The following is a 72089-nucleotide window of genomic DNA, read 5'->3' on the forward strand; positions in this document are numbered from 1 at the left end:
AAATGAGTTATTTTGGATCAGTGGTGTTTTTGGTTATGTTTAGATCACTACCCTGACACCTATCAAAATGGCCAACATATCTATTCTCAAGCCCAACTGAAGTTAGTATGTAATAATAATAATAGGTTAAGTGCTTAGTATATGTTTTCTAAAGTTTAAGTACTAATCTTCTACTGGAAACTTGAAGTATTTTTTGCCTTGAAATATAAAAAAGTGAGCAGTAGTACTTCTAAACTCAAAGTACTGAAAAGCTAATTATGTGTCCACTTGAGCATTACTCAGTACTTACTTCACAGTGTGGGAAAGATAGAAAGATAGTTCTGTGATCTTCCAATGTAAAGCAAAAAAAAAAAAAAAAAAAAAAACTGAAACAAAACAAACACAAAAAGAGAACAACAACAGCAAAAAAGCAGTAGTTATTTTTATGGGTCATGTCCATGGAAATAGAGTCCTTATATGTGTCTCTAGTATGTAGAACAACACCTAGAAATGACTAAATAGCTGAATAAACAACTCATCCTTCTCAAGGTTAATTCACTATCATCAAAACGACTCTGAGAGAATAGTTGGAGAAAAAAAAAGGAATAGAAAAACCTATTTCTCAAAATTGCGTTTATATCTGATGCAGATGTTATTTTCACGGTTTATAAAAAGAATTCCCAATATAGAAAAGGTTTCTTCTAAAACTGTCTATTCAACAAAGTAGATATTTTATAACCAAATGGACTTGGGCAGCTGCACAAATGGGTAAGCAGATTGTTTTTTAGAATATCTGTAGATAATAATGCTTTAGCTCAGGATCAGCTATCAAGCCATGATTCAACACCCCAAATTCCAATCAAGTTTGTAAAATGAGATGTCAAACTGAAAAACCTTATTAGAGTTAAATTGCTTCTCAGAAGGTCCTTCTATGTAATCAGCAGAATAGGACAAGGGCACAAAGGGGGAAAGAGAAAAGCTTCTCACAAAAGAAAACATGGTACGGTTGTTCATAAGTTATAACTGATCATTAAATATTTGGTCCAACATTTGATAAGACATCAAATATTGTTATGAAAAGGTGAAATATCAGAAAGAAAAAACCATTAGATGCCTAAATCAGACTTGTTGAATTACTTATTTTCAGACTCTGCTTATCTAGCAAATAGAAAAAAAAAAGCTGGAGGGGTTAAAAAGCAGATGATTAGATTCTAATAGCTTTCCTTGCAAGCTTTGTCTTTTAGTTTGCAACTGCTGATAATGGCACAAAATGTGCATTTGAGATGTGAGATATTTTTTGAGGCTGCTACAATGGCTTTTCTTGGCATCAATCACAAATGCAGAAATTCACATTCAGTCAGATTTTCTAGCAATTTTTTCCCCTGTTGTAAATCTCTCATAATCTTTCTTTAGCCATGTGAACCATATCTGCCCTGGTTGTGTACAATTGAAACAATTATACAAAGAATCTTGGTCTTAAAAATCACTTTAATCTCTAATGTTCATCTTTTATCTTTTTACTTTAAATAATTATTTTTTCAATTACAGTTGACATTAAAATATTATATTAGTTTCAGTACAGCCTAGTGATTAGATATTATTTATCTTACTAAGTGATCACCCTGATAAATCTAGTATCTATCTGACACCATAGTAGTTATTACAATATTATTGACTAATATTCCTTGCTTGAGGATACATGTATTGATTTTAATGACAGAGGAAGGGAGAGATATAGAAACATCAGTGTGAGAGAGAAACATCGATTGGTTGCCTCCCAGGGACCGAACCTGTAACCTAGGTAAGTTCCCTGACCGGAAATCAAACTGGCAATCTTTCGGTGCATAGGACAATGCTCCAACCAACAGAGCCACTCTGACCAGGGCATGACTCAGGTAAATTTTTATGTTCTTCTCAGCTGTATCTTCGTTAACTTCCTGCCTCTAGTACATAGTTCTGCAATCTTGATCTGCTTCTATTATCCATCCATCCCTCAAGAACACTTCTACTGTATCCTAACTCCTGTGATTTGCCCCTGTCTACAAGGCCTTACTCTCTCATACTCCTTCCTTACATCCCTGTACTCTGCCTCGCAAAATACTCAGATAGGTCATCACCTTACCTGAGAATCATCCATTTATGCGTTGGCCATCTCACAGGCTCTGTGAGAGTAGGGAGTATGCCATTCATTTTTCTATCATAGTACCAAGCACATAGGAAGGACTTAAAAAATGTCAAACGAATAAGTGAGTATCACTGAAATTATTTATCTATTAGCTAATTATAAAAGGGAGAAAAGAAGAAAGTGAAGTTGGAGGAGTTTTTATCTTGAGTTGTTAAGAAAGTTTGGTAAAGAGCAGATTTCTTTGCTGAGCCTGGAGAAGGAACGGCAGACAGGGCAGAGATGAGATGAGATCTGCATGACTCACAGGCAGTGATGATAACAAGGGCCGAAGGCACTGGAGCTCCAGGGCTGCTCCTCTCGGTTGAGGTGCCTTTGATGTGCGCTGGCTTTGATCCCTGCTGTGTAGCTATGGCCCAAGATGTTCTGAAATGAAGAAAAATTACTGTTTCCTGTTCCCAAGGTTCAGGGTGTGCTAGAGAAGAAGAACTTGGGGAGGGGGTTGGTTTTCCCTGCAGCAAAATAAAATAATTTCTCAAAGGTAAAAAGTCTTTCCCACATGGCTGAGGGCTGAAGCAGAATAAGGATGCACAGAGAGCAGTGTGCAGGAGAGAAAAGCAGAATGCAACATAAAAGCAGAGAATAGATAAACAGAAAAATGCAGAAAGGCAGCAGCACATGAGCGAGGTCAGCAGTGCTGTACAAGCAATGGCAGCAATGAGATAGTGGCCATATGTGGAAGGATTTTGTCAGCCTCTTGGACAACATATGGGAACATCAATAGTGACATTTCAAGCATCCCTTCACTAAGGTAAAGGACAACACTGTTGACAGATCATGACTGGGGAAAAAGAGACACAGAAATACACTGCCATCCCTCCCTGTATGGAAGGCCAAGTGGAACTCCCATTTGTATAGCTTATTTTTAGAAGCATAAATTCTGTCATGAATATGTCCAAGTTAAATCATCCTTACTAAATTAACCTGAAATGTGGATTCTGCTCTACTCAAAAGCTGCTTTTTGAAATTTAGGAATTTTCTAAATTTGTACAATAATCAGATCCAATCAACATTCTAAGACTGATTTAAGTGTTAATGCACTTCTACTTTAATCTTACCAGGTCGGTAGAGAGAAAGGAGATATTATGAAGAAGGAAGCAGGTGGAACAAACTTTGGAGAGTTAGTGTTAAAAGAAAAATCAAGCACCATGATGCCACATGTATTAAACTGTTTAAAGGGAAAATTGCTGGGGCTGTACCTAAGTGAATATCTGATGGACTTGATTCCAAAAGGAAGCACTTTCTAGAATATGCTTTATTTCAGGGTTAATTGTCCCAGCCTCCATATCCTGGTATTTGATAGGATATGTAAATGGAGGTCAAAGTTACTACAGTTCTCATACAAAGGCCTAAATCTCATGATTTAACAATCCGGAAAATGGGTTCGTTTTATTCACCACGACAATAGTTCTGGCACATTGTGAACACTCAAAAAATAGTTGATAGAATGAATGTAAGTGGAGAGAAGCTGAGGCATTAAGTCTATAAAATTTGTGCTTATGAGTGGGGATAATAGTGCAATAAAAATCAGATTTTCCAAAGACCTCTCAGCCTCTGAGTCTTGGGCTTCTGTGATTTAATCCTAGGAGAAAATTAATATTAATAGTTACATCTTGATTGAGTTCCATTTTGTATCAGATATTAAGCCAGACAATGTAGATACACTGTTTCTAGTCCTCTGAATAACTTCTCAAGGTATGTAGTATTATCCCTGTTTGACAGGTGGAAAAATAGACTGTGAAAAGTTAAACACCATTTCCAAAGTTACATTGCTAGTAAACTGCAGAGAAGCAACTCAAATCCAGATCTGAATGTTATATCAATGCATTATACTCATATTACTTTGTCTCTGATAATGTATATATTTTGAACAATTGTAATAATCTGAGTACATGTTCATGAGAATGAATCGGGGAAACAGAAATGTATAGGGAAGAAGTCAGTCATGATATCTGCACTTTTGTGTAAACATATGACAATACAATTGATCCTCATTATTCACGGTGATGTTCTAAAAAGTCACCACAACGCTGCAACAGCAAATACTGAACCTCCCTTACTCTTGTGGGAATTACAGGTTAGGTTCCTTCCAGACTTTGGTTATAGTATTTTCATCAACTGATGAACTTATAATCTTGATTTATGTGTGTTCCTATTTAAAAACATTGTTTAATATATATTTTTGATTCATTAACACTTTACTTACAGCCAACAGCATTATAACTTGTGTCTGAATCAGCTTACCTAATGCACGCATTTGCTCTGCGAGGCACGCCACAGCCTTGTTAGGATTAGGAACAAAAAAAGGTAGTGCTTCAGCACTATGTTTTGGGTTCAATTCAAACAGTAAAGTCACCCCAAAAGAGCATAAAAAGGAGAAAAACATGGCAGTGCACAGTCTATGAAAAGGCCTCTTGTTTACAGTATAAGAACTGAAACCAGAGGGCAGAGTGTTATCTTGTTCAGCCTCAGCTGGAAACATACACACAGATGATTTAAATATTATGCCACTCTGGGGACGTCCACAAACAGCCATGGAAGTGCTGCAAGTGTTGATTTGAGGGTTACAAACAAACTTTTTGAGTAAATGGAAATATGGAATTGTGAATAATGAGGATCAATGGTATTTCCTGCTGAGGATCATAATACTGATTGGTTTTGTGAAAATCATAGACATTGCAGAAAATGGCTTTTCAGAAATATCTGCAAAGTTTTTGCATGTAGAGACTTTGGTATCATCCCAGGCCTGGGACAGATCCAGCCAGCCAGCCATTTATTCCACTTAGCATCTCATAGGTATTTGCTAGGCACTGAGAGGTATTGGAGATAACAAAAATGAATGAGAGAACTCCTAGCCTCCAGAGCTCATGGTTTAGTGAAAGGAGATGAGCATATAATCAAGTTATTTTAACAAAATGTGGTAAATTCAGTAATCACACAGGCACAAAGTCTTTGGGAGAACACAGGGAGCACACAGGGAAAGGGTACCTCACTCAGCTAGATACCAAAGAAACAGCAGTTTTCATCAGGTGAAGGGCAGGAGGGATTGGTGACAGTTCCTGTGAATAATACACAACAACAAAGATGCTAACAAAGGCTAATTAATTTGATTCAGAAATCTTTGGAAACAAGAAGATGATGGATTACCAATAACCCTAGCTTGTATCTTTCAAATAGCGCAGCTTTTACTGTATCTCTTCCAGCTTAGCCTGGACTTTATGGATCATCATAATATAATTAATGCCTACAACATGTCTTAAATGTTTTGTTAGACAGGTAAATTATGTTGTCTTGGTGTAGTACTTGTCAAGGTAACTGTACCGATGTCAGCTTTCCACAGAGATGATAAATTCCCCTAAGGAAAAAATTTTTCTGAGTTCTCTGTATAAAAGTCTGCAAATAGAAATCACTGTCTACTATATAATCATAGTTGAAAAATATGTCTAGCTCAGCCTCTGCTTCCTAAGAGGGCAGAGCTTAGTTTATTCTATTCTTATCAATTTTGATAAAAATTGTATACAGGTTTCCTTGCAAGTAATATATATATATATATAATGTCCCTGGCTGGTTTGGCTCAGTGGATTGAGCGTCGGCCTGCGAGCTAAGTGTCGCTGGTTCGATCTTCCAGTCAGGGTACATCAGAGAAGGAAAACTCTGATTCCAAAAAACCTCCGCTGCCTTGCGGCATACCTCTTCAGGGGAAAGGCTAAGGGAGTAAACCCCGACAGAAAATCCGGAGCCGGAGTCCCTAAGGCGGTTTGACGTTGTAGTCAACACGGCAACTCCTGCGGCGCACCTGAAGCCAAGCTGTATTGACTCCGTCTTTCCCTTGGACCCTTCAGCTGCGAAGAGAGGGGGGGTCTGCTGCATGGGCAACAGCAGAGCCTCCATATCACCCTGCCCAGGCTCTGTAGCTTCAGCTTCACTGGAGAGGACACTCCAGCGTCATCGCAAGATGTCGATTCAACACGGGAGGAGACAGATACCATGTCACTCCCGAGTCGGACTGCACAGCCATTCTCGGCGGTGCAGATAGACTCTTAAGAAGCTACACCATCGTCTCTCGAGACGGACGGCTGCCGACGATATATATATATATAATGATTTCAAAGAAAGTTTATCCCAAATCTGAATTGCTTAGTTAAACCATCTTTCTGTTTTGCTTCATCTAGAAGCAAATTATTTTTTTAAGCAGGGGAGGGGAGAGGGACAGGGTGGGGGGGTAGAGGCTTATCTTTCAGTTTTTTAAAGATAAGAAAACCATATATTTTTCTTCGAGATGTTCGTGTTTATTTATAAGTGATTATATTTGAAAAAAGCAATATTGTACATGATAGAAATGAAAAGTTCCAAGGATATACATACTAAAAAATAAGACTCCTTCATATCCCCAAAATTCAGCAATAACTATTTATCATTTTTAAATATCTTCCAGAAATATTCTATGCAGTTACCAACACATATGACTATAATTAAATTTTAAAAGACAGCAAAATGAAGAGATACAAAACAGGATGGTTAAGTATCCTTGGAAGACAGTTCCTTCAAACTCCATTTTCTCCAAATAGGTAATAATATATTTTATTTATTTATTTATTTATTTATTTAGCTTTTCTTTATTGATTATATTGTTACAATAGTTCCAATTTTCTCCCCTTTACTCCCCTCCACCCAGCATCTCCCTCCCCCAGCAATCCCCTCCAAGTCCATACCCATGGTTCGTAAAAAATAACTATCCCTCCCTCTCAGATATTAAGACCCTTTGTAATCTTGTAAAGGACAATGGGCGAAGGTCTCAAGCTCCTCTAGCTGCTTCAAGCTGGACATGGTCGTCGTCCTACCTACCCTTGGGTCCAGAAATCCCTAATAATAGTGGGGGTGTGGAAGGGAGGGTGGCCTTCCCACATGGGGAAGGATCGTGCAGACTCCAGGTTGGTTGGCTGTCTCTGGACAATGACGTGCTTGGTTTAACAGGCTGGCATCCTTGTTGTGTTCTGGGGGCAACAGATTTGGCGAAAAGGGTTAAAAGACATCATTCAATCCATAACTACTAGATGACAAAAGGCAGGGATTAATTTTTCAATGTTCCACATTAGGGGAAAAAAAAAAAGGGGGGGCTTCTTTGGAGAAAGGTGTGCTAGGCACATCTCGCCTGTCCAAAACCCTTTTGCCCATTATATTTAGTTTGGGCTGAGGGAAATAGTTTATGTTTCCCCCCTCTCAGACCTCTGGGCCCTTTCTGTCCAAGCCATTAGGATAGAAAAGAGAAACCAGTTTTAAAGTGAAGCCCACAGACCACCCCATTCTTCACCAACCCAGCCATTTAGTTCAGCCAAAGGTAATAATATATTTTAGAACTCTCACACTCACTAGGTATAAAAGCAATAAAACATCTTGAGGAGTTTTAAAAAAAAAATTTCAAGAGAAAGGGAACTATTAATTGGGGGCATATTGTATGCACATTCTGTGCTAGGCATTTTATACATGTAATTTAATTTGAAGTCTCAGAGATGTCATGATTGAGGTATTATCCTCATTTTATAAATAAGGAAACTGCAACTCGAGAGGTTAAGTAAATTTTTTAATGTCACACAATGGATAAGTAACAAAGACACTATTAGAACCCAGTTCTGGATGATTTCTATATCCATGCTCATTCTGTACATATTCTACATTCTATACATTACATCTAATATTTTGATTATAAATATGGATAAGGCAGTTAATATTAGCTCAATGGTTTAAAAATTACATGGATCTGTACTTGTGAATTCACTCTTACATTTGTGTGTAGTAGCACTTTGTACTTGACATTATAAAGACATAAAAATTCAGTAGATTCAAATCCCTTTTGGAAACATTGAATTTATTGGTGTGATATTGGTCAATAAAATTATATAATTTCAGGTGCACAATTCTGTTCTACATCATCTGTGTATTGTGTGTTTACCACCCTAAGTCAAGTCTCTTGGATCCAAATCCCTTTTGAGAAGAGAACCCCAGACACTCAGCAGAGCTGCAACAGATGAGGCCTGCAGATGGCACTGCTGCCCAGGAGTCACCCAACTCTAACTTACGAATAGCTTTCTTCAATAAATAAACACACAGAGTCACATTAGGAATTGTACAAAACTGATTCCGTGTTAAGTTTCAACCAACATCTGAGTGATTTTTAAATTGTGGAATTCCTTCCAACTTATGGTTTGATGTTAAAATTTAATTTTTAATTTAATGAACAATGAGTGTAAGGCTAGCGTTGCAGCCTAGCAACAGGTGGTGTACATATCTGAGTGGAAAGAACACATGAATATCAGTTAAGCTGGGGAGGGAAAAGAAATGTGGGCTCTGCCTGAGCATGAGGGATCACCTGACAAATCAGATCACTTAAGTCAGAGGACAGCGTGAGACTGCTAAAAACCTAAAGATGGGTGCAGTCCTTAAAATTTCCAAGTTGTGAATCAGAAAGCTGATGAAAAGTCACAAATACAAAAGATTGAGACATTGTATACAATGAACAAGAATGCAGGTCTTTTCACTGTATTTTGTTTATTATGAATTTTTAAGAAAGATTATTGCTAATCTCTAATCCTAGACAATCACAGTTACGTTCTCTTGGGTCTTTAGGAGGCATATAGTTCTTGGACACAGAATACTCCAAAATTTTTATAGGGTTGTATGTGATTAAACTTTCATTTCCAGATCATCTATAATAGGCATTGCTTTTAACAGAAATCAATAAATACTAAAGTAAAAAATAATCTAAAACATTGATTCTTATAATCCCTCTCTCATATGAACACAAACCTCTTTTGTCTATTTGTTTTAATACTAGGGATTCCTTGTAGTAAATATATGGGGCTGAGTAATTCATTGCCCCAGTTACGAGTAATATTGGCTGTATCTTCAGGAACTGTACTTGGCTGAAGGAGTTGCCTCCCCCCAAGTTACATGTATCCATAGAATCAACCCATAATCAACGACTGGTTTATATGAAATAAAAAGATTCAGCCCTTCCCTCGATTTAAGACAATTCTGAAGGGCCATCCCAGTTCCAGAGTCCTCCATAGGTCAGCTGTGGCCTCTGTTGCCACTGCATTGCTCTTCAACTTTTTCTTTTGCCCCATCCCACCTTTATCACGTTCTTGTAAGTATTGTTCCCAAGTTTACTTCCCAGTAAGCTCAAACACACAAATATTTGTCTCAGTATTATGGGGAATGTGATCTAAGACAGAACTAAGACCAGTCCTAGGAAGCTAACATAAAATTTTGTAGCTTGACCAACCAATGCCTGCCGCGTAATGAGGGAACTATCACTAATGGCTGGTAGAGTATCAACAGTTCCTGACAAAGCTTTTATTGGTGGTGAATTGGCACCAACATTCAGTCAAGATAACAAATCTAAAATAATATCATTTATGGATTACAATTTTTACAAGTCTACTATAATTCTTATTTTTGTTTCTCTATATAAAATGTTTTATCTCTGGATTCATTTAAGTATTTTTTTCTCTTTATCAGCTCTTTTCAAAAAATTGGTATTTGCCTTGGTGAGGTTTTATGTTTTCTTTTGTTGAAGGGTTACTTGAGCTTCTATAGATTTGTGGTCTTTATCACATTTAGAACAAATTCGGCCATTATTTTTGACCAATGATTTTTATGTCCTCTCTTTTTCTTCTCTCATTCCTAGTCTCTTATTGCACCTATTACTCAGTTTCATATTTTCACACAGTTGAGGGCCGAGTTTTTAAACTTTTTTTTTTTTTTTCAAAGCATATTACACTTTTATAAAATCAGAACACAAGCAGCTGAGATTTCCTTTTCCCAGGTTTAAAACTTCCATAACTGTTTCCTTTTTATTCTTATGACTTTTCACAGACCTTCTGCAACATTCACAAACTTTCTAAATACCCTTTATTTCTTTAGATTTAACCATAACATGCTTCCAATCCTTGTTCTTTTCCACACTGTGAAGAACTATACTCAAACTCAGTATCTGACAGTTAAAGGTTCCTAGATTTGCAGAGATATCTTATAGCTTTCTGAAGCTTTTGCTTCTTCTCCTCTCTTCTAGTGTACACTTTCTGAGCTTTCCTGAGGAGTTATTCAGTTTTTCCATCTGGCCCATTCATCTACCTTCTGCAATTTCTTACAAATATCTGGCTAGCTTCTGTTACAAAGGTGACTTTTCAGAGTCCCTGCCCTACAGAGTCCTCTGGATTTAGACCAGAATACTTTCTCATCTGGTCCCTGAGCTTCTGTAGGAATGCTCATGGAGTTTCATCTCTTTCTTGCTGTATTTTGAATGCCTTGGAGACATTCTGTGCTCAGGGAATGGACTCCTTGATTCCCTTGATGATGAGGCTCCTAAGGTTTCTCATCTGAGCCTTATCTTCTGGCCTGTAATTATCCCATTCAGGGTCGATATTGGGAAACTTGTTTGGCCAGGACAATTTCCTGACCAAGAGGATGTTCCCTTTCCCATATTCTCATAGCAGCTGGTCTGATCATTCCCCTTTCTTTTCTTTTCTTTTTTTTTTTTAAGTATATTTTATTGATTATATTTACAATAGTTTCAATTTTTTCCCCTTTGCTCCCCTCCACCCAGCACCCCCCTTCCCTGACAATCCCCTCCCCAAGTCCATGCCCATGGCTCATCCTTTCATATATTCTTCTTCTTCTTTTAAATAATTAATTAATTAGTTAAATATTTTAACAATAAAAAATAACAATCCCTTCCTCTCAGACTTAAGACCCTTTACAATCTTATAAAGGACAATGGACGAAGGTCTCGAGCTCCTCTAGCTGCTTCAAGCTGGACATGGTCGTCGTCCTACCTACCCTTGGGTCAAGAAATCCCTAATAAGAGTGGGGGTGTGGAGGGGAGGGTGGCCTTCCCACAAGGGGAAGGATCGTGCAGACTCCAGGTTGGTTGGCTGTCTCTGGACAACGGCATGCTTGGTTTAACCGGCTGGCATCCGTGTTGTATTCTGGAGGCAACAGGGTTAAAGAACATCATTCAATATGTAACCACTAGATGACAAAAGACAGGTATTAATTTTTCAATGTCCCACATTAGGGAAAAGAAGGGTTTCTTTGGAGGAAGGTATGCCAAGTACATCTCACCTGTCCAAAACCCTTTTGCCCATTATACTTAGTTTGGACTGAGGGAAATATTTTAGGTTTCCCCCCTCTCAGGCCTCTGGGCTCTTTCTGTCCAAGCCATTAGGATAGAAAAGAGAAACCAGTTTTAAAGTGAAGCCCACAGACCACCCCGTTCTTCACCAACCCAGCCACTTAGTTCAGCCAAACCATTGAGTCTCAGGAGGCAGCAATGCAGACAGGATTAAGTGAGGCCTATACATACAGACAATCACTCAGGTAATGAGATCGTAGGCTTATGCCCTTTGAAAAGAGAAAACACATGTTAATTTATGTAACATAACCCACATACAAGTCTCTAAATCTGTAGGACTGTCTTATCGGAAAGACATCCAGTTGCAAGGCATTTGACATTCTTCTTGCCTGTAAATTAAACATCTTTGATAATGCCACAGACATAGTTTAACTTTCAAATGAAAACAAATTTTAAATGAAAAGAAACTTTTAAGACGGTTAGCTGCACTACTTTATAGTCTACCACTGGGCATTGTGATCTTCCTTGAATCTTGATTTTTCTCCCTAAGATTACCCTCCTTGTCATTAAAGGGACTGCATTAAGTTCATTTTTAATTTATCCTGTTCATTTGCATAAACACAACAAGAGCAGCAAATGATCACTTATGATCTTTAGTTCTGCTTTGCTGGAACTTACGCAAGGAACATTTAGGGTGACCTTCAGCCTGCCCTTCAGGGCACAGAAGCTGAGCCACATACCTGGCATTCAGCCTTGCCTGTAAACACCTGTCTTTTCCAGGTCCTCCTGGTTTTCCATTGTGCCTTAAGGTCCCTTCTAGCCATCTTTCAGGAAAACAACCTTCGTTCCTTCCCTGGAAAGATTGCTATGGACCGCTCATCCATCCAAGGTACCAGGCCTTTTATCTTGTAGACTTTTATTACCTTTGAAAGTCAGTCCCAGTTGCTCAGGGCTTTTTGGTAACAACCAAAGCCCAAGCATGTCTCCTTTAGGCATGACATTCCAGTCAAAGTCTTAGTAAAAAAAAATCATTATTAACAACTGGTCTTATTAGTTTTATGCAAAGAAACTTAGGTCATTACTTACTTCTTTAGAATGCCAAATTTTGGAGGGATCAGATAAGGAGAAAATATATACAGTGTGAAGGAAAATCCTTGTCCTTCTAATATTCACTGAACTTGCATTTCTATTCTTTATATTTTTATTTTTCCCCCCACTAAAAATTTTTCTGTTTGTTTGTTTTTCCATTACAGTTGTCTCACTTTTTTCCCCCTCTTGGTTCTCTGCACCCTGTTCCTCCCTTCTCCCATATTCAGTCCCCACCCAGTTGTCCATGTCCATGGGTCATTTATACATGTTCTTTGACTAGACCCTTCCCCTTCTTACCACTTCTCTCCCTCCCATCTCCCCCTTTGTTCCTGTTAGTTTATTCCTCGTTTACATACCTCTGGTTCAATTTTGCTCATTTGTTTGTGTTGTTCATTAGTTTCCTTTAACAGGTGATAGCATAAGGTAATTTTCTTTTGTTGCCTGGCTTATTTCGCTAAGCATAATTCTCTCTAGTTCCAATCATGTTGTTGCAAATGGTAGAAGTTCCTTCTTTCTTTCATTTTCCCCCTTTGTACTCATGTTCCTCTCTGTCTCTCTCTGTTTCTTCATCTTCTTAAAGCAGACCCTTTAGCATCTCTTGCAATACTGGTTTGGTGGAGATGTATTCTTTTAGCCTTCTTTTGTCTTGGAAACTCCTTATTTCACCTTCCATTTTGAATGAGAGCCTTGCTGGGTAGAGTATTCTTGGTTGTAGGCCTTTGTTTTTCATTACTTGGAATATATTTTGCCATTCCCTTCTGGCTTGTAGTGTTTCTGCTGAGAAATCTGAGGATAGCCTTATTGGAGCTCCCTTGTATGTTATTAGTTGTTTCTCTCTTGCTGCTTTTAGGATTCTCTCTTTGTCTTTGAATGTTGGCATTTTAATTATGATGTGTCTTGAAGTGGGCCTGTTGGGGTTCATCTTCATTGGGACCCTCTGTGCTTCCTGGACTTGCATGATTCTTTCTCTCTTCATGTTAGGGCAGTTTTCTGTCATTAATTTTTCAAAGAGGTTTTCTATCCCTTGCTCTTCTTCTTCTCCTTCTGGAATTCCTATGATATGGATATTATTACGTTTCATGTTGTCCTGCAGCTGTCTTAGAGCCTCTTCAGTCTTGTTCAGCCTTTTTTCATTTTGTTGCACTGTCTGTGAGTTTTTGTCTACATTGTCCTCCAGCTCGCTGATCCGATTTTCTGCTTCCTCTAGCCTGTTTTTAATTCCTTCTACTGTGTTCTTCAATTCAGAGATCGTATTCTTCATTTCCTCCTGGCTCTTATTGATAGCTTCCATGTCCTTTTTGATGCTAGTATAATTCTCAGTAAGTTCCTTATAGTTCTTCTGGAGTTCACTGTAGTTTTTCTGGAGTTCTTTGTAGTTTCCGTTGAGCTCATTGAGCTTCTCCATAATACATGCTTTCAATTCCATATCTGATAGTTGGCTCCCCTCTATTACATTTAGCACTCTTTCTGGGGACTCTACCTTTCCTTTCGATGGGGGGTTGTTTCTCTGTCTCCCCATTTTTGTGGCTCCTATTGTTTGTTGGTGCTTCTTAGAATGATCTGCACTTCCTGGGTCTGCCCCTGGTGGTGTCAGATCCTGTACCAGTCTTGGCCTAGGCAGCCTGTTGGAGACTTCCAGGGATCTACTGCCTTTGTCTGTCTCCTTTAGTTGTTAATCTATTCAATCTGTGATTAGTTGTCAGGCTTAAGGACCGTGGGTGTGGCCGCTTAATTCCTGTAGGCAGGGCCTTTGCTTCCCCTCAGGCTGACGCCACTTGGCCGGGAATGGTCTGCCTGCAGTGTGGGGATGAGTCAGCCCTGGGATCCGGCCGGCCGCTTCCCCAGCTCTCCCCTCAAAGCCACCACACCAAACTCTCCCCAAGCATTTCCAGTCCTCTCTGTCTTCCCTCTGCTTGTGCCCAGGGTAAGTGGGGGCCAAAATATTTTTGTATGTGATCCGCTTAAGATCTCTTTTTCTCCAGTTGTTTCTCTCTGGCTAGCAAGAAACCCTGTGGCTTTTCACTTTTCTTAGCTGGATACTATTTTACTTTTCACTCTGTTGCTGTAGGCTGGGGAGCCCGGCTGGGGTTTGGACCCTGCCCTTCTCAGGGGGAATCCCCGGCTGCTGAGCTGTTTCTCAGTCCCTTCAGCTGCCACCCGTGTGAGCCCAGCCAGCCCTTCCGCGTCTCCGCACTCCCTACCGGTCACGTTGTGATGTAGCGGCCTTTTCTGTCTCTCCGTGGTTATAAGACTTCTCTCCAGCTGGTGTTTGGTTGGTTATTCCAGATGATTTCTCCAAAATTACGTTGTTATTCCAGACTAGTTCTGGGAGGAAGTTAGTGTAGCTTCCACTTACTCCCCCGCCATCTTGTTTCCTCTTAAACTTTTTTTGTTTTGTTTACTCCATAATTTATTTTGGGTAGTTCCTATTGCTGTTCTCAAACTCACAGATCTTTTCTTCTGCTATTGTATAATTTGCTCTAAATTTCATTTCACGTATTTTTCATTTTAGGTATTAATTTTTAATTTATAGAATTTCTTTTTACATCTTTTTTATATCTTCCATTTCTATCACTATATTCGTGATTCTTTATATCCCAGAATATATTTATTATAACTCTATTAAATATCCTGGCTGTGGGTTATATTTTTTGTTTCTTTGCATGTCTGGTAATTTTTGATTGGATGCTGAACATTGTGATTTTTACATTGCTGAATGCTGTATTTTGGTGTATTTCTTTAAAGTATTGGACTTTGAAGAACCTGTATAAATGACTCATGGACATGGACAACGGGGAGGGATATGATTGCGGGAGAGGGGGTGGGTTGGGTGGGGGAGAGAAATTGGGGGAAAAGGGGACAACTGTAATTGAAAAACCAAAAAAATAAATAAATAAATAAAGTATTGGACTTTGTCCTGGCACATAGGAAATTACAATATGAACATTTCTAGGCTTTTTTTTTTTTTTTAATTAAGATTTATTAGGGTGAACCCAGTTTTTATTCTAGAGCTAATTTGGTCCCACTACAAAAGCAAAACTCAGATCTTCTAAAGATGTTACTCAGTTCTGGTTGGTGGAAACAAGAACTATTTCCAGCTGTGTGAGGTGCAACGATTGTTTTTTTGTCCCCCACCTCCATCCTTTCCTTGACCTTGCTGTTTAGTACTTAATGACTTCCTCACCCTGCCCTATGCCAATTAGTATTCAACAAAAACCTCTAGACTATCCTGAGGACCTCTGGAGCTTTTTTGTTTTGCAGCTCCATCAGTGATTTCCTGATCTCTGATATCTATCTAGCTCTTTAATGCAGTGAGACAGTGGGTTTTATTTTTGTTTTCCTCCCTGCACTATGGCCTGGCAACTGCCTCCAGGCAGTAATCTGGGAGCAATTATAAGGCTCACTTCCTTTGTATTGCTTTTCTCAGGGATCTTATTATCTGTAGTCTAATGTCTAAAAACAGTTGTTTCATATACTTTGGTTTTCTAGTTTCTTATGGAAGAAAGGGAAATTCAGAGACCAACTGATGTATTTGAGGTTAGGTTTTGATACAAAAATTGTTCTTGTTAAAGCAAGAGTCAATACTTCTTACACTTCTCTTAAAACATTCAGTATTTTTCCAGTACACATTCTGAGAGGCTTGTAGGGAAAGGAAAAAGTTGCTATTTTGTGCATTTTTTTTTTTTGTTCTTAGAAAATGAAATTCTTAGTTAATAAAAAATTCTTAGTTGCTGTACCTTATCACATTTAGAACTGTTAAGTTTATTTTGGTGAAATGACATTTTATTTCTTTCAATTTTAAGTTTAATATAAAACTAGCAATCCTTCATTTCTCTCCTAGGAATGCTTCATTTCAACAATATCACATGCATACACATCTACACACACACACACACACACACACACACACACACACACTCTTTACCTTCAAAATCAAAGAGTGATATATTTGGTAGAGAGGTACACAGATTATCAGGATATAAAATCCAGAACTATCATTAGTTCTACCAAACATGAGGTTAAAAATATTACCACTGATAGAATTTAAAATATATTGTGAGATATTAGAGATTTGGCAGGAAAGGGGTTTTAATCAGCAAATAGTTTGTTAAGTTCAATATAAGGAAAGAGGGAAGGACTTAAGAAATTAAGCATGGGCTTGCTAAATCCAAGATTTAATTATATGGCCTTTAGATTACTGTAACAGATGTTATTGCTCATATTTTATAGATGAAGAAACTCAGAGTTTAAGTTTCCCAAGGGCAGAAAGATAGTCAGAAGGAAATTCCATGTACTCTCCATTACCAAATGCTACATAACTGCATATGTAGGGAGGGTGGCTCATTATATGACAACAATTAGCAGAAGCTGTTGTGGATAGCTGATAGCGATAAATTTGGGGATCAGAAACACAACATATCTGATTTGGTGTAACCTATGCACTCCCACAAGTTTGCTAGACTATTCCACACCTTTTTTTTTCAAACATGCAATATCCTCTCCATCCCACTTTACTCTCAGCAGTTGACTTTGACTTATTTCCTGAGAAACTAAAAACAATTAGAAGAGAATTTCTATAAACACTCAACATCAAATCAACCAATCAACCAGCCTATAGTTGAACTTAAAAGACTGCCTCTTTTTCTGATAGAATGGAATCTGTCCATGCTCCAGTTGAAGGCTAAGCCCTCTACCTGTGGACTGCATCCCACGTTTTCACATACTCAAGAATACTGATTTAAAGATACACACTTTCTTACTCATCAAATTCTCCTTTTACACTAGATCAAAAATTTTCAACCAGTGCATACAATCAGACCACATTAAAGTGAAAATTAATTTAATAAGAAAATTATGAATCAATTGTTGACAATTATATTTTGGTACATTTCTGCCCAAAGCAACTGAGAATACTGCATTTTGGCTGGATCTCATCTAGTGGTTTAATTTTAAGTGATTTTAATTATAACTGCTATATTTGTAGAGTGATTATTCTACACTAGACACTGGGGTGAACACTTCACATGCATTATTCTATTTAATCCTCACAATAATCCTAAAAAGAGAAGTACTACTACCATCTATTTTACAGATAAGAAAACTGGGACTTAGAAAGAAAGTAAATTGTCTGAGGCTATATAGTAAATTGCACAGTAGGATTCAAAACTAACTTCAGAGTTCACATTAATAAAGTGTTATACCATTTTTATTTTGTCATCTCAACACTAATGCAGATGAAAGTTTACCATACCTTTATATTTATATATTTAATATCAATAAATATAAAAACAAAATTAAGTTGTTACAAAACCCATAATAATTTTTCATCTCAGTATGCAACATAATTCACATTATTATACACCTCTAAACAGAAGTTTTAACATACAAACACCTTGAAAAGAATTCTAATTTTGTCTAATACTTTTATAGCTAAGGTTTATGGGAAAAATATAGTTATCGTTTTCTGTCAAATTTTTAAATAAAAATTAGTTATTTCAAATGGAACATTATCATTTTATAGTATGACATTACACTGAGAAATCAGAGCAGTCATTGAACAATAAGCATTTACTACATCCCGGGCATCATGTATATCTTTACATTTAAGAAATGAGTATTAAACAACCTTGGAGTAAAAAGGAGAAGGAAAACTGCTTCAAGTTTGTGCCAAGTCAATCAAACCTAAATCTGGAGAACCCTGTATTAAGATGAATGGCGTTTATACTAGTATTTTCTTCTAATACAAAAGCCAATGTGTCACCAGATTGACATTTATTTTATAAAAAGTGTTTGGTCACTGATTCTCAAAGTTGGCTGAGTACTAGAACACACAGAAAGTTATCGATGCCTACATACCAGCAATTTTCCACTGGTGTGCTGCAAAAATTTTCTGAACATGCAATACCTGACTATTTAGTTAGCAGCACTGATCTCTCGTCTTTTAGATTGTCAAATGAAAAAAAAAAAGAAAGACAACAGCCAACACAACAATAGCCATCATGTGTGAATGAATCAATGTTGTACCTTTTTTGGTCAGATCAGCAAAAAACAGATTTTTTTGGTGTGCTGCACAGTTTTATTGTAATAATTAGTTATGTTTGCCATGAGATGAGAAAGGTTGAAAAATCCATGCTATAAACCATCTCTCAAAAATTTGGATTTAATTGGTATAAGGTAGGGCGTTAGCATGGATTTAAAAACTGCCCAGGTGACTCTAATACACAACAGTTTGAAACACACTAGCTTAGAGAACTGTTCCATAGTCAAAGAGGTCAGTGTTCAGCTGAAGAGCTCATGATGACTTGATATCAGGAGGGTGTATTGTTGTTTTTTAAGTATCTGTTCGGTGTATCTTTCTTGATTAGAAAATAAATACTTTAAGGGAAGAGATTCTATGTTATTTATTATCATCTCTCCATACCTGAAATAATGAAAGATAGTTGCTAAATAAATATCTTTCGAATGAATACATGATTGACTTATACTTAGATATTCACTGAAAAAAATGACTGAAACAGGTTAAATTCTCAAGGCAAACCAAAGTCATATACATATACATACTTAAAAACACATACATATATAAATAGATCAAAAGTAGAAACAATATATAAAAGAGTGCAATATTTAGCAGTTGAGAATTGAGTTTTCAAATATTCTTCACATTCTTATACTTAGAAACAAAAGTAACCTTAAACAACTAATTCTTTCAGCTAATATCCATAAACACACATGCTGATAAGTTTCCTTTAAAAAAAAGAATTATAGCTTAATCGTGCTGAACATGTCAGTTTTCAAAACTCAAGTAAATACAATTTTAGTATACACCATAATAGCTTTTCCAGATAGTTGTATAACAAACAAAAGACTGTTTCTGATTGTTATTTTCTCTCAGTTGGGATCTTCTAGTTTCTTAGCAATCTCATATTAATAAAAACTATTTTGGCACCTCCTTATATAATGTGTTTTATTTAGAAAAAACTAACTAATAAATAGACTTCCCTTTAAAAAGTAGCAGGATTCTTAGATATGGTTTCATTTACTAAAGTACCACAAGTGTTATATAATTTGTAATTTGGTTAGTATCTTATACTACGAAGCTTTGGTTTTTTTAAAATTAGCATTGGTTGCTTGATTGTAGGTTTTTCACCAAAAAGTGCTGCTTCACTCTCCGTGGTTGGAAATCTTTTCTGATATATCAGTGGATATTCCTTCTGAAACTTAAAAATAAGATGAGGACTTAGAGGGTATGTAACATTATTATCCTAGCTGAAGTCAGTGCATAATATTTTAAAAGAATTCAGTGCCTTTCTCAAAACGTATTACAGAGATGAGTATACCTTCAGTCATCTTTGTTACTCCCTCTGTTTTATCATTTATAAAAGGTACACCATAACATTTCTTAGATCTCAGCATTAACTTTCTAGGATTCTCTTCTGCTAAATCTCCTACTAAATTCCAGATCTTCTTCCTTCCCACGGGTAAAGCCTATAAAAGTCACAGAGATCTAGTACATTTTATATTTCTTTGAGTATCTCAGGCCTTAAATTGGACTTATCAGAATGATGTGGCTACTGATTTTTGATATAGACCTAAAATTTCTAATTGGTAATGATGAGTCACCAGGAGTTATGTAATACAATCCAAATTTTGTGACTGTTATACCATCCTAATCCAAACTATAATCAGACACCAGAAATAAAGGAGTGTATTTATTATTATTAAAATTTAAGGGTAAAGAGTAAAACCAGGCAGGTAGTCATAGGTAGTTTACATATCCAATATTTAAAATCCAAAATATTAAAATGAGAAGTTAAATTCTAAGTGTTATTAAATAATAATCAGCAATAACATATTAGAAAATATTTACACAATTGAGACTTGCATTCTTACCTGTTTTAGTTTTTTCCTTTTCTCCTTTAGAGGCAAACTCTTGTTTTTAATAATATTCTCTAAAAGTTCAGCAATTGCATCTTGAGAGGTAGAAACTTTTTGTTCCTCAAACTCCTGAGCACTAATCTGCTTACAGTATGAATATGTCGGCAAAGGAATAATCAGTCCATCTCCAGGATTTTTAATCTGTAATGAACAAAATAATACAGTCCATGCTATTAATTCTGGTCATGTACCTATCTGGTAAAGTGTTCTTTTGATGGGTTTTAGTATCTATTATTTTGTCATCAAACACTCAACACTTTAAGAAGGGTCTAAATTCCAGCTCCACAACCTAGTAGCTTTGATTCAGTAAGTTATTTAACTTTTCTTGGTCTGCAAAATGTCCCAGGATTACATGAAATAATGTACACAAAGTGTTTAGCATACAAAAAGTATTAAATAATGGTAGCTATCATCATTATTACCTTTAATAATGGATTTTATTATTTTAAGTATAAAACGGTAACAATTGAAGTGGTATTTTAATTCATCTTAAAGCATGAATGTTCTGACATGGTAACAGTAGAAGTATTCTTCTACTGTTTTGCGGTTGCAGTGGCATGGGCTGAGCCTGTAACATCTGGGAAAAGAAATTATACGGGATAGGTGTAATCATAAGGCAGGGCAATATTAGAATGGTATGTATGGAAAGAAACAAGAGTATATGTGCTGGGCATATGTATTCAGGATTCCTCCTCTCCTTGTTCCAATTCCTTCCCGTTTTACCCCCCTGACCCCCCACTATCCTGGCCTTTTTTGAAAAACAAGGATGTGCATTTAATCTAGATTGGACCAATCAGAGTCCATGCTAAGAACTTTTCATATCGGAGGTGGAGGGATGGCTCTTTTTTTTTCCTTTGGATTGCAAATATTACGTCTGTAACTCAAGAGCTTTAATCAGCCACATTCCCATCATGTGAAGGACCGTTTGTCAAACACAGGACTAAAATGGAAATAAGAGGTGGAGGGGATAAAAACGGTCCTATTGCTATTTGAGTCCCCAGACTCAGTCTGTAACCTTTTAGAGGTTATTTATGTGAGCTGATCAAGTGTTTCTTTCTGACTAGGCTAGAGATGAGTTTGCCACTTGAAAAATGCAAAGAATTTTAAAACTCCTAATACATACATGGCCATTTTTTAAGTAGTCAAGATGTTTCTCCACTGCAGCCTGTAAGTAAGAGGGTACTTGAAGAATCTCCTGGTGATGATCCATTAAGAAAGAAACTAATCTTGCAGCGAGAAGCTCATCAAGATCCACTTCTTCAGCACAGCATAACACACATCGAGAAAAAGTGTGTATCATCTAAAAACATGTGAGAAGATGTGAATTTAAAAACCTAAGATTTTATATAAATTAGAGTAACAGTAATTTCTGGGTAGCAGTATGCTGAAGTATTGAGATAAAATGATTAGCAGACTTCAGCTTAAAAGTGAGAACAATAATTTATTATATTAGAAGGACAAGAATGTCTATTATTCTTTTGAAAGTATTTGTTTGATACAATTACAAAGGATTAAAACAGACAGCGTTTTCTTTAATTTTGTCGCAATTTCATCAGCAAATGCCATAGGTTTCATCAATAGCATATGTTGCTTAAAGACTATTAGAGAGCAGTGACTTATTATATTAATCCCACAAAAACACAAACCAGAAGAATATATAACACATAAATGTTAGTGGTTACAAGGAGTCTTCAAATTCAGGGATAAATTTTATGTTTCAAAGCTCATTTACTCTCATTCATATCCATATAACCCACTAACTATAGAAAACACACATACACACATACCTCATTCTAAAATAACTAGAATATAAAAATTCTACGTAAGTATTTTTCACATAATATATAATAAGCATACTGAATTAAAAGATTTTTGGTTTTAGTCCTGCATGTCAGGCAGGTTTTCCTATCTCCTTCCACAGCTTAGTCCTCAGCGTTTTAGTCCTCTTTCTCAGCTTTGTAGAGCTCATTTACTCTCATAACTTCAACTACAACCTCCCCCCAAATTGGCCTTCTGCCCTGACCATTCTTCACCAGGTTCACATTTCTAACATTATGTTGGATCAATCTCTCTTGGAGGTCCTATATCCTTAAACTCAAACTTGGAAAGTATAAAAACCAAAATTATATCTTTTTAGTTATGTCTCTCAAAACATCTTACTTCCCTATGGTGCTACAATTACTTAAGAATAATTTTTCCTCTATATTGGGTTTGTTGTTGTTAAAGCACTGTCCTTAATTAAGTGGGAAAAGAGAGCTCAGTTCCTTGCTACAAAAACCTCTTATAAATTGAAGCTGAATTATGAGGAAGGAGTAGCTCTGAAAGAGAGAAAGGGAGAGAAAGGGGAAGGAGGAGGAGAAAAGAGGAGGAAAAAGGAGGAAGAAGGAAGAAGAGATACTATATTTAAGAGTTCATTTCCAATCAATTCTGCACATAAATGCCTCTGCCCTCATCCTCATATAGAACCTGAGACAGCTTCACAGAAGTTTCTCCTAACTTCTTGCCCACAATAATATGCCATCCCAATTCACACAATTCATGAAATAAAACTTACCAGTCTCTGAAACACTTTGACTTACTGTACATGTCTTTCCATTAATTCTCTGCTTCACCGAGTTAGTGCCCTTAGGCTTTCAATAGGGCCTACAGATCCTCTCCCTTCCCCACCAAACAGAATTGATACAAGGCAACATAATATGGTCTGACTATGAAGTGACAGGGGATGAGTGAAGAGGTGAAGTCCTCAGGCAAGATAAAGGTAAAGCTATGAAAGTGTCCTCAGACAAGATAAAGATCAAGATGGATTAATATACCAACATTTTGTTTCTAGGAAAGGTTAGACTTTTAAAAGCCTTTCTAACTCAAGAAACTAGGCTTTCAGGACCACATCACTCTAGTACTTTTAGATGGTTTGGTTTTCCTTTTTTGGTTTATGTACAGGAGCTTATTCACCCCTCAAGAAATCAACTTACCAGTGATCTTGTACCCATTGCGTCATGAAGCTGGGGCATATCAACATTTTGACTTATTCGAGAAATCATGCGCATTAAAAGTTGAAGCTTTCTACGATTTGGTGGGGGAAGTAACACACAACATAACTGTAGTGCATTGATGGCAACCCTCTCTAAATGAGGTTGCAGCAAACCTGAAAGGCAAAGTTCCCCATCCCCCCAGAAAATATAATCAATAACATTGGTTGCTTTCATAATGTCAGCACATAGTTATATAAGGAAGGCAAAATTAGTATTTCATATAAACTATTCTTAGAAATTTCTATATTCCTCAAAAGGTAAGATTCTCATTAATTTCTTCATAACTTATTTGAATAACATTCTACACTTACTAGAAATAAAGTGAGTCAGAATAAGTGAAATTAAAGGAAAAGGAAGTGCTTTAGGTAAGTAGAATAATTCTTGGTCATGCCATGACAAGAGTCTTTTACATTAAGAAACTTTCTTTTTCGAGGGGGAAAAGAAAGAAATTTCAGAGAAGAAAAGCCATGTAAGCAAAAACAGTTAGTAAACACTAAAGTTAATATTACATGCATTGAAAGCAACAACCTTACTTTGTGTGCCAGTCAACATAGAAGAAGCTGAAGGTAAAGAATTTTCTGAAAGTTCTATTGTGCTTTTGCAGAGTCTTTTATTGACTGTGATACTAGACTCTCCGAGTTCACCTTCCATAGTTGTTTGCACACTTGTGCTGCCTTGTCCAAGATTTGGTTTCATGATAATTTCAGCCACTGGCATATTGATATTACTATTCTTCCTTGTACTACTTCTTAAAAGTAAACTCTGAGATCTACAAAGCTGTTTTGACTTGCTTTTATCATTATAAAACTCCTCTTGATCTTGAACAGTCAGAGTAGACGTTCTCTTAAAACCAACACAGCGTGGCTTTTGAATACTTCTCTCTGAATGAAGATTCATTATGGCTTCCTCTTTGGTCTCAGACTCTAAAAATTGTTTATTATTTTGTCCTTCTATGTTCAGAACAGACTGATGGAAGATACTGGAGACCTCTTTACTTGAACTCCCTGGGAAATCTATAATTCCTTCTAAAGAATAGCACCTTGGTTTGATGTTAGAAGGTAAAACATGCATACTACTTAAGCCTGTTAAATTATGACAACTTCCTCCTAACATGTCATTAGCACTGGCTCTTCTGTTTTTTAAATCAACTAGCTGCATTTTCTTAATACATTTTTCTTGAACTCCGTGATCGCTTATCTGCAGTCTCTCAGTAGCATCTGATTCTTCTTTGTTTTTGTCTTTACGAAGCAGACTGAGAAGAAGGCACTCGGTTGATTTGAAGGAATTCAAACTGTTTAAGTGAAGGATTTTTGAAGACTGTGGATCATCTTGGATTTTATGTATCCCACTGGGTCTATCTGAAACTGTGATGTAGCCACAAACAACTACCAGGAAATGAAACAAAAATTAAGATGCAACTGTATGACAATGGACAAAAATAAAACAAAAACAATAGTAAAGTTAAAAAAATAAAGCATCACTACAGTACATACTGTTAGTATACTACAAATAGCAGTTGAATTCAGAAGCCACTTAAAAAGGACACATGCAACATTCAGTTACAAAGTGCAAGGCTGACTAGAGGTTCTCCAGTTTGTGATATGAACAACTTTAAAATTTATTTCAGGTATCAAATAAAATGAACTGAGTCAAATGCATTATAAATCTGTTTACAGTCTACAAGTATTAGAATGCTCCTAATTATAACTATAATATAATAAAAAATATATATTTTATTTTTGTCTTTGGTACTCAGCTCCTAAAACCCTTGGGATTTTTGGAGTGATAAGAGTCTTCTGTTATTCACAATGAGGCTATGTGAGTACATCTGAGTTTGTGCTATGAGGTGATATAGGGCTGGCCTTGCTTAAAAGGTTGGAGTCTCCAGTCCTAACCAGACCTAGGAGAGGTTGAAGATCAACTCAATCAACAATGACAAATGAATTAATCATGGAAACTTCCATTAAAACTCTAAAACAGTAAGTTTAAGGGAGCTCACAGGTTGGTGTACACATGGATGTGCTCAGGAGGGTGGCATTCTTGAAGAGGGATGGAAACCCATACCTTACCCTATGTATCTCCTTCTATTTGACTCTTCCTGCCTTGCATCCTTTATAATAAACTGGTAATCAATAAGTAAAGCACTTTCCACAGTTCTATGAGTCCATGTAGTGAATTATTAAACTTAATGGGTGATATGGGAACCTCTGAATTGGAAGTTAGGTAGGGGGCGGTGCAGGGGAAGAGTAAGCCTGAGGGCCTCATTTGCAGCTGGTGCCTGAAGTGAGGGCAGTTTTGTGGAACCCAGCCCTTAATCTGTGGAGTCTGAGCTAGGTATGGGCAATTTGTATAAGGCTTTGTCCTTAATTTGTGGGGCCTGCGCTAGCTCTGGGTAATTAGTGTCCAAAATAAATTGAGTTAAAGGACACTCAATTGGTGCGGAGAATTGGTGTTGGAATGATATGTTTGAATTACTGAAAAACAACAAAAGAGCAATCAGAATATTCCTGAATTGTAAAGTAATGTATAGGCTTCTACCTTCATATTTACCTATACTTTTTGATCTTTTAAATTATGAGAGACTTAATAATTTCAATAAAATAAATTTAAATAATAAGTAAAAATCCATACATACCCAAAATGTTCACAAATAATTCATAATATTCAAAGGTAAGAAGAGGCTCAGGGAGGTCTAGAAAATAATCTGCAATTGTTCTGAATACATCTCGTTCAAATCCAGCATAAGTTGGATTATTCATATCATTACTTCTTGGCCCTAAGAAGAAAAAAGGCAAAAAAATAAAACAAAAATTATAAGCACATTTGAAAATATATCTATAAAAAGTGTGAACTGTATTTCATGCAGGAGTTATGTTTAACAACAAATTCTGTCACAATTCAAAAATTTAATGGGCTGTGCACACCTCACTCTTTCTCATTATCTTTTCTGTAGAAATCACTGCATGCAATTACTAGAGTTTTTAAAATACTTAAATGCCTGAAAAACTGCATATAAAGCAAAATTTGAAATATATTTTAAAAGCAGTAGGGAAGCTTATTTTAATGGAATTTTATCACAATTCATTTTATAAAGCAAAGAATATTTGGATACTGCAAATAATTCCTACAAATTTATTTTGAAAATTTATATTTTCATGAATTATTTTTGCCTGATATGAAACATGTCCTTAATGAGTTTAAACAATATCTTTTCATTTCTGTTTCATTAACTTAACATTATTGAAATAACCATGCCTACTCATTAGTGTTTTCCTCAGAAATAAGATCTGATCTCATGTTATAGATGAGGAAAATGAAGCTCAGAGTAACCTGCTCAAGTTGAAAAAGCCCATGGTGGCAAAGCTAAAATTAGAACTTAGAGCAGTATAAAGTGCTCTAGATCCAATAACACTTAAAGTGTGGTCCATGGACTACATAATCAGAATCATCTAATATGCCTATTAAAAATATAAGCTCTTCAGTACAGACAAGAATCTGTGGAAGTGGAGCTTGGTATTACTGACCTAGAAATGTTTATTTCTGCTTTACTAATTTAGTAGTTTCCAAACACTGATCTTGGCATCCTTGCTGTAAGAAGCTTGAGACATAGTTAAAAAAAAAAATTTCTGACATGTTCAATCAACTGAATAAAAATCTTTAACAAATCTCCCTAGTGACTGTGATATGCATTCAATTTTGAGTCAATATAATGTCTTTCATGTTAAAATCTTTCTCTTCCCAAATCCAAATGATCTCTTACTTCTGTTTCTAAACTTTGTATGGACCCAGATGTGTAAGTATACACAATGAAAAAAGATTAAAGAAAACAAATCATATACACACACACGTTTAATACCTTAAAGGCTAAAATGGGTTTTATGTAGAGCAAAATAAACATTTTTCTAAGAAAGACATAAGAAATAGTCTTAATATGTAGAATAAAAATTGATAATCATTAGAAATTTTCTAAGACAAAATATATAGTGGAATTAAAAATATAAAATTTATAATTAGAGACTCTAGGTTTCAATACGTAGCTCCATATGTATTGGAAAACTTTTCTAAGCCTTAGTATTCTATCTAGGAATAAAAATAGTATATTGATCACTGATTCTTATATGTCACAGGATATCTGTGGGGGATTAATGCTTCTTCTGGCCACATATATCATCATTAATCTGGAATCCAGTATATTATACCTTGGATATCATTGAAGTGTAACATGGACTGGGAAGAAAGAGAAGACACAAATCTCTTTAAGATGGGGCATCAGAGAAATCCCTGGAAGAATGCTTATCTGAGTTGCAAACCATAAGTCAAGACATGAGAGTGAAGGGCATTTAGGTAGGGGGAAGGTAGTAAGAGAAACTCACAAATCTTAAGATTATGATCAAGCTCTTTACCTTGATTTAACAAATAAAATCTTTCTGTAACTTACATTATTTATTTTATTTTTCTGTTATTTTGTCATATTGACACCCAGTGGACAACAAAGGAATATGTACTTATCTTGATCATTAATAAAATAATTTTATAAAAACTAGAAAACACCTTTGTAACAAAATATCAAAATACAATTTAACTTTTGATGATTTAGAATCACATACCTCTATAAATTTTTAAAACTAATTTGGAAAGCAATTAGGGTTTTGTACCTGAACAAGGGTCTTACATTACAAAAATCAATTATCACTTATCACTGTGAAAAAATCTTGATGAACGAAATGCTAAAAAATAATTTGCTGATTAGTGACAGATCTTTTTTTTTTTCCACAAAAGTCCCATTGGTATATCCTACAGAGTAGAAGGATGTCATGGAGGACCTGAATGTTGAAGCTGTGTATAATAGCAAGGGGTATGAAATGGGTTTTATGAGGCTTCATTTATTTTTCTTCTTCTTTTTTAAATTTATTTATTTTTAGAGAAAGAGAGGGAGGGAGGGAGGGAGGGACAGAGAGAGAGAGAGACAGAGAAAGAAACACTGATTTGTTGTTTCACTTATGTATGCATTCATTAGTTGCTTCTAGTATGTGCCCTGACTGGAGATCAAACCTGTAACCTTGGAGTAGGGGGATGACACTAACCAACTGAGCTACCTGGGCAGGGCCAAGACCTCATTTCTGATGGAAACTTTCTATTTATAAGCTGCTTTGTTTAAAAGTTGCTATTTGAACTCTTTGGACCTCACTGAAGCAACTGATATTCAGATCATACATAAAAACCATTATGAGAATAGCCATAAATGATGGGCTTGAATTACAAATCAACATATGCATGGAAAAAGTAAGGGCTCTATAACATATTCCACATGGAAAGAAATGTAATCAGTTCTACTACATTTTCATTTAAACATCAAAAGAAATTATATACAGGACTTTAATACATTATTTAAAATATTTTCTCAGTTCTTGTAAAATACTATCAATATAAAACATATATATATTGTTTAACTTACAATTTGCTAGGCACTTCATAGCAGATAATACCCAATGAGGAAGGTCATCTACACATAAAAAAACATTAACATTGTTTAGTAATTCACAAATTTTTGATATTATATTTAAAACTTAACACATTATATATATACTGTATATATATATATATATATATGTATAGAGCTATGTATATGTATATTACCAAAATTAAAAATTATTATATGTTTAACAAGACAGCGAGTCAAGACAATAATTTAAAATACAAGTTTAAAAAGCTATGGAGATCTTGAATTTGACTCTTGCCATGATACATAAAATAATTAGCTATCCCGAAGTCAAGGATTTTATGGGGAGTGGTAAAAAAATAAATTAATAAATCATCCTTATCTACTACCACAATCTTTACCATCATTTCTCCCCTTACAACAGCTGTGCTATTTGAATATTACTGATTTGAATAAGGCCCATGATTGACACAAGGCATATTTGAATATGTGTGCTTTCACAGTGAGGCTTGCTTCAAATATTTCAATTGCTTCACAATCTAGCAATTTTTGACACAAACAAAAACCACACATATACTGACTTGAAAAGTTTATGATTATAAAGAATAGAAAGCCTGGATGATAGCATATACTGTTTATTATTTTACGTAATGAACCATGGGAATGGTCCAAAACCAAATGCATATACAACATAACTCTTAAGTTTTGGCATTTAAAACCTCCAGTTAAAACCTCAAAGTTCTTCCACCCACCCCACAAACACACATACAAACAAACACCCAAAGTAATGCATGTCAATTAATTTCATAGATAATAATTGATTTAAAAAAATGACTCAACATTTTAAGATTATTGATATATTTCTTGTAATCTAAGTTTTCTAATATATCTGGCTTGATTTATTTCCCTGATTTTCCTATCTTACATCTGAAATCAATACATTATATAAATAATGTAACACACATACACAAACCCACACAAAGCCAGTGCTCTTTAGAATACTGGTCTTGAGAGGTTGGGCTTATTTTATTGTGTTACTTCGATTTTGTATATATGTCTTGATTCCTTTAAATGTGTATGTAACTACTCATATACGTTCCAGGAAAGCCTGGCCATTTCTCTCCTTTTTACTAAATCTTTAGCACAATGCCTGGAACATTATATGTCTTCAGTAAAATGTGGCTAATAGTTTCAATTATATTTGCATTTTTTGGATGTTTAACACTGCCATTTAAAAAAAATCCTGAACCCACCTTAAGAGCTAAAGTAATATTTTATGACAGTCATTTAAAAAATATTCCACTGTGATTGTTAAAGCACCTGTGATACAGCAATAGTTTTCCCGAAGCTCTCCCAATTCAAAAATTCTGCTTTCTACATTGTGGTCTCTGTGAACCCCCAGAATAACTATAACAACCTTTATTAGCAAGTTTAAAATGATTCCAACTTCTTTTATTGATACCAACCTGATTTGTCTTGTAGTGTAACTACTCCATGTTTACTTGTATTGGTCATGTTGTACATTACATATTGAGGAATTACTTGTTTTGGATTTATGACTTCTTCTAGGGATGACACACCTAAAATGGTTTGCAGGCTAAACAGAAGAAAGAATACAAACTTTTTTCCTCCATAAAGTAAGTGGAACAGAATATAAATATGAAAGTTTGGCAAACAAAGCCCTCAGAGTATTTTGCTTTTGTCTTTTCTGAAACCAAACTTTGAAGGCTTATATTTAGTACTGAGTTTCAAATATATTTATCTTAATAATGTTTGAAAGATTCCAATATAGACACCAAACTATAGTTACAACTTAGGTTAAAAAAAAAGCAAATCATACTGAAAATATTCTATTTCAAGAACATTAAGAAACACTTATAACTGTACAGGTTAAATTCTAAGCTTTGAAAACTAAACTGTCCCTTTGCATTTGCTTATGTGGATGAAAATGGCAAATGAACATTCTAAATATCTGTGGAACTTGGTTATAATTTTGTTTTTAGCTTACTAGGTCAGAATAATGTATCTCCAAACTTCTTCAACATCTTTCTGGCTTATTTCTCTATTACCAACTGAGTTTTCTCGATCTTCATTGATTTCACAGTTCAAATTTTCTGTATTTCCCTGAAAAAAGAATTACTTTGGTTTAATATGTTATGCTCAAATTAAGGAAATATTGAACTGACAGCACTCCTGATATCCAGTAATTCAATTTGAATCCAGCCATGTGGAGCTATAAGGTAAGTGCTACCTGAAGAAATAATGTAACAAAGCTTTTGTGTTTGTAGCTGTCCCTATCACCCTCAAATCAATTTAAAATAAAACACGCTTAAATTATAACATTACTGTTTTAAGTATGTCTCAGTACCATTTTTTATTACTGTTTCTATGGGTTCCAAACAAATTTACCCATACATTTTTAGAAAATAATGTAGATTAAGAGTTTCAAACACTGGTTTCAAATATTAAAGAATTATTTACTTTTAAAGATTTTATTACTAAGTACATGGTAATTATATTTAAAATAATGATGGGGGAGGCGGGGCAGGGGAGAGAAATGGGGGAAAATAGGACAACTGCAATAGAACAACAATAAAAAAAGTTAGTAAAAAGGATGTTTTACCTGAGAGAATTGTAATCCATGCTTTTTAGGAGTTCTACGAGATAAGTTTCGTAACTTAAAAATACTGTCTTTATCTTTGGAAAAGTTCTCTATGCTGTTTTTTCTCACATCTGGATGCCTTCGTGGAAGAGTTTTTAGTGGAGAGTTTGCAGGAAATCTAGTTTAGGAGTAATATGCAATTAAATAATATGGAATAACCAACTTTTAGTACCTATTTAATCTTAAAAATCACATAAAAATTGATTTACATTATCAAGGAATGAAAATTCTACATAAAATAACTTTAAAGGTTTAATGGAAAAATCAATTCAACAGTTTCCTGCTTTCTTTAGTATACTGTGCAGATTTTGAGCTTACTTCTGAATAATTCAGGGTTATTATAAGACTCAGTTATGTTGGAGAGGTTTAGAATGTTACATTTTCTAATTTTTTTTTACAAGTTATTTGATTTGTATAAATTTTCTGCCCTTTGAGTGTGATTGTTCTAATTTTCAGAACTTGGTCTGTTACTTTTTTTTGATTATAAGCTTTTTCCTTTCATTTTAATATACAATATTTCAGAGATATAAAAAAGTACAGAAAATATTGTAATATAGAAAACATCTATGTATATAACCATCAACCAATGCAAATAACATTTTACCAAAAATTCCATTATATTTTCTTTTTTTTAAATGAAAGAAATTCTTTGCTTATTCTATTTGCCTCTACCTAAGGGAAATCATTAACCTATAGTTAGTGTATTTCTTTCTTGTTCATATTTTTTTAACCTTAAATAAACATATAAAAACAACATACGGCTTATTGTTTTTCACTCAATAGTATCTTTTATCATACATTAAATTTATGTGTAAGTTTTTAGTCACCTTAAAAGTTCTTATTCTTCTATCTTAAAAATATTTCTTATATCCTCTCATAAGTTTTAATTTCATACATAGGTATCTAATTCATGTATAAGTTATACCAAATTCCTATATATTTATGGGTTTATATTCTCAGTATTTATTTTAATTTAATTTAAGCCCAATATCAAGTTAGGGAAATTCTCTCCTCGTTCGAAAAAAAAAAAAAAAAAAAAAAGCTTTGGACCTTACATTACTTAATAAACTTTAGAATCTGCTTGTCAAATTCTAAAAAATTTATATAGGAGTGTGAATAAAAATGCACTGAATTTATCAATTTGGGACAAAGTGACCTATTCATGATACTAACTCTTCTCATTCATGAAGAGGATATCTTTCTCCACTTACTACTAACTTAAATATACTTTTATAATTTTGCCCAATAAGGTCTAATACATTTTTGGTAAAATTTATTTTTATGTGCTCTATAGTTACTATTGTAGAAGAATAGAGGCAGAGGGACTAGTTGAAGAGTTATGCAGAATTCCAGGTAAGAGAAGGTAACGGTCTAACAAAAAGGACATTCTTAGTAGAGAGATCAAAAAACTACTAAGGCAGCACAATAGAAATGGTGTGATAATTACATCATATTTAAAGGGGAGAAGAAAGGGGAAGAATCAAAGCATCAATAGGGAAGATGGTGCCATTCATTCAGATATGACTATAAGAAGACAAAATTTAGGTTAAGAGATGATAGTGATTTTCTATATACTATATTTGAAGTACCTAATAGGCAAAAAAAAAAAAAAAAGAAAGAAATGTGTCTAAAGCTCAGGAGAGGTATTGGGTTAGACGTTTGAAAGTCATGAGAAAAGCAGGTGAAGACATAGCATGAAATTACCCATGGAGAGAGGTGAAGTGAAGCTAAGTCTAGGACCTTGCAAACCAGGAACAGCTAAAGAATAAGCAGCAGCAAAGGAGCCCACCAAAGTGACTAAGGAGTAGTAAAGAGAGGCAAGATTTCTAGAGTTATATGAAAGGCGCTCTTCATATGCTTGTTACTGCAGTTTGTATGCACAGTGTAAATCATCTCTGATAATGTAGGGAAGAATCAATTTCTAAGATATTTCATTTGAAAAGGACTAATTCTGTAGAGAAAAAACCATGACTACTAGAATCCAAAGACCTAGTTTAATGGAAATATAACAAAGAATCCTGGGAGCATGAGAGAAAAAGTAATTATGTGGCCTGAGAAACTCAAAAAGGCTCCACAGAAGAGGATACAACAGAGCTGACATGAATGAGAAGAAATGTATTTACTAGTCGGACAAATGGGTACAGTGTTTCAAGGTGGAAGAGCTATTTCAGACAGAGGGAAAACAACTCCTTAGAACATGGGTTCAGCTTCCTCATTTGTAAAAAGAAGCTAATGCCTACCTTTCTTAGCTATTCTAGGAATTAAATAAAAAAAACATGTAAATCATACAGCAGGGTCTCTGGTACACAATAAACAATTATTTTCTTTAACCTACAGTCTATTTCTTATTATTTATTGTAAAAAGTTTGCTAGTATTTATCTTATCACATGTATTCTTAAATTATATTAGATCATATGTTATTTGAAGGCAAGGACCTGGGCCAATTTGTCTTGAAATTCTTGAATCCATGAAACCAAAGTTTTAATAACGATCTGTCACCCTGGCCAGGCAGCTCAGTTGGTTAGTGTTGTCCCGATAGATACATCAAGGTTGCAGGTTCAATCTCCAGACAGGGCACATGCAAGAAGCAACCAATGGATGCAGAAATAAGTGGAACAACAAACTGATGTTTCTCTCTCTCTCTAAAAGTCAATTTAAAAAATATAAGTAAAATAAAGACCTGTCTTTGAAATGCTATAGAGCTTTCACAATATGCAGAAGTGCTAATATCTCACTCTTTCCTCCTAATTCCTTATTTTATTATATATACTATCTAACATTTTAAAAGTCTGAATTGTGCAGCTATTAACTTTAACTTCTAAATGGTTTTAATCAGACTATGGGCAGTAACAGTCTTCTACAGAAAATATTATTTCTTCTAAAGAAGCTGCCTTTTTAGTAAAAGTATAATAGAACTGGAGTTAAACCTTTATAAGTATTTCAGTTTTGCAGTTATTTCTTTGTTTTGTACCTGAATAGCTGACTGTTGTCATAAAGATTTTCTGATCCCCATCTGCCTTTGATATCTTCAATTACATGGTTCTTAAGAAATTTTCTCAATAGTTGGATAGTCTGTTGCCTAGTAACTTCAGGACCAAAATTATTATTATTTCTTAATAGGTCATAAAGCCAATCCACCGCTTCTCCTGCTGTAAAACAATTGCCATATTTTTTAAAGTGTTGCCTGTGTTTTCTTAGAGGCATTCCTGCTTGAAAAGATGTAGTAACTTCATTCCACTGCAAAAGAAGTAAAATAGTTAAACAACACAACAAAAAGAAGTTAAACAACAAAAATGAAATCTTTTTCTGATTTGAAATTAGATAATTCTTTTATTTAGATCTGATTACACCATAAAATTTCATGACGAAATCATTCATTGTATTTGTGCTACAGAAAAATTTGTATCTCATACTGACTTAGTTTTTAGTAATTCTACTGTTGTGATAATATTTTATGTAAGTTTTTTGTTTTTTACTAAAGGGACTTCATTGGCTTTAACTTATTTAGGAATAATGAAGAACTGCAATGAACCTGCCCTTTAGTCCTCAACAGAGAAAGCATTTATTCCTGTTTTTTTTTTTTTTTTTTTAAATCTCGACTTAATAACATGCTGGTAGCATTTGTGTCAGACACTAAGCTTACATTCATTATTTCATTTGAATTCTCACAATTCTATGTATATTACTATCCTATTTTTAGATGAGGAATATGAAGCACAGAAGGATTAATAATTTGACCAAGGTCACACAGCTAAGTGATGAAACCAGCCATTCAAACAGGTTTGACTGGCCCTAGCACCCATAACTTGTAACTACTATGCTGGCCACAAACACATCTCATGGCAGGCAATAGCTTCACTGGTAAAATACCTTTAGTATTAAAATAGTTTACATATTTACTATTGTTACCCCTTATGTGAAGATTCCAATAGTGAACAGATGGGGTAAATAAAGTTTTAAGTCAACTGTGTAATGACACTGTGATATAGCTACATTTTCCAAATTGGTGGTAGGGCAGACTAAACACACGTCTTTTATTTGAAAAACGCTGCATCAGAGGCCAAGAAATCTGATTTGTAATCCCAACTATGCCACGGCTAGCTATGTTATCACGTACCTAACCTATGTGGTCCCAACATCCCAACTCAAAATTTAACCCCCTAAAAGCACAATATATATTGTATTCTTTTCTTCCCACACCTCCACATTTCACATATTAATTTATTAAAGAAACATACTGAGCCGCAACCTATCCTCTGGATAAATTGTTTTTTATTTTACATACCATAACACTCTTCCACATGCATATCCTCTCCAGAAATCTCTTAGGGTGGACATGTATTATCAGCCCTGCTTTACCATGGAAACTGAGGCTCACAAAAGTGTCGTGACCCTCCTGTCACCTAACCAGTGGCACGGGACCCTCTTGGATTGAAGATCCAAATGCGCGAGTACACAGTGACTGCCTCAAGTGTCCTGGGTTTAGCTGCGACATAGTTGTTCCCTAGTGGTATTCAGCTGGTACATTCTGCATTAAATTCTACAGAGCAAGCAAAACGAAACTGTCACCTACGGGCCTGCCCCCGGTCTGACCCTACAAAGCATTGAAACTCAGTCGAATTCTTCTCGAATTCTGTGGATGCAGAACATCAGGTTGTTCTCTTACGTTCCAGGGACACCGACAACACCCGGGCCAGGAGTCCCTTGAACAAGGCGTGCAGGAAGCGCCTTCGCGGGGCACCCGGAGCAAGCGAGGGGAACAGGCCCATCCCTCAAGAGTCCCGCGATAACCCTTAATTTCTTTCAATCTTCTTTTCAGCGAACCAAGAGGCTCTAGGAGCCATCCTTTCCCACAAGGTAAAACCACGAACATTCACACGTGAAGTGGTGGCAGCCATCACGTCGGCGGGCTAGTCCCGTCGTTCCGCGCTGTCTTACCAGCTTGGTGGCCCGATACGGCCCAGGAGGCACACTTGGATTCTCCATTCCGCCCACGGGGCCTGGAGGTCTGTCAGCGCCGGGCACGGTACATGGTGGGGGAAGGTTACACTCTGGCCGCCGTACACACAGCAACAGGGCTCGGCACAACCGTCGGCCCCGCCGCCAATTTGAATATCGCAGTGGCTGCGCTGATTGGCTACGATGTCAGCCCACGTGATGCGCCGCCTGGCCCGGCCACAGTCGGCGGAGGGCCCCGGAGGCTCTTGGGGACCCTGCGGGCGACTGGAGTGGCTAGTAGGGCCAGTCCGCGCGGGGGCGGGCTGGTGGGACTTACTCCCAGTCTCACCCGGCTTCCGTGAAGCTGCTTCTCCCTCTTGCGGTGGTTGGCGCGGCCGAGTCAAGTCGCCACACTCAGAGCGGGTGAGGCGGTTTAGTCACAGACACGATTGTTTGGAGCCAACCTTTGGTTTAAGGGAATTTGAAATTTGAAAAGAGGAAAACAAACCCAAGAATTTTCTGCCTGGCCCTTAAAGGATCTTGAGTAGTGGTTAGCATGCAAAACAACGCATCCCTGGGGAGTAACTTTCGCTTGACAAACCCCTTGGTTTTGCTTCTAAGATGCTTCCTTGGTACTTGTTGCAGTGCTGACACCTTCGTACCTTTTCTCAGGTGTCATAATTCCATCTCTCCAGTGCAAAAATGTAGGTCCTCTCATCTCCACCTCCCTTAATTCGGTAGTAAATTGGAGCATGGGGAGATTTCTGTTAGTACACAGAGCAAGCAGTTTGGGAAAGGTTCTGTGAAACTTACCAAAATCGCTTCTCCTAAGAAAATCATATCATTATAATCATTCTGGTTATGTATAGATCATGGTTATACAGTTACAGGATTTTTGAAATCTGCAGTAATCCTCATTTTTCAAATGACAAAAATTTAGATCCAAGCATTAAAGAGACCTGTCGAAAGTCTCAGATCTTGCTGACAGGCTCTTAGAAGTAGTTTTAGTTTTCTCATCAACATTTTAGGAGTTACTTTATTATCTTTTTCACCATTCCCTTACATCAGCATTTCTCAGGTGGGTTATATACACCACCTGCGTTAGAATCACCTAGGTACTTGTTAAAATGCTGACTCCTTGGATTCCCGAAATAATTTTGGGGAAGTGTGTGTGTATGGAGGGGCATGGCAGGGTGTGTACAGGTCATATTCTTAAGGATGGAGAACCTTGGGTCTCTGAAGACTGTGAAATTGAGCTTCTAGAATGCCCACAGTCTGCTCACGTAGACAGAGATTATTTGTTTTAGGATGCCTTCTCTAGTCCATGCAAATTTCATCCAACTAGAATGTAAGTTTCATGGCAGAGATTGTATCTAGTTTGTTCACTGCTGTTATTTCCAGCTGCTAAACAGGCTGTGGTAGGAATGTAATAAATAGTTGGTGAATGGATAAGTTTTTTTCTAATCACTTAAAAGAAAGCTTGTATATGGGTAATACAATACAATTATCTTTTCTTCCTCGGAGGCTTTTCATAAAATCTTTCTGCATGTTTCTGAGGTTTACTTGTCCTTGAAGTTTACCCATTCTACCATGCTATGGCTAGTTAGGAGTCTGATTTCATGAATCCTGACTAATATTTGCTCTGAGAAAATTACTCCTTTTAAACTGCTCCAGACTGTTTTCCTCCCTTCTTCAGAAACTTTTTGATTATTTGGTTTACTGGATCTATCTTATTTTTCTAATGTCCTTCCTTCTATTATCTTTCTTCCTTCCTTCCTTTATCTCTTCCTTCCTTCCCTTCCTCCCTCCCTTCCTCCCTCTTTTCTTTCTTTCTTTCTTTCTTTCTTTCTTTCTTCCTTTCTTTCTTTCTTTCTTTCTTTCTTTCTTTCTTTCTTTCTTTCTTTCTTTCTTTCTTTCTTTCTTTCTTTCTCTCTCTCTCTCTCTCTCTCTCTCTCTCTCTCTCTCTCTCTTTCTTTCTTTCGAGAGAATTCTTCCAACTTCGCTTCAAACTCACTGGTCTAATTAATTTCCTTTACTGCCTTATGCTTTATAGTAACTCATTATAAAATGCTCAAAAATGACCCTCATCTTTGAACTTCTGATTTTTTTCATTGTGTGCATTGATTTTCTTTAATTTATGTATTCTCATAAGAGACAAAAATGATTACCATGAGTAACTAAGATGAGTCCCAGTAAAGACTGGCTAGGTTCATGCAAATATTTAAAAATAACTACCTTTTACTTTTCCAAGATCCTGCATTCTCAAGTATGTAGACAGCAGCTATAGTTTTGAGTTAGAAGTACTGTTTGTGCTCATTGTTTTATCTAGTAATTGACTCATTTATTTAGGGAACAATATACCTCCTCCTTTGGAAAACTGGTTCTCCCACGATAGTGTCTATTCTGAATAGACTCTTGCACCCTCCTTTCTCCCAGGAATGAGTGCTATATCGAACTGCTGAATCCTAGCATTTTGCTCCCCTGAGTTATTGAGGTGGTCCTGTGACCATGCTGAGTCAAGCAGAGTCCTCTGAGATTTATTTTATTTTTTCAAATTGGGTCAAGAGGAAAGAGCCTTCTCTTTCTGGTGACTAAGTTGAGAAGATATGAGCCAGAGCCAATGGTGTCTATAGTTACAGCTGAATGGAGACTTCTAATCTGATAAAATGCATTGATGCCTAAGAGAAACAGCAATAAGAGCTAGGAAGGACTAGTTTTAGTCTTTTTGAGGATAGCTTACATCCCTAAATTTGATTTCTCCCCATCCCCCCATATGTATATGTGTGTTTATGTGTATATATAATTTCTTTTAGTTTATTTAGGTTTTTGTCACCATTTAAAGATCTCTAGTTAAAGAGAATTTTCAAGAATATCATGACAGCGATATATCTCAGGGAAGATGCTATTTAACTCCTTGGTAAGGTTTTATACCATTGCAATATGGTACAAAGTCCTATATAAATAACAGAGAAGCCATATAACTACACTGGGGAGAGTATCAGAATAGCTCACAATCAGCTGCTGGCTTCCTGAGAAGCTATCTGTGGTACCTATCACTTTTTGTGTTTAGTGGGGAATTTTACCTCCTGAAATCAAGGGGTGTGTGTGTGTGTGTGTGTGTGTGTGTAGTGTATGATAAAAAAGTAAGTTTTATAAATTATATTCTACCATTAATACAGAACTTTAGTTTTTTTCCTTATAGCCATTCAGGAAGTAGTTTTCTCTTAGGTATTCCTTCACTCTGCTTTTTTCCTGTTTATCTTTTGTCTCTTCCAGTGGAGAGGTAACAGTAAGGGAGGAGGCTATAGGAAATTCTACTCATCGTATCATATGCCATTTTATAGACTTCTATTTTTCTTTGAACTTTAATGCCAATTCTTTATTCTCTTTTAACTCTGCTTTGCCAGGGTTTATACTATCCTACAGGGAGTAAAACTTATTAATGAATTTCAGTCAGTATATGTGGAAAATGCTAATGTAACATGCAACCATCAAATGTCTGAGTTTGTCTTTGATGTGATTTTTATGTTTTTCAATTAAAGTTGATGGATTAAAAATCAGTTGGTTTTTAACTATCTAATTATACATGTCTAAGACATGAATTTACGTATGTATGTACAGGGTGGGGGAAACTGGGCTTACAATTATTCGTATGGAAAATAATACAATAATTAATAGATAATAATACAAGAATAAACTGTTTTGCCTACTCACAACTGTAAACCTACTTTTGCCCCACCCTAATGTATGTATGTATGTATGCATTCACAAATAAAAAAAAATCTTTGATGAACTGCTCTGTAACTATAGTATAATATGTACATGGGAAATCTGATAAACATGGGGTATGACAATAACATTGGTAGAAGGGAATTCATAGAAAAGGGGTCAGTTTGTGAATTTCTTGGTGAGAAAAGACTGCATGAAGTCTGTAAATGACTCTGCCTCAAAGGAAATTCTTAGAACAAGGAACATTATCTTCCAGTATAATGGACATTTATTGATTGATTGCACAGCATTCCTTTCCCTTATCTGCCTCTTATAGTACCCAGATTTTTCTTAGTCATTTCACCCCTTTCATACATGGTCCATAAGTTCAGGGACATAAAACTGCTGCCAGCTCTTGTGGTAGACCTTGATTGTGTGGTTGGATTTAAATCAATGAAACTGTTGTATCTTCCATATTTTTAAAGATCCTTCCAGATTCTATAGGAAGGTTATGGAGTTAGATGGGCACAGAGCTGAGGTTGGCTACAATTACAAAACATCTGGCAGATACTATAAGTGAGGGGGAATAATCTCCAAATATAATTCTTACATAATTAGGATACTCCAGTCAGGAAGTTGTGCTAAGAATCACAGTAATACCCGATTAGAAGGTAACCTTGCATTTTCAACTGTAACAAAAATCATTAGTGACATGTTCCAGGAGCTTAACGTTAACTGTGAGATTCAAGGATCTATACATAAAAATAGCCCTTCCTTTAACTTTTGTTTTTCCCATTGTGCAGACTGTTCAATTAAAGGACTATTAGTTCCTCAGAGGACTTATATTTGGGGACTAATTTAAAAATTCAGTGCAATTTTAAAATGATTTCTAGGGCAAAAATTAATTCCCAGTTCTAACCACAACTGATATACAATGGATTTTAAAAATACAAACCATTCATAAGTGTAAAATTTCTTTTTTCTATGAGAAGCTTGGTAGTATATTAGAAAGCCATGGCTCTAGGAAGGACTCAAAGAATATTGATTGTAACCTAGCTCTGTCACTAATTAGCTATGATACCTTTACAAGTCACGTTTCTGGTTTTTATTTTCTCTTCTGCAAAATGAAGGAGTTGAAGTAGATTTCTAAGATTCTTCCAGTTCCAATAATTTATAATAAATTCATCAATGCCAGAAACACATTTATTTAACAGTGTTTAAGACTAAATTTTATAAGTGTGCTTTGAAAACATTTTCCTGGGTTTGTTATTATTCTTCTCGATCATTAGATATTGTTCATAAAAGTAATTTTACCTGGAAGCATTTAATTTAATACATTATTTAAGATCATTCCAGTAATGGTACCAAGATACAACTGAATAAAATAATGTATTAGAGATAATTTAAAATGCATTCTTTACTGATATTCCATGAATTAAAAATTGTTTATTTTCCAGTTACTCTTGTGATACATTGATTTAAGAGGGCTTTAATTATTTCTCAAAATAGTTGTAGTGCTTAGTAATTTTATTATAGTATTTAAGATAATCTATAGGACATTTTAAGCCAGATAATTAATATTACATACATGTGTATATAATTGATATTAGACATGTGTATAATAATATGATTAACAACATGTATGTATTTTAAATATGTTTATGTGTGAAATACTGCTTATATTGTCATTCATTAAACATATTTTATGCCAGGTACTATGTTAGAATTCATGTTATTGGTTGCAAGGAGCTATGGTCTGTTGAGTGACATTATTATCTAAAATGACAATCACATGGCTTGTTAACATATGAAAAGATATGGATTCACTAACATTTAGAGAATTGATAATTAAGTAATATATTATAGTTTTTACACATTAATTATTGATAATATAAGGCAGAGTGTGGCAAAAGGTATGCTGTTTTGGAATGATTATAAATGCTATCCCTTTTCTTTATTCAGTTTTATTTTTCTTCTTAGATCTTATCAGCATCAACATATTATATATTTATTGTATATCCTCTGCTTTGACCCACTGGAATGTGAACTCCATGAGAGAAGTGATTTAAAATGTTTTGATCCACTGCTTAACTGTTAGTGCTTTCTATTAGTCACACAGTAGGTGTTAATTGAATACCTATTGTTTAAATGAGTGGCATGGATTTTTGGTACATAGTATAGTAGACTTCATGTAATATTGAAATTGCCTGTGTTATGACTTAGAAATTCCACTTTTAGGAACTCAGCTTACAAGTGCACATGATTTTTTAATGCACAAAGATGTTCACTTGAGTATTCATTAAATAGTGAAAAAATTGTAAGTAAATCAAATTTTTACCAGAATGAGAACAAATTACATGAAGTGTGCCATATCTATGCATTGGCATGGATATATGTGTGCTGACATGGATAGAGCTCAGGGCTTTTTATTAAGTGAAAAATTTGCAAAACAACACATATAGTGTTACCCAGTTTGTGTGTTTGCAATTATAAACACACACAAAAATAACACTGGAAGAACCCCATCTTTATGGGAGAAGTGAAGGAGTATGTAAATGTCTACTTCATATATAATTTTTATTATTTGTACTTATAAGAGGATTTTTTACCCTATTGTTTTTATTTATCTATTTTTTATTTATTTTTATTTTTATTGTTTTTTCTATTACAATTGTCTCACTTTTCCCCTCATTGCTACCCCCCACCCAGCCCACCCCTTCTCCCACAGTCCATCCTGACCCCATTGTCCATGTTCATGGGTTATTTATATTAGTTTCTTTGCTAAACCCTTCCCCTATGTACCCCCTTCCCTCCCTCCCCCTCCTTCTCCCTCCTGATAACTGTTACTCTGTTCCTTGTTCAATTTTGTTTATTTGTTTGTGTTGTTCATTAGTCTCCTGTATTGGGTGATAGCATATGGTATTTTTCTTTCAATGCCTGGCTTATTTTGCTAAGCATGATTCTCTCTAGTTCCATCCGTGTTGTTGCAAATGGCAGGAGTTCCTTCTTTCTTTCTGAAGCATGGTATTCCATTGTGTAAATGTACCACAGTTTTAAAATACCTAACTAGCCCTGGCTGGTGTGGTTCAGTGGGTTGAATGCTGGCCTGTGAATCAAATGGTCACTGGTTTGATTTTCAGTCAGGGCACTTGTCTGGGTTGTAGGCCAGGTCCCTCGTTGGGGGCATGCAAGAGGCAAAAAATCAAGAGATGTCTTGCTTCCTGATGTTCATCTCCCCCCCCCCCAGTAAATAATTAAAATCTCAAAAAAGATACTTAACTAAATAAACAGAGAATATATTTTATTTTTTAATTATTTTTATTGTATTTTTTTCCGTTACCATTTGGTTGCGTTATATCCCCCTGACTCTGAAGTCATCACACTGCCGTTAAGCATCATGACAAACATAATAAACTATGTGGGATGCATAGGAAAGTCATTGAACCTAACTTTGGGAAGGCCTGTGTGAGAAGGAAATATCTGAGCTAATCTTGACAAATAAATTGGAGTTTGCCAGGTAAAGAAAGGAAAGAAGGAACACTCCTGAGAAGGAATAGCTTATACACAGTCATGGAGGTATGCAAGTACGGAATATTTTGGGAATTGCAAATAATTTTTATATGATTAGTATAAATTATATATGATTAGAAAATATTATGAACTATTGTATGCCAATAAATTAGACAATTTGGATGAAATGGATAAGTTCCTAGAAATATACAACCTCCTCAAACTGAATCGGGAAGAATCAGAAGACCTGAATAGACAGATTACAACTAATAAAATTGAAGCAGTAATAAAAAAAGCTCCCAACAAAAGTTCCAGACCAGATGGCTTCACACATAAATTTTATGAAATGTCCGAAGAAGAATTAACACCCATCCTTCTTAAGTTATTCCAAAAAATTCAAGAAGAGAGAAGACTCCCAAGCTCATTTCAAAAGGCCAACATTATCCTAATTCCAAGACCAGAAAGACATTATGAGAGAGAAAATTATAGGCCAATATCCCCAATGAACATAAATGCTAAAATCCTGAACAAAATATTAGCAAACCAGATTCAGTAATACATTGAAAAAGATTATGCACCATGATCAAGTGGGATTTATTTGGGGGATGAAAGGTTGGTATAATAACTACAAATCAATATATGGGATACACCACATAAACAAAATGTGGGATAAAAATCACATGATCATATCAATAGATAGAGGAAAAGCATTTGATATAATCCAGTACCCAGTCATGTGCCTTTGATAAACAAACTGGTGACACTTTGGTTCACAGTCCAGTGCTCAATCCACTGAGCCACACCAGCCAGGGTGCCAAAGCAATCGTGAGAAAGAAGAACAAAGTGGGAGGAATCATGCGATCCGTTATCAAATTATACTTCAAGGCCATACTAGTCAAACAGCATGGTACTGGCATAAAAACACACATATAGACTAATGGAACAGAATAGAGAGTCCAGGGAAAACCCCACATCTTTTTAGTCAATTAGTATTTACAAAGGAAGCAAGAATGGATGAAAGGGTAAAGATAGTCTGTTCAATAAATGATGTTGAGAAAATTGGGCAGATAGGTCCAAAAAAATGAAATTAGACCACCATACACAAGAATAAACTCAAAATGGATTAAAGACTTAAATGTTAGACTTGAAACCATTAAAGTCCTAGAAGAAAACATAGGCAATAAAATCTCAAGACATTTCTTTAGCAATGTGTTTTCTGATGTATCTCCCAGGCAAGGTAAGCAACAGAAAATACAAACAAATGGGACTACACCGAAGTAAAAAGTTTTGCACAGCAAAAGAAACCATCAACAAAATGAAAAGACAACCCACTGAACTGGAGAACATATTCACTACTTACACATCTGATAAGGGGTTAGTATCTAAAATTTATAAAAAACTTATAAAACTCAACACCAAACCCCCCCCCAAACCCCCAAACAAACAAAAAACCCAAACAACCCAATTAAAAAATGGCCAAAGGACCTGAATAGACACTTCCCCCAAAAGGAAATACAGATGGCCAATAGAACACGAAGAGATGCTCAATGTCACTAATTATGATAGAAATGCAAATTAAAACCATAATGAGATATAACCACACATCTGTCAGAATGGCTGTCATCGATAAATCAACAAACAAGTGTTGATGAGGGTGTGGAGAAAAGGAACCCTAGTGCACTGTGGTGGGAATATGGATCAGTGCAGCCACTGTGGTAAGCAGTATGGAGTTATTTCAAAAAATTAAAAATAATGCTGCCTTATAACCCAGCATTCTTTGGGAATACATCTGAAGAAAATCAAAACACTAACCAAAAGAATACATGCACCCCCATGTTCATTGCAGCATTATTTACAGTAGCCAAGGTTTGGAAGCAGCCCAAGTGTCCATCAGTAGATGAGTGGCTAAGTGAAATAAGCCAGCCTGACAAAGACAAGTACCACATGATTTCACTTATGTGTAGAATCAAATGGACAAAATAAATTAACAAACAAAATAGAAACAGACTCATAGACACAGAGAACAGAGAGACAGCTGTCAGAGGGGAGGGTTCAGGGGGCTTGGTGAAAAAGATGTAGGGATTAAGCAGAAAAAAAAAAAACTTTATAGCCACAGATAACAGTACAGTATTCCCTCGCTTATCACAGGTATTACGTTCTAGACAGCCCCCCCCCCCCCCCGCGATAGGTGAAAATTCACAAAGTAGGAACCTTACATTTATTTTAGTATTTTTATATATTTTAAGTCTTTATAAACTCTTCCCACACACTTATAACCCATTCCCAGTCCCTTATTAACCTTTTCCACTCCCTTATTAACCTTTTCCACACTTTTATAAAAACTACTTATGTTCTTAAACATATTCTACACTCTTAAACCTATGTAACTTTAACAACATACATGTACAGTACCACAAAATCCCACGATAAAGCGAAAAATACATGATAAGTAATTAATATTTAAAAAAATCCCGTGATACAGTGAGGCCGTGATAAGTGAACTGCAATATAGAGAGGGACTACTGTATGGTGATTACCAGAAGGAAAGGGGATTTGGGGAAGGTAGAAGAGGGTAAAAGGGAAATAAATGGTAGTATAAGAAGACTTGACTTAGGGTAATGAACATATAATCTATATACAGACAATATATTATAGAGTTGCACAGCTGAAACCTACATAATTTTATTAACCAATCTCACCCAATACATTAAATAAAAAAGTGTGGAATTAGCATAAAGATAGACAAATAGATCAATGGAATGAAATAAAGTGTCTAGAAAAATAAAAAAATGAAATTCTTGTATGAGTGGATATAAGGAGTAAATATCACTCTTTAATCTTATATTTAATGAAAGAATTTATAACTAGAAATTCACTACTTGGGACACATGTAAACTATTAAGGACTAGGGGGGAAACATCAAGTGTTTATATGTATCAAAATGACCAAAATGCTAATTTAATTCTGGCTGTCCCTTTATAAAACTTATAGAAGGTGCAGTTAGAAGTGTTTGTAAGGAGATTGTATTGTAGCTGGTACTGTAAAGCTCATGAACGTTTCAGTCATTAGAAGCAATTCTAAATATTAAAAACATGGTCCCATGAACACTGTAAAATAACTACTGGACTTCGAGCATCAGGCTAGAGCAAGAATGGGCCTAGCTTACCTGCCTTTTAGCCTTAATGTTAATATTTATCTTCTAAGATTTTCCATGAGGACCTATCAGGAAGCGACAAGATCTGTAAGCTACCTATTCTTGACTAACTTATGCTAAGCATCCATTCATTGTTTTCCAATATTTATTGACTGCATATTATGTTCTGGTGACTTGGCTAGATCTGGGACTATAATAGTCAGTATAACACAGTTTCAGTCAAAGTTACTTAAAATGTAGCAGGAAATACAAGCTAACAAAATAAGATTTAATTGGTATTGTGATAGGATAAGCATTAGAGATTGTGGAGATGCATAAGAAGTAGAGCAGAGTCAATGAAGGTCTAGGATAATATTCAAGGGTAAGAGCAAATTGGCCAAGCGAAGAGATGATAGAAGCCCTCTTTGACTTGTAACTATGAACAGGAGATCCAAGAACTATAGCCTGTAAACAGCAATGCTTGATTGATCCACTTCAATGTTATTTTATATTTTCTAAAGAGTGAATGGAAAAGTTTACATGCTGTTTTCTCTACTTTTAATGATGTCAAGAATCTATTTTATATACAATTCTTACCAAATACAGATGAGTGTAAACAATGATCATAAACAAATGTTATGTATAATTACCAATTACTAACAAATTTATGTGTATATATCCTCATCAACTGAGCTAATTATAATGATTCTTTTTTAAATTGAATTTATTGGGGTGACATTGGTTAATAAAACTGTACACGTTTCAAGTGTACAACTCAATAAACATCATCTGCAACACTGAATCATGAACTTGCCACCCAAAGTCAAGTCTCTTTCCATCCTGATTAATCCCCACTTTGTCCACGTTCATGTCCCCAACCCCTTTTCCTCTGGCTATTACCATACTGTTGTCTATGTCTATGTGTCACACACACACACACACACACACACACACACACACACACACACATTTTGCTTAATCTTTTCATCTTTTCCTCCCATTATAATGATTTTTGATGGTATCTGTAAGCAGCTTTCTTTTGCTGTTTTCTCATCTGATAGTGGATCCATGTGTCTATTTGCTTGTCTTACAGTGTTATTTCCAGAGCCCTTACAATTATCTTATCCCTTATGAATAAAGGATAAGATATATCAGTTGTGAAACGTCCTTGTGAAATGTCAATCCTGTTTTTGTTAGCTTTATTACCAATTTTGTCCTCTGTTTTCCAGACAAATCACCATGACTTTTCAAATATAGGTTATATTAACTTAATATCTCTACTAGCTTGTTCTCAGATATCTTTTGCTTTTTGTTCTCATCTTTTCACTGGAAATTTTATTTCTGAGTTTACTTCTTCAAGCTTGTTTCACAATACATTCCTCCAGCATAGTGAGAGAAAACTAACCTGGTTTGGCTGGACAACATGAGTAAAAGGAAAGAAAAATAGTCTGTAGAATCCAGAGTCTTCAGGAGAGAAAACGAGTGACAGAAAAGGAAGGCAAGAGTGGAAATGACTATTTCTACCTTCATGGACAACAGAGCTTTGTGAGGTCAATATAATTTATTTCTAGGTTATTTTCAGGTGAAATTCAGACCTCTAGAAGAATGACAGCACATGGGGACCTGGATACTCTGATGGATAACCTGGGTATTACAAACTATGAGTAGATGGGTTTCTATTATGTACAATGCTTAGAGAATGACTGAAGTTGCTTAGATTGTGTCGACTGGCAACAGTGTCAAGGATACATTGAGCTCAAGTGTTGCGATGTGGTTATTGAACTGGCTTCTCTGAAGGAGTTGACTGACACATTGGGGATATTCAATACATGCTGTGGACTGAGTCAAGGAACAAAGGAAAATGGCATGAACTGCAATAGTTGCCCAAAGGCAACCTTGTCTGTCTCTTTAGGGAGAGCTAGGTTGCACTCTCATGTGACATAAAACAGAATTAGTACCTCTGGTGGTTATTTATGTGTATTTATGGTTGGGTGGGTAGTTTGGAGCAGTGCTGGAGAAAGAAATATACATGGAGAGCAGTTGGACCCTGTGAGAATGTCCAGTCTCACAGAACATAATCTTTGTGTACTCTGAAATCAAGGAGCCTTCAGGAATCACTACATAGAGCTGAATTTATGTGGTTTTTATAACTATGAGAACTTGTATTATTAATATAAAGCAATGAGTAAGAATACCCTCTGATTAATGATCTAAAATAAAATGGGGTGACAAGCTCTTCACTTAAAGCAATTTCTATTTGGTTATTCAGTTCATTAACTACAATGCTTTATTTTCTCTTTAACTCATAGTTACTATAGAAAATTTGATGTTTCCTAATCACTGCTTATCCAAGCATTGACAATCTTTTATAATCTTATTTTGTGCTATTATTATATTTGTTTTATGAGGAATATTAGATCTATTTTAAAAGAGAACATTATCATGGAAGTTAAATAAAGCAATGTTGGGTTAAGTCAAAGAATTAGAATCTAAATAGACATTGATATTAAGATATGTACATATTTTAAAAAATATTAATGACAACAATAAGGAATAAAGAATAAGAAATGTGTTTTATATTTATAAATTCAATATCCTAGAACAGCAATTTTCAGCCCATATGCTGCAAGAATTTTTAAAACATGCAACACTTTACTGTTTGGTCAGAAACATTGACCTCCTTTTTCTTAGAATGTCAAATTAAAAAAATGACAACAGTCAACACAATAGCTGCTTGGTGTGAATGAATAGAAATTATACCTATTTTTTTTTCAGATAGGGAAAATATATTTTTTGGTGTGCCACAGAATTTTAGTGATTAGTTTGTGTGTGCCATGAGATATAAAAGGTTGAAAATTGCTGTCCTAGAACATTCATGTTTTGAAAATTGCTTAAAATTTTTATTATGAAGCTTTTAGGAGCATTTTCCATTCTGATCATATCAAATATAGCAAGTATAATCCAGATATTTACAATTTCCCAGAACATTGCACTCACTTAGTTCAGTTTAGTTCAAAAGACATGAACAGATGGAAAACTCTGGAAAAAGAATGTTAAGATCTGGTTGGTAGCTGTCTTCAAAGACAGCCAACCGACCTGGAGTCTGCATGATCCTTCCCCATGTGGGAAGGCCACCCCTGTCTCCACATCCCCAATCTTATTATGGATTTCTGGACCCAAGGGTAGGTAGGACGACAACCATGTCCAGCTTGAAGCAGCTAGAAGAGCTCGAGACCTTCGCCCATTGTCCTTTATAAGATTATAAAGGGTCTTAAGTCTGAGAGGGAGGGGTTGTTATTTTTTATTGTTTAAAATAATTAATTAATTAATAATTTTAAAAAAGAAGAAGAAGGAGGAGAATATATGAAAGGGTGAGGCAGGAGAGCTTGTATGTACGACCCATGGGCATGGACTTGGGGAGGGGAGATTGTTGGGGGAGGGTGGTGCTGGGCAGAGCGGAGCAAAGGGGAAAAAATTGGAACTATTGTAACAATATAATCGATAAAATATACTTATAAAAAAGAATTTACACTTGAATGGAGAAAAACGGATAAATTTCAATACAATGCCATGATAGGTGCTTTAAGTAGGGCATACACAGTGTGCTGTAGGTTCACCTAAGGGACTTAACCTTAACTGGAATATGCTGTTTTCTCTAAAAATAGCTTCCTTCCTTGTGAAAGAGAGCATATTTTTGTGGATCTTGACTAAGTACTCTCTAGAAGCTGGAATTTTAGTGAGGGATGACTGGTGTATTCTGGGATAACAGTGCCTACAGCTGGAAGGTTGGGTGACTTGGAAAGTGCTGGTAGATGCCTTAATGCCAAAGAAGTTCTCAAGGATAGGGGCACCATGATTACAACTGAAGGGCTGAAATGCTAAGCACCTAGTGATTTAGCATCTCTGTAATGTTCCTGTTGAGGTAGGATCCTCAGGTAGGTGTCCTTGTGGAGATTGTGGGCTACATATGAGTTTTTTCTCTTCACCTTCCCTGTCACCACACCAGTCATCAAAAGGTGGGAGAATGAATCTGGACAGTGAATGAAGTAGTGGGAGTAGAATCCCTAAGAAAGAGTAGAGATGACTTCCAGCCAAGATGGAGGCATACACAGATATGCTGCATCTCCCTCCACAACTAAGAAGGAATACAACTGCCTGAAAACTAGAAACAACCAAAAGTTCCAGGAAATCAAATTGCATGGAAGTCCAGCAAACAAACATATAAAGAAGAAATACTCATTCATACAGGTAGGAGGGGCGGAGAGGACGCAGTGTGGTGGCAGCAGCAGCAGTGGTGGTGACAGCAGCAGGCCAGCAGAAAGCGCAGTCACACATTTTAAAAAGTTAGGAGGGACACCTGGGGAGTGTACCCAGCTCCTCACCGGACCTCGCAGCCCACAGTCCCAGCACCAGGAAAAATCAAACCTCATTGCTTCTGACTGCGCAGACTAGTGAGGGTTGGGGCGGAAGCAGAACTGCTGGTCTCAGCAGAGTCCGCTTGTTTAAAGGGCCCCCATGGTCCTAGAATGTTTGCAGACCCACCCACTCTGGGAATGACAGGGCAGCAGCTAAAGGGGCGCCAGTCTGGTGTGGCAGTGGGAGAGGTGCCTGGAAAAGGGGCGAGTGCTGGACAGGCAGCATTGTTCCCTCTCAGATCCCTCCCCCACATACAGCACCACAACATCGTGAAACAGGTTGCCCTGTACTGATGAATCCCTAACGCTCTGCCCCTTACAACATAACAGGAGTGACAGCTCTACCTGGGATGCAGAGGCAAACAAACATAGGAGCCTGTCAGAATGAGGAGACAGAGAAGTATGGCCCAAAAAGGGAAATGGATCAAGGTTCCAGTGGGAGAACTAAGGAGCAAGGAGATAGCTGACCTAACAGATGAGGAGATAGACAACCTAACAGACCCAGAATTCAGAACACTGGTGATAAAGATGCTCACAGGCTTGACAGATATTCTTGAGTACATCAAATGTAAAAGAGAAGAAGTGAAGGCTATGCTAAGTGAAATGAAGGAAAATTCACACAAAACTAATGGTGAAGGGAAGGAAACCGGGGTCCAAATCAATGAGTTGGAACATAAGGAAGAAAAAAACAGTCAACCAGTGCAGAATGAGGAAGAAAGAATTGAAAAAAAATGAGGAAAACTTCCCAAATTTTGTGAAGGAGATGGACATACAGGTCCAGAAAGCACGGAGGGTCCTGGTGAGCTGGACCTAAAGGGGACCACACCAGGATGCATCATGACTGAGATGTCAAAGGTGAAAGATAAAGACAGAGTCCTGGGGGCAGCAAGAGAGAGGCGGAGAGTTGCCTACAGGGGGTTCCTATAGGACTTTCAGCTGATTTCTTAGAGGATACTTTGCAGGCAGGAGGGTACTGGCAAGCAGTATTCAGTGTGATGAAAGGCAACCTGCAACCAGGATTACTCTATTCAGCAAGGCTATCATTTAGAATGGAAGAGAAGATGAAGTGCTTCCCAGACAAGGTGAAGCTAAAGGAGCTCATCATCACCAAGCCATTATTTTATGAAATGTCAAAGGGTCTTAAGAAAAAGAAGATCAAAACTATTAACACTAAAATGACAACAAACTCACAACTATTAACAACTGAATCTAAGAAATGGAAACAAGGTCCAACTAAGCAAACCAGAATAGGAATAGAATCATAGGTATGGTGATCATTTGGAGGGTTATCACCTGGGAGCAGGGAGGGGGAAAATGGGGAAGTGGTACAGGGACTAAGAAGCATAATTGGTTGGTACAAAATAGACAGGTGAAGTTAAGAATAATGTAGGAAAGGGTGAAGCCAAAAACTTATATGCACGACCTATGGACATGAACTAAGGGGGGTGGGATTGCTGCAGGGAAGAAGGGTACTGGGCAGAGGGGAGCAAAGGGGAAAAAAATTGGAACTACTGTAACAACATAATCAGTAAAATATACTTAAAATAAAAAAAAGAGAGAGTAGAGATGATATCGAGGTCAACTAAGTTTTACTGAAGCTGTGAAATTTTTTAGTCGGTTTGACCCACGCCTAATGTGGAGAAACTCCCTAGATTTAGGGGAGAAGAGCTTTGTAGAATATAGTGAGAGGAGCTCCTGCCACGGTAGCAGAGGAAAATGTCCTGCTGATGTTGGGCTCTTTCACCTGCAGTTTACCTCACTGGAGTGATTTGTGATGATGTGCTCATGACTGGCCTGGAGTTCTAGGCAGGGTGAACTTGTGTGTTGGAAGTTTTTACCATGGCCCAGCTCCAATCAGGTGTAAGGTTAAGTTGGACAGAATAACCTGAGCCTCTTAGGGTCAGATGGAGACATTTCTTTATTTAATGAGGCTTTGTCTCTTGCAGGGATTTTTGTGAACCTGAGAGGTTTTGATTCCCCATAAACTCCAAGTTCCTGGAAATAGTGCTATTGTACATCCTGGAAAATACGATTCTGGAAGTATTGACAAATTGTGGCTGGTGGTGAGAAATGGTGTGGTGGAATATTCTAGTTGTATACAATCAGGTTATCAAAGAGGTTAACAAATTACCTGGGAGCACACATTTATTTAGTTTTGCTTGGTGCGAATGGGAAGGTGAAACTTCTTTGTGATGTTAACCACAAAACCCTTTGTGCATTTGTATCTTTAACTTGAGTGAAAATTATTATAATTTTAAATAAGTACACTATAACGTAAACCACACAAGAAGAACTCTAGTGACAATGAGATAGATGATGAAGTTGGAGGCAGAGAAAGTTTCTTGAAGGTGAGTTAATTGTTTCTTAAAGGAGGCCATAGATGCAGGTTGTTTTCTAATTTGTATCGAATAGCTCATTTAACCTTATCATAGGCTTTCACATTTATCATCTCACACTATCCAGACAAAAATTATGTAGCAGTTAGCATACCAATTGAATTAATGAGGAAACTAGGCCATACAGAAGTCAAATATTCTCTAAGGGCACATTTGTTTTTTAGACTATCTGAGAGTTGACTTTAAATCCCCAGTGTTTCGAGCTCTGTTATTTCTATAGGACAGTCTCTTTCCAGCCTCATCCCTCACTATATAAATAACAAATAATATAATTAAAAATTATGGATATTCTAATATTCTTGCTGACTATTAAAAGTGTAAAAATGCAAAGACAGCTAACTAAGGACACAAACCATTAAAAATAGAATAGTTATTAAAAACTGATTATGACATTTCTGAGTCACTCCTCAAAATTATATAAAATTAATTCTCACCAAAGATCAGGTCAACAATTGGGCAGATAAACAATTTATTTTTCTTAATGCAATGCAATATTAACCATTCAAAGTTCCACTCATGAGCTTTCATATAGACAGTTTTTTTTTCCTTTTTATCATTCTGTCCTAAGTGATGTGTCAAAGTTTTTACTTCTCAATCTTTTTGTCATGCTGTGTGTGGAAATGGAACTGGATGTGATGTTCTGGTCCTAGGCTCTCATTCCTGATGCCAAGAAATGCTAGAGAGGCTTTGGGTTGTCAGCATTAGCTTTAGATTACTTTCTCAAAATAGACGGATCTTGTTCTCATGTGGTTGTTGCCTCTGACAACTACTACTGTACTTCTAGGCTAACTAAAAATGGTCTGTATGTCCAACAGACTACTGTTAATATTTCACACATTTTCATCATTTTGATAATTTTTTTCAGAGCCTTCTCTTCCTCCTTCTCATATCCTCCAACATCTTGGCTGCTCTTGAGCTTGTACTTCATCTTTGGCTTTGACCTTGCTTCAGATTTTAATTATTAAATAATGATGCTCTTGCTTTTCGGAAAGTAAAGGCAAAAGATACAGTTTTAGCTCTCAAGGAGCTCATAGGCTAGTATGATAGGTGAACAAGGAATCAGATAATGATGTACTGTGTGGCAAAAGTTGTGTCAGAGATTGTTTATTTTTAGTAGTGTGGTCTTGGTCAATCACATAAAACACAAGCACGGATTTGAGACTAAATAGAAAAAGCCCCAGTATATTATATTTTTAAGTATATTTTATTGTTTATGCTATTACAGTTGTCCCAAATTTTTTCTCTTTGCCCCCCTCTGCTAAGTATCCCCCTTCCTTCCAGCAGTCCACCCCCTTAGTTCATGCCCATGGGTCGTGCGTATAAGTTCTTTGACTTCTCCATTTTCTTTATTATTCTTAACATACCCCGGTCTATTTTGTACCTACAAATTATGCTTCTCAATCCCCGTACCTCTTCCCCTATTCTCCACCTTTCCCCTCCCTGCTAATAACTCTCCATATGATCTCCATATATATGATTCTGTTCCTTTTCTAGTTGTTTGTTTAGTTTGTTTTTGATTTTTTTAGATTCAATTGTTGATAATTGTGAGTTTGTTGTCGTTTTCATGTTCATGGTTTTGACTTTCTTTTTCTTAAATAAATTCCTTTAACATTTTATATAATAAGAGCTTGGTGATGATGAACTCCGTTAGCTTTACCTTGTCTTGGAAGCACTTTATCTGCCCTTCTAGTCTAAATGATAGCTTTGCTAGATAGAGTAATCTGGGCTATAGGCCCTCGCATTTCATTACTTTGAATACTTCTTGCCAGTCCCTTCTTGTCTGCAAAGTTTCTTTTGAGAAATCAACTGACAGTCTTATGGGAACTCCTTTGTAGGTAACCTTCTGCTTTTCTCTTGTTGCTTTTAAGATTTTCTCTTTATCTTTAACCTTTGTCATTTTAATTATGAATGTCTTAGTGTAGCCCTCTTTTGGTCCAACTTGTTTGGGACTTTCTGTGCTTCCTGGACTTGTATGTCTATTTCCTTTGCTATATAAGGAATTTTTCTTTCATTTTTTCAAATACATTTTCAATTTCTCACTCTTTCTCTTCTCCTTCTGGCATCCCTAGGATTTGGGTGTTGGTACTTTTGGAGATGTCCCAGAGTCATCTTACTCTCTTCTCATGTTTTTGAATTCTTGTTTCTTCACTCTATACTGGTTGACTATTTCTTCCTTATGTTCCAAATTATTTATCTGAGCCATAACTTCCTTACCTTAACTATTAGTTCTCTGTGGATTTTTCTTTATTTCACTTAGTGTAGCCTTCATTTATTCCCTTATGTGTTTCCTGTACTCAATGAGTTCTGTGAGCATCCTTATCACCCGAGTTTTAAACTCTGCATCTGATAGGTTGTCTATCTCCATTTTGCTTAGTTCTGTTTCTGGAGTTTTGACCTTTTCTTTCACTTGGGTCCTATTTCTTTGTCTCCTCAATTTGGCAGTCTCACTGTGTTTGTTTTTGTGTATTAGGTAGAACTGCTTTGACTCTCTGTTACATTGTAAGGGGTGGAGCCCCAGGGTGGGGCAACCTATTTACCTGATTTGTGGTACTATATGTGGGGGAGGGGGTCAGAGGGAACAGTGCCACTTGCTGGCACTCGTCCCACTTCCAGTCACTTTACCCACTTCCTGTATGCAACTGGTGCCCCTCTAGCTGTTGCCCTGGTTGTGGTTCCCAGAGTGGGTGGGTTTGCGTACATTATAGGACCATGGGGGCCCTCTAAATGGACTCTCTTGAGAGACATTCAGTTTCTTCTGCCACTCCAACTCTCACTGGTTTTTACAGTCAGAAGCTATGAGGCTTTATTTTCCTGGCACTCGAACCCTGGGCTGTGTGGTCTGGCCTGGGACTGGGATCACTCCCCAGGTGTCCCTCCCAGCTTTTATCCACCACACGTGAATGTGGGACTGCCTGTTCAATAGGCTGCTGGTGCTGCCTTATCACTGCCACCTCATTGCTGCTACACTATGTCCCCTCTGCCCTAGCTCCTCTTCTCCACTCTTCCTGCCCATCTGGATGAATATTTCTTTTTTAAGTCCTTGGTTGTCAGACTTCAATACAGTTTTATTTTTGGGAAGTTCTGGGTGTTTTTTGTTTTGAAGTTAGTTATGATCCTTTTTATGGTTGTGTGAGGAGGCGAAGCCTACCTATGCCTCCATCTTGGCCGGTATACCTACTTTTCTATTGCTATGTAACAAATTATCCCAGAACTTAATGTCTTAAAACAACATTTATTATGCGGAGGTTTCTGTGGGTCAATATCCTGGGACTGGCCTACTGGGTCCTCTGAGTCAGGGTTTTTCATAGGAACCATCAAGGTTGGACTATAGTCATCACCATGCTGGGGTCGGGTGGATCTGCTTCTAGGCACACTATTGTGGTTTTTGGCAGGATTCGGTTCCTGGAGAGTTAGATGAGGGCTTCAGTTTTTGTCGCTATTGCCTGGAGGCCACCTTCAGTTTCTCACCAGGTAGACCTCTCCATAGGGCAGCCCACAGTATGCCAGCTGGATTTATTAGACTGAACAACTGAGAGGACCGAGAAGAGGAAGTGCAAGAAAGATAGGAGTTATTAAATTGAATTAAATTATAATCTAATCTCAGAAATGACATCCATCACTTCTGCTCTGTTCTGTTTGTTAAAAGCAAGCCACTAGATTGCACCCTAACTCAAGGGAAAGGGGTCACCCCAAGGCATAAATAGCAGGAGTTGGGGATCATTGGGGGCCATGTTAGAAACTGCCTACCACACTCATATTAAAATATCTGTCAAAAAGGCATGAACCTTTTTGAGTAAGAGGTCAAAGTATATCATTCAGGCCAGAAAGTGACTTACACTTAATTATTAAATTGACAAGTTAACTCATTTCTCATTAGGCTCAGGGTGTACTAGATTGGATGCAATGAAAAAGGACTGAAAGAAACTGAAGTCTGGGGAGGTGACAAGTACTGATATTTATTAAAAGGCTGTGTGTACTAAATTGTGCGGGGTGCCTCCATATTCACTTAACCTTCAAAAAACATTGTATAAGATGGGGAGGCAGCCTTACTGGCAGGCATGCTCTATAGCAGTACATATTAGAATGTGCACACAGTGGCTGTGTTTAGCGGTTACATCCTTGCATCTGGAGTTAGCACTTCCTTATTAATAGTGTGACTTTGACAAGTTATTTAAAGCCTCTAAGCCTTAGTTTCCTCATCTTCAAAATAAGGAATCATAATATAGTATTAAACAAGTCTCAGAATTGCTATGAGGATTAAATGAGTTCTTATCATCATCATTTACTCAGTGCTTACTAGGATCCAGTGCCCTGGCTGGTTTGGCTCAGTGGATTGAGCGTCGGCCTGCGAGCTAAGTGTCGCTGGTTCGATCTTCCAGTCAGGGCACATCAGAGAAGGAAAACTCTGACTCCAAAAAACCTCCACTGCCTTGCGGCATACCTCTTCAGGGAAAAGGCTAAGGGAGTAAACCCCGACAGAAAATCCGGAGCCGGAGTCCCTAAGGCGGTTTGACGTTGCAGTCAACACCGGCAACTCCTGCGGCACACCTGAAGCCAAGCTGTATTGACTCCGTCTTTCCCTTGGACCCTTCAGCTGCGAAGAGAGGGGGGGTCTGCTGCATGGGCAACAGCAGACCCTCCATATCACCCTGCCCAGGCTCTGTAGCTTCAGCTTCACTGGAGAGGACACTCCAGCGTCATCGTAAGATGTCGATCCAACATGGGAGGAGACAGATACCGTGTCACTCCCGAGTTGGACTGCACAGCCATTCTCGGCGGTGCAGATAGACTCTTAAGAAGCTACACCATCGTCTCTCGAGACGGACGGCTGCCGACGACTAGGATCCAGGCGTTCCTCTTAAGTATTTTGACTATTTTAACTTTCACAATAACTCCATAAAGAAAGTGTTTTTATGATCTTATTTTTACTTATAAGGAAACTAAGGGATGGAGAGATTAAGTAGTTTGCCTACTACTTAGAGTAGAGCTAGGAAGTGGTTCAGCTCTGGAGTCTGTGTTTTTTAGCACCTGCACTATACTGCATCTCATTCTGGAGTCAACCATAGCACTGTGGCCAGCACTTCATACATACTCAGTATTAGCTCTTATTTGACCTCCATTTTGCTAATGGCATAACAAAGACTCATAAGTGGTTAATAACTAACCTAAAAAGTAACCCAACTCTCAAATGGGACAACCAAGATTTCAATGCATATATGCCTGGATCCAAGGCAAGTATTATTCTTCATTGTGCTTTGTTTTATTCAAAATACTATGCCAACTATGAAATGGTCTTAGTCAAAAGGAAAACTATCTGAATAGCTCCTCAGGGCATTGCTACATTATAGTGGAGCACAAACACTGATGTTTAGAAGGATGATTCTAGATCATCAAGAAAAGAATACATTTTATACCTTCTGTAAGAAGGACTAGATATATACAATATATTTTAGGTTTCTATTAAATTTGGTAAAACAGAATCACTTTGCTACTACACTGGGTAAGCTTCAGCTACCTGGAAAATTAATTTATGTTGAACACTGTCAGTTGTCAAGTACGGCTATATAAAATAAGAGGGATAGTGAATGCAGTAGTTTTGGATATTTAGTCACAAAATGGACCCCAATAGTCTTAGTTCAGTTGCGTGCATAGTACTGAAAATACGGAATGTTCTGTAAGTCATGAAATTAATCATGCTCAAGAATGTGATCCATATAATATATTTTATTTTTAAAAAGCTACATATACTTATTCACTCATACCTTTTCCATATAGGGGTGTGTGTGTGTGCATGTGCATGTGTGCATATGTATACAAGGTTAGTAATCATGTACTTTATTTTCTGCACTATTGTCAAGGAATAGAGAATGGAACTGAGAGATGAAGTGCTATTTATCTAAAAAAATAGCATTTTACCTTTGAAAACATATCAACTACCAGCAATGTAGGTGCTATTATAGATTTAGGTTTTCCATCCTAAATTGGCTGTCAACATTAATTGGAGGATAAAAAAACAAACCTTTTATACTTCTGTAATCATCTCACCGTCCTCATCTTATAAAATATCTAAATCTCTTTTACTTTTTTAATCTATTTTTCTGGTTTCTCTGCTTTAAATGTTTTTCAGAATTTCCCCACATTCTATATTATTCTTCTCTTCATTATAACATCTACTTTCATATTGTTGAAAATATTCAAAAGGTAGTTAATGAATTCAATTTAGCAAGTGACACAAGTAAGAGCTACTACAGTTTAGATACCTGTTCTCTTTGCCAGCTGAGAAACTGAGACGAGTTAATTACATTCTCTAAATTTTTATTTTTCATCTATATAAAATGGTCACAAAAGTGGCACCCTTGGGTACATTAAAATCTCCTAAGGATTAAATTATATAACCATTATAAAACTCTTAGTATAGTGTCCAGCAAATAGAAGTCGATAGATGTTAATTGTTATTGTTAATATTAGTTATTGGCACTATCATTTTAAAGTGCCGAGTGCTTCCAAATCTGTACCTTCAATTCAGATATCTTTTTTGGGATTCAACCTGCTTAAATTAAACCCCACATCTAGCTTTCAGTGACCCATCAGCTTAACTCCATTTCTATTGCCGATAGCTGTGCTCATGACTTGGGCCTAGCTCTGGGGAAAGCAAGGGCATTCACTTTGCCTGATGGGATTGTGAATAGACTGTTTAATATTCCAGGCACTTTCAGTTGTTAGAACAATACTGTTTCAGCATTTAACATCTAGTCTTGTATACTTTAAGGCTTCTGTCTCAAGCTCTAATCAAAGCTCTCTTTTCTCTTCAAAGCATAGCTAGAACTATTTGTCTTCAGCAGCTGGAGCAGAGTTTCTCCACCTGCTAGGTGATAGTTTCTATCTTAGAAACTGGTGGAGAGGAAGGAGAGGAAGAAAAAGCAAACCTCTCTTTATTGAACTGTGAGTGGAAGCAACTACTTGTTAATTGATGAGTTGTCTCTGGCTCAGACTGGTCATTTTTGTCATGGGACTCAGAAAGGCCCCGTTCAGATTTCCTACTGATTTCTCAATATGGGAGGTCTAGCTCTGGAGTGGTATTTTTTGGCTCCCGACCCTTAGCTCCTGGCTTGTCCCATAGCACCTCGCTGCTGGGGTTCCGCTTGAGAGAAGCCCCCGAAAGACAGCTTCCTCTTTTCTCAGCTCATGGTGAGGGCAGATTAGGGAGTCTGATGGTTGCACAAATGTATAACTGGGGAACAAAATGATTTTCTCTGTTTATTGTAGAAATCTCACTACTGTATAAGTGATTTCCATGGAGCTCCCATTTCTAGTGGATTTTGGAAGAGAAATATTCCTCTAGATTTGTGTTGGTAGAGAAAGACAATCTCCTTTGACACTGCTTCTGAAAAGGCAATTCACTCTCTTACTCCCAGTCTTCTGTGTGTTTTAATCATCAGAGATGATGAGCATTGGGTGTGATAGAGAAGATTCTTGGATTCTTGCCTCTCTTTAGACCTTGAAGATAAGTGTCTGGCCCCAAGCATGTTTGTATAAAATCTTGAGCCTCTGCACCCTTTCCTGGAAAATAGGACAAAATCTCATACAGACTTTACTAAAAAATTTCAATACCACAGATAGGGGACTATTGTTCTTCTGTTCTTCTCATTTTATATCTCCAGGGTCTAGTATAGCATCTGGAAAATAGTAGGTATTCAGTAAATATTTGTGGAATGAATGAAAAGCAAAATAGAATACATGGAAAAACTGATCCTAAACCCTAAGGTACACTATAGATAGAGAAGACACAGTCCTGGAAATAAACACCCAGAGAAATTGCTATCTTATCTTAATACTCTGTAACACCTAGCATTTTTTAATTGGCCCTTTTGATACCATTGTGCTCATTGTGTGGATTTTTATAGGCTTTAGTTTCACTTTCTACTTGTTAGTTAAATAATTACATTATGAGAACTGTGGGAATACATTTAAATCTTCACTGTGTGAAGAGAGTTCTACTATAATAAAATGATATGAAATTATGTCAAATCTACACAGGATTATTAAAAGCACAGTCCAAGAAATATTTTTGTTTTTCTTCATTCTTTTAAAAATTACATCAAAATAGTCCATTTTTGAATTTAAGTAATTTTGTTAGAGGTTTTTAAATTATATTTTATTGATTATGCTATTACAATTGTCCCATTATTTCCTTTTTGCTCCCTCCACCCAGCACCCCGCACTATTGTTCATGTCTATGGGTCATGCATAAAAGTTCTTTGGCTTCGCCATTTCCTATACTGTACTTTACACCCCCATGGCTATTCTGTAACTGCCAATTTGTTGTTCTTAATCCCTTCACCTTTTCACTTATTTCCCCAATTCCCCCTTGCATCTGGCTGCCATCAAACTGTTCTCCCTATCTATGATTCTGTTTCTGTTCTGCTTGTTTGCTTAGTTTGTTTTTTAGCTTCAATTGTTGATAGGTATATATTTATTGCCATTTTGTTGTTCATAGTTTTGATCTTCTTTTTCTTAAATAAGTCTAACATTTTATATAAGAATGGTTTGGTGATCATAAATTTCTTAATCATTTTCTTGTCTGAAAATTTCTTTATCTGTTCTTTGATTCTAAATGATAACTTTGTGGATAGAGTAATCTTGGTTGTAGGTCCTTGCTTTTAATCACTGAATATTTCTTGCCAGTCCTTTCTTGCCTGCAAAGTTTCTTTTGAGAAATCAGCTGATAATCTATGGGAACTTCCTTTTAGTAACTACCTGTTTTTCTCTTGCTGCTTTTAAGATTCTCTCTTTATCGTTAATCTTTGGCATTTTAATTATGATGTGTCTTGGTGTGGACCTCTTTGCAGCCATCTTTGTGCTTCCTGGACTTGTATGTCTATTTCCTTCACCAAATTAGGGAAGTTTTCTTTCATTATTTTTTCAAATAGAGTTTCAATTTCTTACTATTTATCTTCTCCTTCTGGCACCCCTGTAATGCAAATGTTGGTACACTGCGTCATCCCAGATGCTCCTTATACTATTCCTATATATTTGTTGGATTCTTTTTTCTTCTTGCTGTTATAGTTGGTTTTTTCTTTTCTTCCTTATGTTTCAACTCATTGATTTGATTTTCAGTTTTATCCACTCTGCTGTTGATCCCTATAAATTCTTATTTATTTCAATGAGTGTATCCTTTGTTTCTGACTGGATTGTTTATGATGTTGAGGCATTCACTAAGTTTCTTGAACATCCTTATAACCAGTTTTTAAAATTTTGTATCTAAAAAATTGCTTATTCCAATTTTGTGTAGTTCTTTTTATGGAGTTTTGATCTGTTCTTTCATTTGGGCAATGTTTCTGTGTCTCCTCATTTTAACAGCCTCTCTGTGTTTGTTTCTATGTACTAGGTAGAGCTTCTATGACTCCGTGTCTTGGTAACATAGCCTAAGGCAGTAGGTGTCCTGTGGTGGTTAGTGACACAACATCCCTTATCACCCAAGTGGGGTACTCGAGATGCACCCCTGTATGGGCTGAGTACACCCTCCTCTTGTAGTTGAGCCTTGGTTGGTGTTGGCAGATCAATGGGAAGGATTTACCCAAGCCAGTCAGCTGCAAAGACTGGCTGTGACCACTAACCACCAGCCTCCACCCTCCATGGAGGGTCAGCTGTGCAGGGGCCCATTCCACAGAGCAGGACTTTTTTCAGCAGGGTTCTGGTGGTTGCTTGTGTTCTCTCTGGGGCAAGTTGGCATAAGCTATAAAGCAATCTGTAGCTGACTGCTTCTTGTGCTGGGCTTGGAGGTGCCGTAGCAAGGCCTGGCTGTGAAGTGAGGTCAGCTGCTGCTAGTTTTGGGCCTGCAGCCTCTTAGCAAGTAATGGGGCGCTTGCTGAAGCCAGCTGCTGCTTGTTTGATAGTATTTAGGAGGATCGGAAGCATGTGCCAAGACAAGTCATTCAATGAAAAAGCCACTGTTAAACATGTGGGTGGGCACATAAATTGGGTAAGGCAGAGTCTCAGGGAATCACCAGGGCAGGGCAAACAATGTGAGCCAGGTTGATGGCATCTCAGATATGGTGCCTGCCACACTCTGTGGCTCTGTTGGGGGAGGGCTCAGAAGAGGAACAATGGCCTCTGTCAGCAATTCGGTCTTGGTGAAAACTGTCCTCCAGCTCTCTCTCTGATGTCAGACACTTCAGTTCCTCCCCTATGCCACTGGTGCCTTTCAAGCTGCTGCCTGTGCACTGGAGCTCAGTGGGAGTGAGTTTGAGTAAATCTGTGCATGGGCCCTTTAAGAGGAACTGCCTGGGATTTCAGCAGTTTCTTATACCAACTCAATCTCCCTGGTCTTTATAGCCAGAAGTTATGGGGACTTATCTTCCCTGCACTAGAACCCTGGGCTGAGGGGCCAGGTGTGGGGCTAGGACCCCTCATTCCTGAGCTATCCCTCCTGCTTTTTATCCTCCACAAATGGATGTGGGACCAGCCTGTCCTCATCTCTATGTATCAACATCTCTGCCCCTCCTACCAGTCTGTATGGATGTGGTTTGTTCTTTAATTCCATAGTTGCAGGACCTCCATTCAATTCAATTTCTGCTGATTCTGAGTGATAGTTCTAAAGTTTAGTTGTAATTTTGATGTGGCTGTGCAAGGAAGGAGGTGTGTTTACCTAGACCAACATCTTGGAGATCTCTCTCGATTTTGTAAGAGTTTTATACTCACTTTAAAATGTCAGATTATTTTGCCAGCTTTTAAAATTTCTTTTCTGAAAACTTGATTTCTAAGCAAAATATTCAAGAGAAAGTTTAGATCTAAATTTAGTGTGTAAGATAAATATGAATAAAATTTGATAAAAATTACTGAATGCTGTGTTTTGTATTTCCTTAAAATTTTGGAAGTATTACTGGATTCCCAAGTAGATTTGCCTTAGAGATCAGCCGGAAGTCATCTTGCGGTATATTAGCTTGATCACTGGATGTGAGTAAATTCTACATGTCTTTGTTAAGAAAAATAATCATAAGGTTCTGTTCCAATGCATTTTAACAATGTTTTAGAAGAGGGAAAAAGATATAACCTTTTCAAGAAGTCTGTTAAAAATTGCTGGGAATTTACAGAGATTGCTAAAGAAATAACTTGTATTCCCGACCAATTGCTTGGCTATTTCAGGTACCTATGGGGAGTGAAGTTAGGAAGGCAAGTTACCAGGGAAACCTTTTCCTCAGTGGAAAAGGATAATTGTGTACTGTGAGTCCATGTATAGCAAGACTGTAATCTTGCTATGCTTTCATTTCATCCAGGTTAGTCACAGAGGAGCAAATATTGTAGGAAGTGGATGCTAAGAATGCAGAAGGGCAAAAGCAGTTTTATAACCCTCAGTTGATTATTTATACTAACAATTTTGCTAACAATGATACTGATACTATGAATAAAAATAGTTATACATATTTATAAAATTCTGTAGTTTAAAACATGCACTCACTTAAATTATGTCTTTTGGGAGACATTATTGTCATCTACCTCATCTTAGAGATGGTGAAACTAAAGTCAAGTGCATGGCCCATGGCCACCAGGGGTTAGGGAGGAACTTACAAGTTCCCAACTTCCTTGATTACAGAGCACTATGCTTTACACGTCACTCATTTTTCTAAAATAAAACTAATTCTTGGTATTCCTTGTGAGGAGATGCAGAGGTAGGTTTAGCATGAGTTAAAGAAAGTATAGTTTTAAAATCCTTCACTTTGCATGGGCTCATTTCAAATTCTTGGGAGAGGCTCTAACAGTGTTTATATATATTTGTAAAATTTTGCAATATTTTTCAAAGTAAGATTTTTTTTCAGTCTACAGTCAGTTTTTTCACTGCCTCTTCACCTCTTACTTCCTCTTGTATTGAGTTGACCTTCAAGTAGTTGTGGACAGTTTTGATGTCTGGCTTAGAGGGACTTGATTTGGCAATGCACTCGATTTAATGAAATTTATTCCTGTGGTTTGCAGTTGCTTCCCCTATATAGTTAACTTACTGCTAGCCATGTTTATGCAGAAATGGTTTCTAGAAATATTACTAGAGCTCTCTGTGTTGACTTCATCAGGGTTGAGACATAAAAGTGCATCATAGACAGTGGTTTATGATATGAACTTATACTATAGCCTCAGTACATACAGTATGTAGAAAGATGAGAACAAAGTTGGACATGTTCAGATCCAGAAGCTAATTTGAGTAAAATGTAAGGAGAGAAGTGAATGCTCATCCACACTTACTCAGAACACTTCTTTTCCTGACTGAGGTTTTCCCCAAATATGAAAACAGTCCTAAAATTTTTCATGACAAATTGTGAAACTGAAAGTTAATTTAGTAAAGAAAGTTAATTAATAGAAATATACCATGTTTATATTTTTATGTTTTTGGTATTGTATAAAATTTTAAATTTTTTGTGATTTATTTTCCAATTCCAAATAAATACTTTTATAGATGACTTTGTGAAAAGAGGCCCCTTTTCTCCCAAATTGAATAAGATTAAGATGTCATAAAGGTGTGTATGCCAAACTAATATTTGTTGAATGAATAAATATCTTCAGAAACTGGCTTTGATACCAACGTGACTTGAAGTCCTGAAGTTCTGACCTTAAAGAATTGTGGGTGGGTGTTTTCTTTAACACTGGGATATAGACCCTGTACTTTATGACCTGGTGCTCAGTACAGATTTATTGGGTATCCACTTTAGTACCTACCAAAAACTAACTACCTGCATTCTACATTCAGATTTTTAACTCCTCCTCCAGCATCTTAGCATCTTGCCTTCATAGAATATCACATAGAACCTTTGTTTTTGAAAATGTAGGCTCATCAAAGTAATGGAAATTGATTGTTTTGTGCTAGGAAGGATTCCAATGGAAGTGGTCCATCCTGGAAGAGACAGTGTTTGAGTCCTTGAGTTTGAGTGTTACTGATGCTTGTCACCCAAGACTCATGTATATATGATCCTAGGGTAGTAATACTCAAAGTGTGGTCCCCTACCACCTATTAGAATCAACTGTAAACATTTTAGAAGTACAAATTCTCAGACCTATTAATCAGAAACTAAATTTGTAGAACAAATTTATATGTGCAACACATGGTTTGATAGTATTTCATGTAAGCAAGGAACAGGAAGGTTATTTGGGCCTCATGAGTGATGGGAAACAGAAACAAAAAGGCATCAGGAAACAAGGCAATGATGCAGACCCTTTCTGGATATAGAATAGTATAGCTGTCCTGGATTTTCTCTGTGAATCTTCTGAATTCTTCCTTGTTTAAAGATTTAGTTTTTTGTTCTCTCTATATAGGAAAGTTAACAGAGACTGATTAATGACCCTGAAACCCAGCTATATGGGGCTCATGCTTATGTGTGGTGAGTTAGTTTTCAGAAAAGGGCCTCGTATATTTATCTACACAATGAATGTTAGAGTTCATAAGACTGAAGATCACTAATATCATGGGTTAACTTTCTAATTTTTACTTAATTTCTTAGTCACAGTTTGATTTTTTTGTCTTTTGACTGTCAGATTCATTTTCATATGCCTGTATATGAAAAAATAAATTGGGTTTGTCAAGAAAGTTAAATTTTTACTGGAGTAAGGGGTAGTTGGAAGTTTGACTTTCCTGTTGGGGTTTTTATTGCCTGCTTAAGATATAAATTGTATTTTCTCCAAAGCTCTGAAATAGCTCAATAAATAACTACTAATATTGCTGTTCAGGCATTTTAATTAAGCATCTTTAACTTTTACTATTATAATATTCAAATAAGGTATGATGCAATGAGCCTTTTTGGTTGCAAAACTGGAAGCCCTCCAGTAATTTAAGCAACAATTCAAATGAATTTAATTTTGACCCTAAGTAACTAAGAATTATTTTTACTAATATCTAAAATAATCACAGATTTGTTATACCTTTAATCTTCCTTTGTTTTTTTTATTGTTAATAAACACAGTTATATCCAAATCTAGGTTTTTATTTATTATTTCCTTACAGCTAATTATGCTGAATTCCCAGTGCCTTAAAATAAGAAAAGGCCTTCAATCATAAAGACTTCCGGGTATAGTCTAGAAATTGGAAAACATTTTCATTTAAAAGAGTATGTATTTTAGGCATTATGGGCCACATTATATCTGTCACATCTCCTCCTCCTCCTCCCTCTCTTCCTCTCTTTCTTTCTCCTCTCCCTTCTCACTTCTCCCTCTCCTCCCTTTTCTTCTTCTTTTTTTTTCTTCGCCTACTTCTTTTGTTCTTTGTCCTCTTTCTTCTTCTTTGTAACCTACTCTTAGCTCATGGGCCATGCAAAAACAAGCTGCATGGTGAGTTTCCCAACCCATGATTATAATCCAAACAGGAACTTGAAAGTGACTGAATTTTCTCTCTTCAGACTCTCTTGTAAATTTTCAATTATCCTTTTGTGATCAAATCATATAATCATATTGTGGTGTAGAAAGAGGATAAAACATACAGAGCAAAGGAAGTAAGGGAGAACAATTGGTAAATGACTCCAGAATTAATAATAAAGAAGATATTTATGAGCATTTATATCATTCCAGGTATGTACTAAATAAGTACTTTTTCATTTAATCTTCCAAACCATACTGGTAGGTTTTGTAATAGCCACTTCATAGTTGAGAAAGCAAATACAAAGAGATAACATTACTGAGTAACTTAATTTGTAGAGGTCAGACTCAAGTTTCTGTGGTGCATAAAGTCCATCTCCTTAATGATATACCACGTTGTGGTATTCTGTAGAGTGAGGAATACCATACACTTCATGACAGATTTTTAAATATTAAAAAAATTACTTTTTAAGCATATTATGAAATTGCTAAGGTGTTAAAAGAATTTTACAGGTATTTATTAAAGTTGGTAAGTGCAAGTAAGTTTGAAATTCTTCGAAATAACATAATCTTTAATGATAATATGCTGTCTTCTGCAATACATATGGTTTGAAAAATTCCAAAGTTCTTGTTCTAATAAATTGAAGTAATGCATTGCCTAAAATGTTCAATGCATTTTATTCCCTGTTTCCATATCAGTACACTTATCATTGCAATATATTCGTGAAATATGCAAGGCAAACATGAGACTTTTGTTTCCCTTGACTTTTCTGAGGCACTAGAATGTAAAGGAAGGAATTGAAATTAATTAGCTTAGTCAGTGATGGAGCTAGGACTTCTGTTGAAATTATACATACCCTTCAACTAATACATATTTTATTAGATTGCCTCTTGTGTTTTGCCTTATGTTTTAGGGAGAGCATTTTCTTTCTTTCTAATGGATATACAGCTGGACCTGCTTTTCTCAAATTAGCTTATCAAGGCTGTTATGCCATAAATGTTTATCAGATGTTACTTAAATCTAGCTTGAATAGAGATACTCCCTACAGTTTTATTCAATTGCTTTATGCCAGAAAACCATATAATTAATTCATTTTCAAAGGTTTTATTTAAATTGTTTAATATTATTGGAATTAAGTAACTCATTACTCAAACTATGAAGAGGAGATCATAACACAATAATACTTTTTCTCCTAAGTCTCCAACATAGTAATAAAATATTATATCATCTTTTAACATACCCTTGTGAAATATATTTGAACTTTATAGATGAAGAAGTCATAGTGGTGTATTGACTTCCATTAAGTATAAAAATAATTAAAAAATGTTTCATGGTTTTAATGGCTTTTCATAGGACAAGACTATCTTAGTTTGTTTGGATTGCTGTAACAAAATACCATGAATTGGATGGGTAAAACAATAAACAAATATGTTCCATAGTTCTAGAGGTTGGGAAATCCAAGATTAAGGCATCAGCAGATCTTATGTTTGGTAAGAGTCCTCTTCCTCATTCATAGATGTCCATCTTTTTGCTGTGTCCTTATGTGGCAGAAGGAGTAAGAGAGCTCTCAAGTCTCTTTTATAAGGTCACTAACCTCTTTCACATTGGCTTCACCCTCAGGGCCTAATCACCTCTCAGACACCCCATTTCCTCATACCATTACATTAGGGGTTAGGGTTGCAACATTTAAATTTTGGGGAGGATATAAACATTCAGTTCATTGCACAGAACAAACATTATTATCTTATTTTTAGTTAACCTTTTCTAAACTTGCCTTGGATGTGCTTGAGGTATTATATAAAATATAAAATTCCACAAGAAATTTATATCTTTTGGAGGAAATATGTAAATATAAGTTATAGCTATGCAGTTCAATATGGTAGCCACTGGATATCTATGGCTATTTAAAATTAAATTAATTAAAATAAAATACAATAAAAAATTCAGTTCCTCAGTCACACTGGCCACATTTCCTCAGTAGCCACTTGTGGCTAGTGGTTACCCATATTGAACAGTACAAGTATAAAACATTTTCATCATTGCGGAAACTTCTGTTTGACAGTTTATTTGACAGTACTGTTATAAAAATAGAGACTAAATTTTTTGCTTAGAAGTTTAGTATATATTTTATGGATTACCTTTATTTTGGATATGTGCAAAAATCATTTTAGGAATCTTATAAAAATAAATATAAAAATAAAAAAGTACCTAAGACAAAAAAACAAAAAAAGAATAAGGAGGAAGGAAGAAGAAAACTGTACAGAAAACCATTGGTGATGGAGTAGCAGTTGATCTCAAAGTTTAGCTCTGAGGTTCTTAGTGGCCAGGGAAAAGAGGGGAAAAAATGGCCAATATCAGCATCTTAGAGAAAGGGAAAAACATGTTTTATATCCATAAAGTAGATTTAAATGATCTGCCTTGTTACTTAAGTAGAACTTAAATAAACTTATAAAGTATGTACTCCTTATATTTGTGCAACTTACAAAATATATAAAACTAGAAAAATAAATGTATAAATTAAAAATAATTAAAACAATAAAAATATGTTTGGATAGTTACTGACATAGAGTGGCTGTCTACTATATGACAATATTACTGACAACTAAGACATTGGTACTTCTGAGTTTGGCATGTATACATCTCCATAAGACCTATTTTTTTTCCCTCTTCCCATTCCACTTTCTTCACAATAGGTCATATGATGAAAAGACACTATGTGAAAAGAATTACCTAAAGTGTTGTATGGGTGATGCCTAATGCTAGGACTATGTTGTACATTACTCTTTGAGAATCCCAAAATGGATAAGAAGAAAAAGAAGTGTGACACACAGAATTGGAACTAAAGTTTTATATTCTTTTTACAAAAAATGTTAATTGAGAATTGACAAAAGGACCATGCATTCTTGTAAGTAACACTTCTGGAAAAATAATTTTAGTTAACAGAGGAATTTTTTAAAAGCAATTTATTTTTCAGTTACAGTTTACATTCAACATTATTCTGTATTAGTTTCAGTGTACAGCAAAGTGGTTAGAAAAGCAAATATTTTCAGATTGGTTCCCCTGTTGCTTCAATTACCCACCTGGCCCCATACCTATTTATCTCAATATTATTAGCTATATTCTCTATTCTGTAATCTACATCTGTGACTATTCTTCACCTTTTTCACCCAGCCTCCCAAACCCCTTGCCCTCTGATAGCTGTCAGTCTGTTCTCTGTATCTATTAGTTGGTTTCTATTTTGTTTATTAGATTCCACATATAAGTGAAATTCTATGGTATTTGTCTTTTTCTGACTTGCTTAATTGACTTAGCATAGTGCCCTCTCTACCTATTCATGCTGTCACAAAAGGTAAGATTTCCTTCTTTTTTTTATGCTGAGCAGTATTCCATTGTGTAAGTGTACCACAGCTTTTTTATCCTCTCATCTAATGGGTGCTTAGGTTGAGTCCAAATCTTGGCTATTGTAAATAATGGTGCAATGAACAGAAGGATGCATATATTCTTTCAAATTAGTGTTTCAGGTTTCTTCAGATATATTCCCAGAAGTGGAATTGCTGGGTCATAAACCAATTCCATTTTTAAAAATTTTGAGGAACTTCCACACTTTTCCATCATGGTTGCACCAGTCTGCATTCCCACCAACAGTGCAGGAAGGTTCTCTTTTCTCCACATCCTCACCGACACTTGTTTTTTGTTGATTTATCGATGATAGTCATTGTGACAGGTGTGAAGTGATACCTCATTGTCATCTTGATTTGAATTTCTCTGATGATTAGTGATGTTGAGCAACTTTTCATATGTCTATTGGCTATCTGTATATCTTCCTTGGAGAAGTGTCTCTTCAGGTCTTCTGTCCATTTTTGAATTGGGTTGTTTCTTTTTCTGGTGTTAGGTTAAATAAAGGAATATTTTACTAATTTCTCTCCTATAAGATTCAATTTTTTCATCATTTTTCTTTTCACTTGTTACAACTACCATTAAACATTCTTTTCTACTTGGCAAGAAAGTAATGCTGACACTCAATAACTGCATATAGGTCCCATTGCTATAAACTCTAAACTAAGTAATTCTCATTTACTAGTAAGAAATTATGTACTAGTTCATCATAAAACCATTTTTCCCTCCGTGGCCTTGAATATTAAGATAAATTTAGCATTACAAAACTTTTTATGGGATAAGGATCAAAGATTTTTTCAAACATTTA

General features: G+C 36.2%; 1 protein-coding gene across 1 annotated transcript; it reads right to left on the minus strand.

The window, feature by feature from the left end:
* Positions 1–18340: 18340 nt before the first annotated feature.
* DEPDC1 (DEP domain containing 1) lies at positions 18341–36530 on the minus strand. The gene is made up of 12 exons (XM_090269598.1): positions 36392–36530; positions 34425–34690; positions 31414–31570; positions 30799–30914; positions 30257–30387; positions 28806–28853; positions 25986–26126; positions 23884–24735; positions 23291–23463; positions 21442–21618; positions 20274–20459; positions 18341–19600 (listed from the first exon to the last, which is right to left on the minus strand). The coding sequence occupies exons 1-12, from the start codon at positions 36437–36439 to the stop codon at positions 19460–19462; spliced, it is 2436 nt and encodes an 811-aa protein (XP_090125724.1). The 5' UTR covers positions 36440–36530; the 3' UTR covers positions 18341–19459.
* Positions 36531–72089: the final 35559 nt, after the last annotated feature.

Source organism: Furipterus horrens, unplaced genomic scaffold (assembly GCF_987537825.1).
Source record: "Furipterus horrens unplaced genomic scaffold, mFurHor1.1.pri manual_scaffold_3, whole genome shotgun sequence".
Taxonomy (NCBI): domain Eukaryota; kingdom Metazoa; phylum Chordata; class Mammalia; order Chiroptera; family Furipteridae; genus Furipterus; species Furipterus horrens.

Coding starts and splice junctions, on each gene's coding strand:
- DEPDC1 (XM_090269598.1), bottom strand. CDS start 36,439: ATGGAGAATCCAAGTGTGCCTCCTGGGCCGTATCGGGCCACCAAGCTG. Junction 28,854..30,256: donor TACACTACAAGACAAATCAG/GTTGGTATCAAT, acceptor TTTTATGTGTAG/ATGACCTTCCTCATTGGGTA. Junction 19,601..20,273: donor AAAGGAAAAAACTAAAACAG/GTAAGAATGCAA, acceptor CTTATTTTTAAG/TTTCAGAAGGAATATCCACT.